Source organism: Cibotium barometz, chromosome 39, assembly GCF_041138505.1.
Source record: "Cibotium barometz isolate CiBa-2024 chromosome 39, ASM4113850v1, whole genome shotgun sequence".
In the NCBI taxonomy this organism is placed as follows: domain Eukaryota; kingdom Viridiplantae; phylum Streptophyta; class Polypodiopsida; order Cyatheales; family Cibotiaceae; genus Cibotium; species Cibotium barometz.
The window spans coordinates 10,479,454-10,551,542 of record NC_141084.1 but is presented as its reverse complement, the minus strand read 5'-3'; the positions used below and the strand labels follow the sequence as shown (position 1 = coordinate 10,551,542).

Sequence of the window (72,089 nt, the reverse complement as noted above, 5' to 3'; positions counted from 1 at the left end):
TAATTTCGTTGTTGCGTGCTCCTCTCGGGGCAATATTTTGACGTTTCCAGGATGGGGCCATTTTGGATATCACCTTATAGAGCTCGCTCTGCTGCGGTCGAAACACTTCAGTCGGATCTCAATTCTAAGATCGTTTGCTCACCGTATGAGCAAAAGATTATAGCGTATGAACTCTATCTAAAGGCAAAAATCCCTTATTAAAGTCTACGCAAATGGGGGGGGATTGTGAGATGTCCTTAAGACCAAAAACGTGGAGGAGGGCTGGGAGGGCTGATCTAAGTCTATTCACGCGGGGGGAGAAGAGTTAAGGACACTGCCTCTAAGTAAGAGGGGGATGGAGGAAAATTAGCTTATCTGAAAAGAGGCAAATGAGGGGGTGGGAGAGGAGTGGCTGCAAGGGGCGGCTGTACTACAACAAGTATGCTACACAGGGACGGACGGTGGTACGACGGTACAACAAGGCATACACAGCATAGAGATGCTGTGTCATCTGTGGAGCACCCCGGGGGTTTATATAGCTGAGGGGTGAGGGTACGGACACTGCGCAAAGCTAGGACGAAAGGACGGTGTACCGTCAAAGACTATGGATCAGTGGCCTGAATGGGTCTAGGGAAAAGGTACGGTGTCGGTTGTCCGGGAAAGGAGTGGTACGCATGTACCTTATCTGGTCTGGGGCAGCATGGGTGTCCACGTAAGGGTACGTGTGGACCACATAGTGGGCGGCCATCCCTTGGTCCTTGGGCGGTCATCGTACGGGCACCCTAGTAAGTGTGTATGGCCCAAATTTTGGGGTGAGGTACCTGAATTTGGGACGTCCGTCTCGATTTGCGTGCTGGACCGCCCCAGGGGGCAAAATTTTGTTTTTGTCTGTGGGAGATTCTCTTGGTCGTTGGGGTTCAGACCGTTCGTCAATCGGACGCCCGGTCGTGCATTTATTAAGGTTTAAAAGTCGTCGCTTTTTAACTAAAATGACTGAAATTCGCGTATAAGCTTGATCCGGTGTCCGTTTTGGATGTTGTAAAATCTTATATTAGGGTAAAATCGTACGCAGAATCCAAATTTGGGCTCAAAATTTGAAGATTCTAGGTAAAAATGACTCAATTAATGAAATCATTAATTTTTATATCATAGAAACGCATAAATTTATCTATTACATGAACATTTCTTTATTAGTGAAGATGGGTATGTTACATGTTTTAATTCAAATCAAGCTTTCCCTTAAAGTCTTAATGTTTAATTAAGAGAAAGTTAATCTTTATACTTATTTGTAATGCTTTCTTTAAGTAAATCTCTCTCTCTAAAAGAATAGCCATGTTTATGGCTAAATCCCTTGAAAAAGGATGCTTCTCAATGATAGTCTCTTAATTCAAAACTAAACTCTAGGCTTGATAAGCTAGAGATTAAGAAAATGATATTTTTATGATTTTATGTTAACAAAATAATGGTTATTTCTTTTAGATTATTTATAAGTAGTTAAAAACTACTTTGATTGATTCTAAATGAGAAATAGATTATCCTATCAATTTGGGAAAAGAGAAATAATGGAATTAGCTTAATCTAGTGAGATAATCATAATTAAGTTTATGATTATGGTTAAAATTATGATTTAAATTCATAATTTGATTTTAAGCATAAAAGAGGAACTACTATCATATTTTCATTACAAGCTTTCATTCTTTAGAAAAAAAATAAGAATTATCAGTAATAGCAGCGAAGGTATGGTAAAATTTTTAGAAAATAATACATATCTTATTTTTTTGCATAAAGCTAAAAGAGGACTTCCTACCATATTCTAGGATTGGATGTCCTATGCAAAAAGAATGATTTTCATCACATTCATGAGAAATAATTTATTTGTTATTATACGATGTGATAAGATGTGATTGGATGTGAATACAATGTGATAAGATGTGAGTGGATGTGAATACAATGTGATAAGATGTGAGTGGATGTGATGAGATGTGGATGAGATGTGATGTGATGTAAATAGATGTGGATGTGAATAAGATGTGAGTGAATGTGATGAATGTGGATGAGATGTGATGTGATGTAAATAGATGTGGATATGAATGTGATGAGATGTGAATAAGATGTGATTATATGTGAAAGGATGTGATGTGATATAAATGGATGAGAATGAGATGTGATGTGATAGATGTGCATGTGAATGAATGGATGGATGTGGATAGATGTGATAAGATGTGATATGTGAAAGGATGTGATGTGATGTAAATGGATGAGAATGAGATGTGATGTGATAGATGTGCATGTGAATGAATGGATGGATGTGGATAGATGTGCATGTGAATGAATGGATGGATGTGGATAGATGTGCATGTGAATGAGTGGATGGATGTGAATGTGAATGAATGGATGGATGTGCATGTGAATGGATGGATGGATGTGGATAGATGTGAATGTGAATGAATGGATGGATGTGGATGGATGTGAATGTGAATGAATGGATGGATGTGGATAGATGTGCATGTGAATGAATGGATGGATGTGGATGGATGTGAATGTGAATGAATGGATAGATGTGGATAGATGTGAATGTGAATGAATGGATAGATGTGGATAGATGTGAATGTGAATGAATGGATGGATGTGGATGAATGAGATGAGATGTGAATGGATGTAATGAGATATGGATAGATGTGGATGTGATGTAATGTGGATGGAATGAATGAGATGTGATGTGAATAGATGTGGATGTGATGTAATGTGGATGGAATGAATGAGATGTGATGTGGATAGATATGGATGTGATGTAATGTGGATGGAATGAATGTGTGAATAGATGTGGACGTGATGTAATGTGGATGGAGTGAATGAGATGTGATGTGGATAGATGTGGAGGTGATGTGATGTGGATGCAATGAATGTGATGGATGTGAATGGATACGATGAGATGTGAATGGATGTAAATGTGATGTGATGATATCTAAATGGATGCGATGAGATGTGAATGGATGTAAATGTGATGTGATGATATCTAAATGGATGCGATGAGATGTGAATGGATGTGAATGTGATGTGATGATATCCGAATGGATGCGATGAGATGTGAATGGATGCGATGAGATTTGAATGGATGTGAATGTGATATGATGATATCTGAATGGATGTGATGTAATGTGAATGGATGGATGAGATGTAAGGTGGATAAATATGGATCTAGGTAGATGTGGTGTGGAGGATAGATGTGATGTGATGTGATGTGGATCTAGGTAGATGTGAATGGATGAGATATGATGTGAATGGATGTGATGTGATATGATGTGATGTGGATCGGGGTAGATGTGAATGGATGAGATGTGATGTGAATGGATGTGATGTGATGTGATGTGATGTGGATACGGGTAGATGTGAATGGACGAGATGTGATGAGGATGGATGTGACGTGATGTGATGAGGATCTGAATAGATGTAATTGGATGTGATGAGATGTGATGTGAATGAATGTGATGTGATGTGGATAGATGTGATAAGATGTAATATGATATGATTGGATGAGAATGGATGAAGGATGATGGGAATAGATATGACTGGATGTGGAATAAGCAAAGTGAATTGATTTAGAAGAATGTGGAATAACGAGAAATGATGTGGAACAATGTGGAAAGATGAGAGTTCATTATTAGAAACTATATTTATGACATGTTTTTCAATGACTGTTTTATGTCAAGAATGCTAGGGAAGCATTTTGACCATCTTGTGAATGAGGTCGTGGAGACCTAAGTCATAAAGTTGCAACAAGCTGACGGAGAGTCAACGGAGAACATCTCACGTAGCAAGGTCGGCCGAGGTCTTGACCAACCTCGATTCGATTTAAATGGTGAGCTTCCGGTACGGTGGATGAGAGACCAAGGAAGCGGCCTATGAGTGAAGCGCTAGGTGACTTGCGAAGGAGCCTAGAGGGTGCTGACTATACGACAATGCTCTCGGGCTCTGGGTCTCGCCCGAAGATACCCACGCGTGTGTCGAGGAAGAAAAATGGAACAAGGTGTTAGAGTTGTTTTTTGAATACGGGCATGGATCTGGTTGATTGGCCTTGTTGGTGCTCAACGGATGAGTCCATGGCTATTTTATACGGATCTGTTGGTTGATCTTGCTGATCTTCAATGGAGAGACCATCTGGATTTTCTTATGTGATTATATTTTCGAGTGCTATGAGCTAGGAACTATTGAAAAGGCCCCTGAGTGAATAGGTGGTGAGCGTTTTGGTTTTGCCAATGATGCCATAGGTACACCGATGAAGGAATGATTGGAAATTAGAATTCAAGTTGGATATTTTAGAGGATTATGATCAGTGATACTATGGTTTCATTAAAAGATTGTTTTAAAGACAGCTCAATCTGTGAAACAAGCAATTTCATATTGGGTGTGTAAGTGGTGTGACTATCTTGAAGTTTGCTTGAAGCACCGGCTAGGGGACCTAGGAACTCTTTTCCCTAGTACCCGGGGCAAAACATAACCAAATTTCTAAATGGATCCTATCACTACAGTTGTTGGGTGGTTGGCTAACCCATGGGATTATGGGGTTAGGCTAGACTAATGGATCCCTGAGACTCAATTTTGTTATGTTACGATAGATGAAGTAAATCCCGGATAACCTTTGTTCTATGGAAAAGAATCAACGGTTGTGCCTCTTGATAAGGAAAAAGCGTTGGACTCTATGATCCAAGTGCAAGTCTCTTCCTTGATCTGACCATGAGACTTACGGGTTCGGTCAGATCAGTTTGGTTAGTGATGATCTTGACTACGTTAGTATAGATTTTCCTGGAGGAATCGCCCGTGCTTTCTAGGGGACGAGGGAAGTTTTTCCAGGTTTGGTTTTGGAAGAACCGAGGGATTAGTCTCTTGTCCGGATATCCGTGGGCTAGGCCTCGAGTGAGAGGCTTTGCCCTGCCCAAGAAGTGCTACTTCCGCTGCCTGCACCCCCGAATTCGTTGCACGGAGGGGGCAGGGATCTTTCAAACACCTTACTTTTAAACTATGTGTAGCTAATGTATTTATCTAATTTGATGTTCTCTTCTTCTATACTGTAGATTGAAGTGGAGGTGAACCAATTGTTAATCCCATTTTAGATTAACAAAGATGCTCCTCCAATTGAGGACATTAATAAGTGTTATGTAAAGGCACTATAAAAGTTATAAATTTTGAGATACTGGACACCCAAGGCCTTAGTTAGTAAGCTTTGGGCACCCAAGTGTGAATGAGGACCAGATGTATAAAAGGAAATTTCTCATAAATAAAAGAACACAATCCCCCTTTGTGCTATGAGAGCTATTGCTTTGTCTTATGAGAGAGAGAGAGAGAGAGAGAGAGAGAGAGAGAGAGAGTGTGTGTGTGTGTGTGTGTGTGTGTGTGTGTGTGTGTGTACTCTAGTGCCTGTTCCTCTTCTATGCATGTGCATTGGAGAGAGAGGAATATTGCCTTCCATTGTGGTGTGAGCGACTCCGTGGGGTGACAGTGTGGAGGTGGAGATAGGAGGAGTGGAGCTTCCCAAAGCGAGCTTGGAGAGCCTCAAGGGGCACGTGAGCTCGAAGCATTGGTAAGTACCCAATGATGGTTGTAGTCTATTGCTCTCTTGGGACGTGCAGCAGTAGCCCCCCCATAACATTTTTGGTGCCACTACCAAGGAAACACCATTGTTTCTTCCATCCTCTTAGAGCTCCCATTACCAAGGAAACACCATTGTTTCTTCCATCCTCTTCCATCCTCTTAGAGCTCCAGCTCCCATTATGCAAGATTCACTATTGCCTTCGCATTTTGAAGGTGAATTATGAAAAAACTTTGCATTTTGAAGATGCATTATGAAAAAACTTTGCATTTTGAAGATGCATTATGAAAAAACTTTGTAGATAAGGTTTGTAGAGAAGAGATTAGAGTAGTTGTAGAAAATTCATGTGTTTGGAAGTGTGGGTGAGTACTTGGTATTGCCTAGAGGAAAGCTACACTTGGTTTCACTTTCAATTTTTCTATTTTCGTCACTAATTTCTAAAGCGTGAGCTAGTAGTTGGTAACACCCCTTGTTCTGTTTTTTCTAAAAATCATGAAAATTACAAAAACAGAGAGCCATTGGTTGTGTTGGTGACTTGTATTGCATTCCAATTACTTGGCACAACCTCTCTAGATCTTTTGGATAGGGAAATTACACTAAAACCATCATTCTGTTGACATGGATGTTAACACATGAACGAGCAGGAAACAGTTCACGATGTGAACCATAGTCTACTACTTCACGACGTGAAACACTCTCTACATGCAATCAACGCTGTAAATTTTGGGATTGCACTACTAAAGTTAGGGCACCTTATCCTAACACAAAGAAACGCCAAAAACCTTATCACATGAAAGTGCAGTGAACCAGTTCATGACGTGAAATATATTCTAGTTCACGACGTGAAACACAAACTAGTTCACGACGTGAAACACCATCTGGTTCACGACGTGAACTACACTCTGCTAGTTCACGGAGACCTGCTACTTCACGGCGAGGAAAGTCTGTTTCACATAGTAAGGGTTGTAAGACCAACGATAAGATAAGTTCACAAGTACACCATAGGAGTCGCCCCGACTCAAATTACTGCAATTCTAAGCTAAAATTTCAAAGCGTGAAACACAAGTGGTCCACTACATGAAACACATTTCATGATGTGAGACAGTCTGCTACTTCACAACGTGAACTGTAGTGTGCTATTTCATGGAGATCTACTTTTTCAACAAAGAAGAGTCAACTCAACAAAAAACCAATCATAGTGGTTAGAGTAGTGATTTAGCCTATTGAAACACATTCTCATGCACTTGAGGTTAGGGAAACTCATTGGAGACGACCTTACCCCCACCGACAATATATCGAATCACCTAGGTTCTTCCTACTAAAGAAGTGTTGGTTCAAGTCGCTCAGCAAGCACTCAATTGAGTGTTGCAGGTTGGAGAAATATAACCACCATAGAAACAAATAGTGAGGAATCCATGGAAGAAGGGCTAAGATGCTTTGGCTTTGGAGAGAAAGAAAAACTAGATTCTCCTGTGGAATCTTTGATATGGTCAACGGATTTTTTTGGTCTCCAGCCACCAGCACGGCACGGGAGATGAAGCACAATCTACGAACACAGGCCCATCATTAAGAAAACTGTTGCCAAAACAGGTCAAATCTTCTTCCCCACATCTGAGGAAGTGGAAGTGGACTCAAAGGTGGCTGAAGCAGAGCGACAATTGCAGCTACTAAGTTTAAAAAGGCAAGAGCTTGACACACAAAGAACGAGCGGAACAGAGGAAAATGGATAATTTGAATCTATTTCAAGCACGTGAAAAGGATATAGAAACATCCAGAAATGTCACTGATAACATGTGGATCATTTATTTATTTTTGCTTCAACACTCTACTATCCTTTACTTTTTTGCAAGTACAATACTAAAAACCTCTCTCTCTCTCTCGACCATCATACTTTCGCAGTAATCTGTGTTATTTTTCATACACTTTACAAGTGATTCAGTCTCAGTTGGCAACCATTCGGGGTTGCATTCAGTGTGAATACTGAGTACTTGTAGTGTGTTGAAAGATTTTGCATTTGGTAGATAGTCATGGTTGGCAGCAGTGATGTATTCAACATGTTGTCTGCTAAGGAAAAACTTGATGGGACTAACTACCCATTGTGGTCCCATATGATGAGGCATGTAAGTACTGGTTGCTAAAGGCCTTTGGAATGTGGTCAGTGGTAGTGAAACTCATCCTGTGTCATAATTACCAGTGTAACCAGGTGCTGCAGGTACATTTGAAGTAGAATCTGATACAGATGTGGCTCCTCCACATACACCAGCAGTACCTCCCACTGCTGCTCAAACAAGGAGATGGGATGGAAGAGATGCACAAGCACATGCATTGCTTGTACTTTCTATGAAGCAAAGCATTATTCCTCATATTCGGTCATGTAAGGCTTCAAAACAGGCATGGGATGCACTTGCTGCATTATACCAGGTGCGTAATGAAGCACGTGTTGCATATCTGCACAAACAGTTGGAGTCTGAGCACATGAATGAGGGAGACTCAATGGACAGCTTCTTGACCAAGATCAAAGATTTTAAGGAGCAGCTCGCTAGTGTAGATGAAATATATCCTGATAATACATTGGTGCCCACAATTCTCAATGCATTATCGGATTCTTATCAGAGTTTTGCCTCTACCCTTAGACTCATGATGAAGGAAAATCTAAATGCCCTTACATTTAATGAGCTAGTTTTAGTACTCTTGCAAAATAGATCTATTATGTGAGTTGGGACCAAGCTTTTGTTGCTAGTCAGAAAGGCAAAGGTAAAGCTTCTTCGGATGGTGGCTTAAGCCAAAATCAAAATCCTCAAGTAAGGATGCAGAGAAAGAAGGTGATAAGCCTAAAAAGAAGGGCAAGTGTCACTATTGCAGAAAACCAGGACACTACATAAATGAGTGCAAGAAAAGGCTAGAAAAGGAGAAAAAGAAATAATCGGGCATAGTTGTGTGGCTGATGCATCTACACCCAGTGCAAAGAAGAAGGAATCTACAAGTTTTGCTCAAGATGATTGGGCATGGACTATACATTGCAGTTATGACCCTTCTGTATGATGTATGCAGGTCAGTGTGGTAGAATCGGATGCTTGGTACTTTGACAGTGATGCTAGTAAGCACATTACTTCACTAAAAAATTTGTTCTCATATCTGGAATCTGGTCCCAAGTGCAAGAATCATCTCATGTGCAAATGGTTCCTCATATCCTACAAAGGAGTTGGTAGAATTGTGCTCACTGTTATAAATGGGGGTGCATTTACTCTTTCTAAAGTTTTATATGTGCCAGGCATTAAGAAGAACTTGATGTCAGTTTTAGCCTTAGCCTTGTCAAGCTTGATGGTGAAACTTGTGGATGACAACTGTACAGTTCAGGATAGAAATTATGGTTATTCTATCATTGCCTCAGGTACCTTGTTTCATGGGCTATACAAGATGGATGTATTTGAGAAGTTGCAGCATGATGCTTGCTCAGTCTCTATGACTCGTGCTATGAGTGATGCAGAATTATGGCATGCACAAACTGGCCATTTGAATTATGGCAGTTTGTTACACCTTCAAAGGCATGATATGGTCTATGAGTTGCCAACTCTTGAGACCTGTATTAGAGACATGTATGTGAGGGGTGTATTCTTGGTAAAATGCATCGGGCATCATTTTCAAAGGATGGATTTGTGAGAGCTGTTAAGAAATTACAACTTATACATAATGATGTATGTGACTGACACCATCTATTGGGGATTATCTCTACTTCGTCACTTTTATTGATGGATTACTCCAGATATAGCTAGGTGTATCAATTAAAGCAGAAGTCAGAGGTTTTTATGTGCTTTAGGCACTTTGTATCCATGGCTGAAAATGCATGTGAATGTAATGTTGGCACCCTTCGTTTAGATCGAGGGGGGGAGTATATGTCCAAGGAATTTCATGCATATATGGCTAAAAAAAGGCATATGGCATCAATGTACAGTGCCATACACACCTCAGCAAAATGGTGTGGTTGAGAGGAAGAACAAGTCTCTCATGGAGATAGCACAATGTATGGTGAAAGCCCAAGATTTACCTCATGGTTTTTGGTTAGAAGCAACGATATGCGCAAAATATGTGTTGAACAAATGCCCTACGAAGGCCTTGCAGTTTAAAACTCCTTATGAAGCTTGGCATGGTAGCAAGCCTTCTGTGGCTCATTTGCGTGTTTTTTGTTATCTTGCTTATGCTCTTGTGCCTGAGCAACAACGCAGTAAGCTTGATGATAAGGTAGTTAAATGTATATTTGTGGGATACAATTCAGAAAGCAAGGGATATAAACTCTACCATCTAGCCTCAAAGTGGATTTTGGTAAGTAGATATGTTGTTTTTGTTGAAAACTCAATTCAACCCATGCTTTCATGCAAAAAATCGCAAAATGTATGCTCACAGGACATGTTTGATTCTCTCCTACCTTTGTTTAATGGAGGGCAACCATATGTAGAGCAATTGAATGCTCAACCAAGTGCTAAAGTTTAGCCTTGCAGCAAGTGCAAAATCAGCCTACAAATCAGCCTTTTGATGAGGCAATTATTGAGGATGTAGTGGATGAGGAGAGAGCAGCCATATAGAAGAATCTAGGCGTATGCCAAAATGGCTTGTGTGCAGACATTGAGGAATAGCAAGTTGGCAGCTCCTTTACCTAGCAAAACTCTTGCAGGTTCTCATCATGCAGATTATTCTCATGTGGATCATATTCTCATTTCTACTTTATGTAATGAGGAGGAACATGTTTCCTTTGAGGAAGCACAGGATGATGATCATTGGATGCATGCTATGTAGGATGAGTATAACTCTATACTCAAGAATGACACCTGGTATTGACAGATCTACCTCATGGCAAGAAGGCCATCGGTACTAAGTGGGTTTACAAGTTAAAACACAAAGTAGATTGTAGCATTGATCGCTACAAGAAAGGTCAGACTTTTTGCAAACAGGTATGCCTAGTTTTTGCAAACAGGTATGCCTAGCAAAAGGGCATTTGATTATGATGAAACCTTTGCACCCATATCTCGTATGACTACCATTAGGTGCCTCATTGCTTTGGCATTACATCATGGGTGGAATGTACATCAGTTGGACAGAAAGGAAGTTTGCCTACTCCAATTCCAGAAGAGTCTGAAGAAGGGACTCATAGTGACCTCATGGCAAGAATGTTTGAGGAGACAGATCAAGATTTATCGATCCATTCATTCCCTAGGGTTGAATATACGACAAACACGTGAAAGGATCCCTCACTTGCAGAGAACCTAGAGGCATAGACAGTCTCATAGCCATACTATCCACAACTGTCAAAATGTCCCTGGGACCATTGCTACACAACACGTCAGCATTGTGGACAGATGTCAAGGATAGAAAGAAGGATGAACCCAATGTCCAATGTAAAAGAAAACCAGTCACCTCTAGTAGAAAAGAACCTAATGCTTGAGGAAGGGGGAGCAACCAGATTCATCAAAATACCTGTCAACCAATTAGGCTGGTATTATGAGAGTGATGACACAAATGCCACAATCCCAATCCACCATAACGGGTACCAATCACTTGCTATCCTGGATGGAGGTGCGAGTGTGAGCATCATCACCAAGAGATGTTGAGAAAACCGAGGAAAACTGGATTTAGAAAGGGCGGATCTAATCGTCAAGATGGCGGATGGAACATCTTCAAGACATATGGGGCTATTGAAAAACGTTCGACTTAAGGACTTTTCATTCCATTACCATCATACATTTGTTGTAATGGACTTTCTGCACCAACCAGATTCATACAATATTATCTTAGGTAGACCCTTCATAAGGGAAGCCAAGGTGGTGTACAATTGGGCATTAGACCAAGTGTATATTATTCAAAGGAATTCGTAAATTCTAAAAATTGATCTCTATATGTGGAAGGCACACCCCATGGAAGGGAAATTGTTTGGAGATGATTCGGTCACCACAAAATGAACTACATCCTTTTTACAAGTCTGCCAACCAGTTAGGGAGAATTCACGGGAAGAGGAAGAGGCAAAAAAGGACACGTCGTTTCCACCTCCGAACCTTAGTTGGATGCCACCATGCCCCCCAAAGGAAATAAATACATTGAATCGGGAACCATTCCCACCACCTCAGTGTGCATGCTGCATGTGCAATCAAGAGAAGAGAAAATAGAGGATGAAGCCTCTAGCACGGAAGGGTCTAGACCGCAAGATCGCAATAGCACCCAATGCCTCAGGAAGTGGCAAAAACAAAATAAGTATATTACTCAACAAAATGCCCTATTACGCAGTAAACCCACGGACACCCAATGGCTAAGATATCTTGAAGTCACCGAGGTGCATGAGCAGTTTTCTAAGAACTAGGGTGAGGAATTGAGAAAGATAACCTTGGCAGGAAAACAAGAGGAGAAAGCTATGCCTTAAGAGCAGGATATGTCAAAACTCTCTAAGGCGGGACAAAGAAAATGAAATAAGTGTTAAAATTACAGCAATGTGATGAGCTATGGTGGATCAAATGCTAGAATCAACATCATTAACAAAGAGATTAGATGATAATTAAGATGTAATTAGTGAGCAATTAACAAAGAGATTAGATGATAATTAAGACGTAATTAGTGAGTAATTAACAAAGAGATTAGATAATAATTAAGACGTAATTAGTGAGCAATTAACTAATAGCTTAATGTAGGCATGGATAATCAAAAACCAGCAAATTCTCATTAGACCAATGCCTCAATTTATAGAGTTTACATCCAAGCATCTAATCCCACTGATTTCTCCTTGATTCACTCCACCTCTTTTGCTTGATTCTCTCCACCTCTCCCAGAATATCTCCACACTTCCTAAATCTTCTCATGCTACCCTTTATAGAGTTTACATCCAATCATCTAATTTCACTGATTTCTCCTTGATTCACTCCACCTCTTTTGCTTGATTCTCTCCACCTCTCCGAGAATATCTCCACACTTCCTAAATCTTATCATGCTACTCTTTATTCTCTCCCAGTAGATTCTTCTCACCTTTCTCACAGGTTCTCTCACATTTACAGATTCTCTTTTGCAGTCTCTAGCCAAGGGCTTGTTCTCGCACACACACTATTCACTTGTATATTTCAACACCTCCCCTCAAGTGAATACTCCTAGCACACCTGGACCCTATACCATTACTTGATAGTCTGCGACTAGTGCCTAGCACACCTCCCCTCAAGTGAACAATCTTAGCACACCTGGACCCTATACCAAGTTTCTCTCTTACTTGATAGCTGCGACTAGTGCCTCAAGTCCCTAAACTCATAGTCCTTGACACTCTCTCTCTATGTGTCCAAGGCTACTACAAGTGCCCGCGACCTTGACTAAAGTGCTCACACATACATCTACCACATGGCCTACATCATCGGTGGCTCAGAGGTGGTTTTACTCAGTTGGGGCAGGCTACATTGGGTTGTGGGGTCTCTCTCTCTCTCTCTCTCTCTCTCTCTCTCTCTCTCTCTGAGATTTTCACATGGCTCCTCACTCTTTGGAGCCTCACATCTGCTCTTGTCTTTAGTCTTCTTGTCGTGGGGCAGCTGCTCTTCAAGCATCCATGTCTTCCTCTTCTTTCAGTCTTCTTGTTGTGGCAGCTTCTCTTCACGCGTCCATGTCTTCCTTCAATGCTTCCTTTAGCTCTTCTTCTTGGTGTGGATCTTTCTCTTGGAAAGAGATGTTCTTCTGCTTGTCCGTCAGTTCTTCTTACTCCATGTGAGCAACATGTTTAAATGTTTTGTTGACAATTCTTTTGGGCTTTTGATGTTTATCTTGTATCATTATGCAATACAAACCCAAATCTATACAGGAGGTCTTACCTCGCCTTATTCTGGACAAGGGTAGTGTCTGATCCCATTTTTACACTGATATAATGTGCCCAATACATAATGCATATAGCATTCATTCTTATGCACATTCCCAAATGCAACTCTGGCTGTGAATAATCTTGAATTTGAGTGTGATTTGCAGGCATTAACCAAGGGTTAAATGCAAAATGATGATTACCACAAATTTATCAGCATAATTTTACCAGAAATTACATTAAATCAAGGGTAACCAATTTGTACGGAATGGTTGGAGTATCAAACCATCTCCGAATTACAATCTGAAGTTATAGGGATCTGTATGAGATACCTAATGGTTAATTTGAACCCTCAATTACACCAAAATATAGTGATTAACATTGATTAATCACACTGATTAGCAAATTAATCCTCTGTTTTGTATGCAAAAAACAGAGTATGCAGGGAGCCCAGATCTGAGGCCTTAGAGTTCAAATGAGCTCAAATCCTTTCAAGGCCATCAAAAGCAATTAGTCTAGTAGAGGATTAAGCCAAGAAACACAAGATTTGACCAAACATTGAATGCTTAATCTCTGTTTTACCAAAGTCACCTGCAGATTTGATGAAGAGCTTGGATCTCACTATAGACTTGATCAAATCAAATTCTGACTTCACCAACTTGTAGAGCATGTGAAAATCCCCAGGGCGAAGGGAATTAGACCTATTGTATTTGATGAAGTAGAAAACTCAAATTTTCTCCAAAAAAAACGATGCCTGCAAAAATGCGTAGAACTCCAGCAGCGCGTGGCGGTTTGTAGATCTATCTTGATGGGCTGAAGCACAAGAGTGTTAGCTATGTGTGGCTAAAGAGGTTTGGGCTAATTTGATGTGTGTAAGGAGATAGAGCTCCTCCACCAGCTGGGGGTACAGAGGGTTAGTTGAAAAAGAGGGAAAATATTAATTTTCTACCAATCCTAATTAGCCAAGTGATTAGCAAGATAATGGACTCACAAATTGATGGATTCTAGGCTTGGCTCTGATACCATGTTAAAATTACAGCAATGTGATGAGCTATGGTGGATCAAATGCTAGAATCAACATCATTAACAAAGAGATTAGATGATAATTAAGACGTGATTAGTGAGCAATTAACTAATAGCTTAATGTAGGCATGGATAATCAAAAACCAGCAAATTCTCATTAGGCCAATGCCTCAATTTATAGAGTTTACATCCAAGCATCTAATCCCACTGATTTCTCCTTGATTCACTCCACCTCTTTTGCTTGATTCTCTCCACCTCTTTTACTTGATTCTCTCTACCTCTTTTGCTTGATTCTCTCCACCTCTCCCAGAATATCTCCACCAGCAAATTCTCATTAGGCCAATGCCTCAATTTATAGAGTTTACATCCAAGCATCTAATCCCATTGATTTCTCCTTGATTCACTCCACCTCTTTTGCTTGATTCTCTCCACCTCTTTTACTTGATTCTCTCTACCTCTTTTGCTTGATTCTCTCCACATCTCCCAGAATATCTCCACACTTCCTAAATCTTCTCATGCTACCCTTTATTCTCTCCCAGTAGATTCTTCTCACCTTTTCACAGGTTCTCTCACATTTCATCCTGCATAGACAATGGCACATCTCCAACATGGGCAATTGGATGAGCAGTGATCCCCTGTTTCCACAAAACGTGGTCTTTCAAGGTTTTTCATCTCCTTGAACCACTCCCCATGACTTGTCATGTAGTTCGAAGCACCTGAATCAACATATCATACATCATGTTTATGTGCTGCTTCAACATTTTCAGACATGGCATAACGATATGCTGCATAACAAACAACCTTTTATTATTCTCATTGTTTCTACTCGAGGATGCATAGTTGTTTTGCTGTAATTTTCCATTTTGCATGTTAGCCTGCTTCTTATAACAATCTGCCTACACATGTCCAGGCTTACCACAATAAAAGCATCCACATGTATCATTATACTGCCTTTGCCAATTTCCATGACCTCTTTGACTCCCCCTGTCTCTGAATTGGCCTCTTCCACCTGCGTGTTGTTGTTATTGTGAATTCTGGGACTGTTGTTGTTGTTGTTGTGAATTCTGGGACTGTTGTTGTTACTGCTGCTGGCCATAATTCTGATGACCTATTCAGCCACCTCCTTGGCCGCGTCCACGGCCTCCTCTACCTCATCCTCTTCTTGAACTTGTGTAGAAGGCCTGTTGCTCTGATCTGTTTTTGTTTTGTGAAGACTAAACGTCTTGAACGCCTTGTATTATGGCCCAAGACCACGTAGACAGACTTCCACCTTATCATCATCGTCTACTGAAACACCAATAGATGCAAGGGATTCCACAATACCCTTGATCTTCAATACATAGTCATTCACAGACATACTCTTTTTCTCCACAGTATGAAGGTCATTCTTCAACTGTATCTTTTGTGCCTTGGTATTCGTTTCATAGAGTTTTACCAAGGTGTCCCATGCCTCCTTGGGGGACTTGGCATCCTGTATGTGCCCAATCATGGTGTCTTGTATACTGATAGAGAGCCAATACATAACGTTTATGGCTCCTTGGTTCCAATCCTTGAACTCTTTCACATCTGTATAGCAGTCGGATTGATCTCCGATATCTCCGGTGCCTCTTCATGCTCACCTTCTATGTAGTCCCAGTAACCCTTTCCCATTAGGAAATTTGTCAACCTGAACCTCCAAGCATGGAAGTTGTTCTTCTCAAGCTTCTCAGCAACAATTTGGTTTATGCCATCATTTGACATCTTGCCAGACACACAAATTTACTAGAAACAGCACTCTGGTTTGTCCTGCACAAACTGCTGTATTTTCTGCAAAGCGATACTATACTACACTCAAATGTCACAACTAGTGACCTCAATGTGCATACATACACCCAATGGCAACTGTTTGACCTCCTTGCAGCACACACAATGTCTGCACACAATGTCTGCACACAATGTCTGCACAACCAATCTGTCTTCCTGCAGTTCTTAAAACAGAGTTCTGCATAGAATCGATGACTTACCTGTAGTGCTCGAAATCGCCTGCTTTCCGAAAAACGAAGGTCCTAACGCGCCCAAAACGCTTATCTATTTATGCATAAAAATCAATATTGATGAAAGTAACACTTTTATAATAAAAAAAATTCTTTTATGCATCTATTTATGCATAAAAATCAATATTGATGAAAGTAATACTTTTATAATAAAAAAATTCTTTTATGCATAAAAATCAATAATGATGAAAGTAACACTTTTATAATAATAAAAAATTATCCAATGTGCATCTTTCTATGCATAGAATTTAAATCTAATGAAAATCACTCTTTTATAATAATAAAAAATAATCAATATGCATCTTTCTATGCATAGAATTTAAATCTAATGAAAATAACACTTTTAGAATAAATATATTTCTACTATGCATTTTTCTATGCAGAGAATGAAAATGACACTTTTAGAATACACAAACGATAGAGATTATTCTTTTAGAATAATAAAAGATGAAACTTATTTCATAAAATTTTAGAAAATTTTACCATAACCTCCTTTGTATGGCTGACCATTTTTTAATTTTTTCTACTAATTTACTTAAAAATTAACCCCAATTGGTTTTAAGCACTCTAAACTAATCAATTTTCACTTTTAAAAGAGAAACAATATGAAAAGTTTAATTCCAACTATTAGATCACTTAAGTAGGATAAAGAAGGACTGATTTTAAGAATGAGAGAGGGGGAAAGCCTTTCCAGCAAGGCATAGCATCAGATTATCATTTCAAACAAAACAAAAATTAGAAAACCATTAAAAGAGCAAAGAAAAATATAAGATTTCTAACTTACATGAATTCTGGGAGCTTTCCTTTGGCTTGATGGTTTGAGGGATCCACTCTTGTTTGCAACAAGAGTGGCCACCAAATCTTTAGAAGAGGGAATGGTCAAAAACTAGTGAATTATTAAGAAATTCACAGTTCTTGGCTCTTGGGAGGAGTAGAGTAACAGTGCATAAAACACTATTAAGCTTCAACAAAGAAGGAGGCTTCTATTTATAGGAAAAAGTGAGCTCCTAACCAAGCAAACTGATTCTAGAATTTTCCAGATCAGTTTGGTCAATTTTTGACCATTTTTAGGCCAGTTTAGCTTACTTTTTGAAACTAGACTTGAATTAGGAGAGAGGAGAGATGAAATATCTCAATTTTTGATAATTTAAAACTCCACCACACATGTGAAATAGGCGCCTCCTTCATAAGGGAGAAATTCCCATTGTGAGGTGTCAAAAATTTTATTTTTTTAGTATTTCCTTTAGTCCTTAGTCCACTCTTCATCTTATGTGAGTATTTACTCATTTTTTAGAGGATTTTCTTTATTTCTTCTATTTAACTCCTCCACACATTTGGATGAATCTGATTGACCCCTCAAAACCTTAATTTAAAATTTTCAAAAAATCTAGACCCCTAGGATAAGGCCTTTTGAACAGATTATAATTGATTTCTAATGCACCTTCTGAAAATCTTTTTGAGCTTCTATTTCGGGGGAACTTATTTTAATAAGAAGAGATATTTTTCCATCCAAAAATATTCAAAATTTGAATAATCTCTCTCTAAAATATTTTCTCTCTCTAGACCAAAACACGTAGAAACAAGATCTTTTATATTTCTGAAGAGGGATTTGATTACACGGGAAGATGCTCGACATCTTGAGAGGCTGGGGAGGAATCTTACATTCTCTCCCACTTGAAAAATGCGAGATGTCCTCATCTCACAAACTAATCCCACAACAGTTCGGCTTCTTTCTCCCAGGTGGCATCTTCAAAAGGATAGAACTTCCATTTGACCAATAATTATGGCCCACAATATCTGGGGAGTAACTTCTTGTACTACCCAAGAGATAGAGAGTACTCGAATGAAGACCATATCTGCTTCTTCGAGTTCTCTGTCTGTCCGCTTCTTATCTGCATACTGCTTCTGTCTATCCTGGGCAGCTTTTATATCTTTACGAATTGACTGCATCTGTCTACTGCTCCAAGCATCTGTCTGAACATCTCCACCCTAATCAATGGGTCAGACCAAGTTAATGGAGTTAAGCAATCTTGTTCATACAGAGCTTTGAAAGGTCTCATCCCAATACTTCGGTGATAAGAAGCATTGTAGGCAAACTCGACTAGGTGCAGATAGCTTAGCCACTTCTTCGGTTTTCTACCACAGCATGACCGAAGTATATCTTCGATTACGTGGTTTACCCTTTCTGTTTGACCATCGGTCTCAGGGTGGTAAGCTGTGCTGAGATCCAAGAAAGTTCCTACTGCTTCAAAAAATGCAGTCCAGAATCTTGACATGAATTTGGGATCTCGATCACTTACTATTCTTCTGGGTAGGCCGTGCAATCTGAAGATTTCCTTGAGGAACACTCTGGCCACATCTACTGCAGTGTAGGTGGTAAGCTGTGCTGAGATCCAAGAAAGTTCCTACTACTTCAAAAAATGCAGTCCAAAATCTTAACGTGAATTTGGGATCTCGATCACTTACTATTCTTCTGGGTAGGCCGTGCAATCTGAAGATTTCCTTGAGGAACACTCTGGCCACATCTACTGCAGTGTAGGTTTCTTTTACTGGAATCAGATGGGCAACTTTGGTTTTTCTATCAACTACCACGAAGATGGAGTTGTAACCTGATTGCACTGAAGGTAATCCAATAATAAAATCCATACTGATACACTCCCACTTCATCCGGGGGATTCTAATGGATGTAACTTCCCAGGCATTTTTACTCTCTCGGTCTTGACTTTCTGACAGGTCGGACATTGATGTACATGATTAAGTACATCCTTTTTTAGACCCGACCAAAAGAAGCTTTTCTTCACAGACATGTAGGTTTTGATAAAACCTGGATGTCTTGCAATACGATTGTCATGGGCTTCATTCAGAATTTGACCCTTAGTTCCCTCATCATTGGGAATGGATAGCCTGTGATTATAATACATAATTCCATCATCCAGGCTGTACCCTTGAATAATTGCAAGCAAGGAGACTTTTCTGCTGAGGGCATCTGCTACCACATTTTCTTTGCCAAGGCGGTATTTGATTTCAAAATCAAATTCTTGCAGGGTCTGCATCCATGTGTCTTTGGCACATGTTGAGATCCTTCTGAGTGAAGATCCACTTTAAGCTCTGATGATCTGTCATCAAAGTGAATCTTTGACCCAGTAGGTAATGTCTCCACAACTTCAGGGCATATACTACTGAAAGTAGTTCCAGGTCGTGGTTGGTGGACAGCATAATTCCTCTCATACGTTCTGAGTTTTTGGGATTCATAGGCCACTGCATGACCTTCCTGCATGAGTGCACCTCCCAGGGCAAAACCACTGGCATCAGTTACTACCTCAAAGGGTAGAGAGAAATCTGGCAGCTTTAGAATGGGATTGGTTACCAAGGCGACGGTCTTTAGCTTATCAAAAGTACTCTGACACTTGGCAAACCATTGAAACGAAATATTCTTCTTGAGAAGATTAGTCAGGGGGGAAGCTATGAGAGCATACTTTGGTATAAAAATTCTATACCAACCAATCAATCCCAAGAATCCTCTGACTTCTTTCACTGTCTTTGGTTCAGGCCAATCTATGACTTCTTGGACTAGCGAAATCTGGAGAAATTCCATCTTTGGATACCAAAAAGCCCAAGTATTCAACATGGTCGGCAGAGAAAGTGCATTTGCTCTTTTTTGCAAAGAGTTGGTGCTTCCTTAGAATCTCAAAAACTTTTCTGACATGAGCTTCATGGTCAGCTGCATTCTTTGAGTAAATCAGAATATCATCAAAGAAAACAAGAACAAAATCATCCAAGTATTCTCTGAGAATGTCCTGCATTAATCGATTGAATGTAGCTGGGGCATTTGTCAATCCAAACGACATGACAGTGAATTCATAATGCCCATACCGAGTATTAATGGCTGTCTTCGGGATATACAAGCTCCCTCTTTGGATAAAGATGGGGTTGGCCGACCCGACCTTGGCCGATTCTCTAATGTTGGGTCATCTGCCACATTAATGCAGCCAACTGCTCGATTTGCTATCCAGACATGGACTCTTTGCTCTTTCCATCAGACTTCATGTTGGTGGTCTTGAAAGAGGCTTCTGAGGTGCCCTCATGAAGTTATTTGGAACGTGTTCCCTTGAAATTGTCCTCAAATTCCATAGCACCACTACTGTAGCATTACTCGAAGGAGGTATGTAAGGGCACACATCATCAAGACCTTCTAGGAATCTCCCTATTAATCTTTCATCAGAGAACTTGTCTTTGGCACTACAGCGTGTGGAGATATCTAACTCTATTGATGTAGTCTCGGATGGTTTCACCCTCCTTCTATCTGACGTTGTGCAACTACTCCACCGGACTCCATCTGGTACCTTGGCGAGAAGATCCTACCTTGAAGGCCTCTTTCAAGGCTTCAAAGGTGGCCTTGTCCTCAACTTTCAAGGACCTAAACCATTGGTCTGCTTTACCATCTAGGGTGAGGCCAAAGGCATTCACCTTAACACCTGACCTTTTACATGGCCAAAGGCTTCACAAATTTGGTTGAACATCTCTAAATGTGGGATGGGGTCTCCAATCCCATCAAATTTTGTGATCAGCTTTGAGATATTTGCGGGTTTGTTTCTCTCTAATCTGGGTGTAGGTGTTGGTTATACTAGTGTTGTGGGCGTGATGCTTGCAGCCACCCCTTCCCTATTTCCATGGCTAATCTCAACATTTCTGGTGTCAACCCTACCATGGCTGGAGCGGGTGTAGGTTGCAAAAAGTTTGGTGGAGAAGTAAGGCAAGGAGGATAATATACCATTGGAGGCCCTCGTCTCATAGGTGGGTGTTAGATTGTACCCCTTGTGGTCCCATGTGTGGTACCCAGGGTATGCTCCCTATGGTAGGTCTTCTTCGTGACCTCGGGGCTCTTGTTCTGGCAACGCTTTCAATTTATACTCTTTCTGCAGCCCCAACAGAAGCAAGTGCATCTGACATTGTTGAATTCTTAAGGGGAGAAAGATTCTTGAATATTAGTTGTGTCAAACTTTGAGGGGGAGTTAGATGATGTACTTCCGTCCTCTCTTGAGGTGCTATCAAGCTGAGACGACACCTCTTCTAGCCCAAGTTTCTATTTTAAATATATACGTCAAGGATATCATCTATTTTGATGTGGAATACAAAGGACATGCATACTTCCAATTTAAACTAAGGCTGATATAGTCAATTTAAGACCTTAACATACTCTAAACTAAAACAAAGGACATGCATACTTCTAATTCAAACTAACGCTATATGGTCATTTCAAATCTATACATCAAAGATATTATCTATTTAATTGTGCTATACAAAGAATATGCATACTTACAAAATTGCATAAATTGAATTAAAAGGGTTATTGTACCTTGTTGAGTTAAATAGGTGGTGCAAAGCTCGATAGAGATGAGATAAAGATCTCCTCCCTTTAAAGAGCCAAAGAGTTGTTTTGAAGATCCCTAAAAGTAGCGCAAGTCCCAATCGCATCTTTTTTTATGCCAAATGAGTACTCCATGCCTAGGTTATGTACTTGTGTATCCCAAAAGCTAGTATTGCAGTGAATTCTATGTAGAGAAGAACTTTTCCATTCTTGAGAAAAACTTATATAGTTCAAATGAGCTAGCTTCCTTTTTAAACTTGAAAATGATGATTGGAGACCACTTATTATCCATGTAGCCAATCATTTTCCTTTGCAATTAACCACTTCTACATGCATCTAGAGATTACACCAAGTTAACTCTCTCTCTCATCTATAGCTTCCACCAAGTTAGCTCCCTCTCATATACAGTTTGAGTTTTTTATTAGTTTCAAACCTTATCTTATTCTTTCGCATTTATTTCACACTAAAAAAATTCATCTTAGGCTTTACACCTTACTATGAACTCTCCTATTTACAATTGCCAAGGCTAATGCTTTCACGCCTAAACAAATGCTTAGTTTTATTTACATGAAAATTTTTATTATTATTAGTTTTATTGGATTTGCCCATTTATTTTTTTGGCAACATTTTCTGGTAACACTTGTTCTCTTTCTAATCCTCATGTGTACTGGGGGAGGGTGCTGCACATGTGCACCCAATAAACTTGTGCTTGGCCAAATAACTTAAATTATTTATCTAGTTTTATTTTTTTTGGCTCTTAAGTTTTGCACACCTTCTCCCTTTAAATCTATATTCTATCACTAGAATTGCAAAGTTCTAAAAGACTAAAATTTATATTGCAAAGGACGAGACCAACCCAAAATGCAAGCCGACCGCAACCAACAACTCTTATACTATTTTTCTTACTAACCACTCTTTAATCCTTCCTATTTGTGTTTTCTTAATTGATGCAATCTAAAGTCCTTGTCTCTATTGATCTACGCAACGCATCTAACAAGAAGACGAGAGATGCTCGCCCCAATGGAACAATCTAGTGCCTTACATAATGGGAGTAGGAGCAAACAAACGGATCAACACAGGAACTTGCCTCTACTCATCAAGACTAGTAACTCTCTCTTGTAGGGAATCTAGATCTCCTCACTTGCATCACCAATGATGCCACTATGCAAGAGTAGTTAGGAAGCAATAAGAGATCTCTACCTCTACTCCAAGATGGAGAGATGGAGAAGACGCTAACTACAAAAGGGAGATGAAGAGAGCAAACAACAAGCAACACATCAATCAAGAGACATAGTCACAGTCCACTTGCATGCATGAGAGAGAAAGAGAGAGAGGTATTAACGTCGGTAGAATGCAACACGAGGGTACATACGACCAACGAGAGAGAGAGAGAGAGAGAGAGAGAGGGAGGGAGAAGAGAAACACACAACCTATCCTCCCAAGAGCTCAAGACACAACCCAATTGTGTAACTAGCATTGCTCTCTTTCTTATTAGGAAAAAGAACACAGTCTCATATTTGGAATGTCAAACCTCCCATAAAATTTTCAAGTGGCCCAAACAACTAGTAGTGAAGCTATTTCTAGGCTTGTGTATATACAATCATTGCCTTAGCCGGCATTAGACATTGTAAGCTTGACTAGCTCCAAAAAATGTGTCATAGAAGCAAGTATCGACACTGAAATTTAACATTTAAGAAAGATAAACATCTTACTGCATTTGTTAAGGCATAGGCATGGGGTCATGTATGAGAAATTTATAAAAGTGCAAGGCGGATCATTTGCAAAACAGCAGCACATGAGTTTCAAATTGAACAAATACTTATGGATTTGTAAGCACCATTACCAAAAAATAAAAGACAAGCATGCCCATGCCCATGGGTTTTTTTTTGTCATTTTTTTTCCCCGCATGCACGTGCATGCATGCGCATGTGCATGAGTGTGCTTATGTGCATGCGCATGTGCGTGGGTGCACCTGCTACCCCCACTCCTTGAGAGAGGAGCCGAGATCGCCACTCAACTGCAGACTGGAGATAGCTTTACAAACTACTACTTTGTTGCCAAAGCCAACCTCCACATTGTGTACGTTTTCAGAGTATCTGCCCAACAGTTCTACTTAATCTACAGATTATTGCTCACGTCTGTCTGATTTGGGTGAGCAACTTAATCCTTCAATGGCCGCCACTTCACTTGGCATTCAGCTTTTCTACAAGGATTTTGTTCATCAAAGTAGGATTAATTTTGCCACCAGAAGCCTTCATAAGCTGCAAAAGGAACACACTTGGCCCCTTTAAGATACAGAATATAATGCAACATTCAGTTCCCACCTGTCTCATGGTGGGCAGGCAAGGCAGACTTGTGTAACCAGCCTAAGTTCCCAACAAAAAGTTTGAAGAAATTAACAAAAAAGACTATGTATCCCATACCTGCCCACCAAAAAATCCTTGCAGCTTTGTTTTTCCGCCTCTATACTGCTCTACCTGCTTCGGATTCTCTGCCAGGACTTTGTCCACCATGGCCTCTATAGCTGCAGGGTCTGATATCTGAAAAGTAAAAGCATGTATTGTTGCTTGGACGTAACAGTTATTACTAAAAGGTCAAGAAGCCCCTCCTCTAGTCCCCTTTGTGTCTCTCTCCTCTTACATTAAGAAGCATGTCCATGGAAACCTTCTCTCGCTTTCTCTCTCTCCCAGGTCCACCCAAAAGGGAGTGGATAGAAAGGAATATAATATTAGGAAGGGCATACCCAAAATCACATCACAATGTCCAATTTTACCAACCACAAAGTTCTCATGATCCACATAGTCTCCAATCTGTAAGCGAAGCTTTCCCAAAATAGGAGTCACCTTGGCTGACATTCCTACAAAAGCGGCACCTGCTGTAATGGGAGTTCCGAACCTATCCGGAGAGAGGTTCTAATAGAACGTGCAGCGGAAGAAGGGAAAGTGGAAACACAGGACAGAAAGTGAGAGAGAAAGATGGAGAGGAAACACAGGTGAGAACCTGCTCTCAATATCATCATCCGAAGGAATACATATCCCAAGCAAGAGGGGAGAAAACCTATGTGAGGGACTGCAGCAAACAATGCTAAGCAAGCAGTGAAGAATGAGGGAGACAAACCAGCTATATATATGCCCAAAAGTAGACAGCCGACTAGCATCCACACGACTGGGTAAATGTCCACGACTAGGATAAATATCCAAGACACCATAAAAATGGGGATAAAATAGGGGAAAAATATGTGAAGGGTGACCAGCCCCTATAGCTAACATGTGCCCCAGGCACGGTTAGCAACCACAGATCCAAAGCATCCCGCTGGGTCCAAAAAACCATCCTCCAAAACAACAAACCTACAAAACTGGCAGGGGGAGGGGCATCCTCATAAGCATCACAAAGAGAGGCAAAGGAAGCATCACTGAGAGCAAAAGACTGTTCCATAAGTAGAATTAGATCCCAAGAATCAGCAACAAACAAGTGATCCATGTGAAAGGATCACACCTCACAGACAAAACACCCTCATTTCTCTGCAAACACTGCAAAGAACACACGCTCGGACAAAATAAACTCTGCTCAAGATCTCTGAAAAGATCACTGCTCTCCTCCAAAATCCGTAAACTCCTGTCACAAAGAAAGTCTCCATAGAAACAAAACAGCTCCTGAAACAGATCCTCAAGTGAAGTAGTTGGAGATAGGCCCCCTCTGAGTGTAGAATACTCCTTTGGGAAGCAAAACGTAGACAAAACACTGCTGCCCAGCAAAAACAGCACTCCATCGCCAACAGAAGGCAAGGAACATGAAGAAACCGAGAAACTGTATAGGCCAGGAACAAAATGCAAGTATAGATGCTCCAAAATCAGAAAAATGCTGATTGAAATCAGAAATTCAGTATCCTCCTCAAGTACCAAACTGCCTCCAAAGCCACAATCCAAACAAAAAACCCCCTCTGCAAGTGATATGTGTCTACTAGTGAAGAAAACGCAGCCAAACAAGGGCTACAAACCTGAAAATTCAAGCCAACCAGTGTCCACACCTCCCATGAGGAAAAACGCTGAAGAGAAGGTACCTTCGGGTCCAATTGATAAAGCGCAAGTGAAGGTAGAGCTACCAGCAAGATCAGGACAAAAAACGCAACAACCAAGGCTGGAATTCTGAAAACGCAGAGGTTAAGAAAAGGCTGTAGAACGGGGCTGAATCTAGAAAAGCAGAAGATATATGGTACCACCAAGCCTCAGATCAGCAAACAGCATTAGAAAACCTGTAGGAGAAAAAACGCAGCATGTAGGCTGCTGCTGTCCTGTACAGAATAGGCAGCCAGCACTACAAGGGGGGAAGGGGGGGGGGGTGTAGATGCTGCTGAATACTGAAAGACTTGCTGCAAAACTGCTATAGACAACACCTGTAGAAAAATGCAGCACTCCAATGTGCTGCTGCCCTGAAAAGAAAGCAGCCGACAGGTGAAGAAGGGATCTCAGGGGTCAAACCTGTAGAGGATGGCCTCGGGCTGCAATGGAGAAGTGCCTCAAAGAGGCAGGTGACCAGCAGCAAACCTAAGAAGAAAAAACGCAAATCTATCCATCTGTAGAAAAACGCAGAAACACGAGGTAGAGGAGGGAGCATCCAATACTGAAGATCACCGGCGCTCTGGTACCATGATAGAATGTGCAGCAGAAGAAGGGAAAGTGGAAACACAGGAGAGAGAGTGAGAGAGAAAGATGGAGAGGAAACACAGGTGAGAACCTGCTCTCAATATCATCATCCGAAGGAATACATGTCCCAAGCAAGAGGGGAGAAAACCTCATATGTGAGGGACTGCAGCAAACAATGCTAAGCAAGCAGTGAAGAATGAGGGAGACAAGCCAGCTATATATATGCCCAAAAGTAGGCAGCCGACTAGCATCCACACGACTGGGTAAATGTCCACGACTAGGATAAATATCCAAGACACCATAAAAATGGGGATAAAATAGGGGAAAAATATGTGAGGGGTGACCAGCCCCATAGCTAACATGGTCAGCCCTAGAGGCAAAAATAGGACACCAAACAGGAAGCCACCAACAAGGGGATGATGTCTAATAGGTTCATGGCTTCAACCACTCGTGGATGGATGTAGTGGTGGGTAGCACCACTATCGAAGTGGATAAGTATTGGTTGGTTTGCTACTTTGCCCCAAGCTTTGAAGAGTTGCCTCTTCTCTGGTCATAAACGTAAGGCTACAGAGGTCTAGATTCAGTCCCAAGGTAGCGTTGAAGTGAAACGCAAGCATACTTAGCCTGTATCGAGCAAAAATGCGAGTACATCTCTGTCCAGCAGATGCTACAACAGGCGGCCAGCAATCAGCCCCCATATCTCAGCATCTGCACATCAGCAAACACGGAATTACAGCCCTACAGGTCAGTCCATTACTTATGAGATTTTTTTTTTTTTTTTTTTTTGGGGGGGGGGGGGGGGGGGGGGGGGGCTGCTTCTAAATGTTATTCATACAGAAATACAAGCAAATACAGGGCCCTCTGAGGGTTATTGGGACCCAATCTTGTGTATTATCTCTCTCGCAAATTTTCACTTTGTGAATGATATCTGATATCAAGTAAAAGGTTCCATTAAGCTCCCACATGTAACACAAAGTTCTCAAGGGTAGAAAATAACTTGAGAAAGTCTTTTAAAATTTATACAAAAATACCACATACCTTAAGGGGGAAAAAAAACTTGAAAAAAAAGTCTTTTTATGTAACTACCTGAAGAAGCCCTTTTGCCTCAATTATGGCCTTGGCATATTCTCCTTTCTGTAGCAAATCGATCAGCACCTAATGATCAAGTGAGTGAGAACCATTTGTGATCTCCACTTCCATAAGGTGATAAATCCATTTGCCTAAAAAGTGAATCTTCAAGGATGCCGCTTACACAGAAAACAAATCATTTGATTCCAGATGATTGAATTTTACCTCCTTGCCAATCTTCCCACTGATGGTTCCATCTTTGATCAGAGAGATCAATTCAGCTAAGGCTTCTGGTTTCAGCTTCACATCATTTATTGACAATTTTTCATTCTTTAGGTAGGCGGCAATGTCACCCATGATCCAATTTGCTGCCAACTTCACATCAGCTCCAGCCTTCAACACCTCATCAAAAAACTTGGACACCTGACAAGAGGTGGACAAGAGAAATGCTTGATTCCTATTGTGAGCAAGCGAGTCTATAGCTGAGCATAGAGCAACACATAAGAGAAACTTGCACTTAATTGCCAAAAGTTGGGGAAGTTACATCATAATCATTGGCCAAAACCAGCACATCTTGCATGCTCAGGCCCATGCCCTCATACCGCCGCCGCTTTCTATCAGGAAGCTCTGGCAAGTCTCCACGAATTCTGTCTATAAACTCCTGTTCAAGAACTACCTCAGGGAGGTCTGGCTCAGGAAAGTAGCGGTAATCAGCCAGTCCTTCCTTAAGCCGCATGGTGATGGTGCGCTGGGCACCACCCAAAAGGGGAAACAGTCATTTTAAGAGAAGTTGAATGATTTAATTGAAGAAATCTTAAATAATGAAGTTTTCATGACTGCCTACTTGAGATCCTTCTTCCCAAAGGCGTGTCTCCTGAACGATCTTTGCAGCTTGCCCTTCTTGATGTAATGAGACCTGCCTTAGAATCTCAAACTCTATTGCACGTTGCATTGCCGAAAAAGAGTTCATGTTTTTTATCTCTACCTGCAAGAAATCCATCACTAGTCTCAAGAGAACCTTAACTATAGTAAGCAAAAGAATTAGCACAACCAAAGAAAGAGTAATTAGAAAACATTAGAGAGCAGGAAGAACAAGTTGATTGATCATCTGTGGGCAACATTGTTTCCAAAATAAGAAGCAGCTAAAGATATCAGACTATATGTTTGAGTATCTAGAACCATGCATAATATTCAAGTGCAACAAACCTTTGTGCCAAACTTTTCTTCACCCCTCTTCCTGACAGAAATGTTGACATCACATCGCATGGAGCCCTCCTGCATATTGCCATTGCTAATACCAAGATAGCGGACAAGTCTTTGTAGCTCTGCAGCATATTCAGCTGCTTCCAAACCACTGCGCATATCTGGTTCTGAGACCACTTCAAGCAGAGGAACTCCTGCCCTGTTCAAATCTACCTAGGCAATTTCATTGAGCAGTCAAGCTCTCTCTCTCTCTCTCTCTCTCTCTCTCTCTCTCTCTCTCTCTATCTATCTATCTATCTTTATTTATTTATATATATTTTAATTTCTTTATTCACATATTGCAGTTGAAAGCAGCCACCTGGACTGTAATGGGACTCTACGGTCCAACTTAGACAGGTCTATGGAGACCTTGCCAAGGAGAGAGATTATTTTTTACACACATGAGAGAGTTGATATATAGGAGAGGTGTATGTGTGTGTGTGTGTGTGTGTGTGTGTGTGCGCGCGCGCGCGCGCGTTGTTGTTTTGTAGCTGGTGTGCATAAAGCTGACCATTGCTTTTTTGAATTGATATTCACAAATCCGCAATACAAACAAACACTGCTGGAAAAATTTCCTTTGTTTTATGGTTGGCAACTAGTACATGTTTACCCTTGACTGCCAACTAAGGACTATCAGAGTCTCATAAGGCACAAGTGCCTTGGAGTAAGGGTGGAGGTACTGACCTCCCGCTTTAATGCCGGGCTACACTACCATTTTTGGCAAAAGCATTGGGCAAAGTTGTATGCCCTCGTGGGAGTGCATTGATGCCTTCGATCCTTTGAAAAGCCTTCCTTTTTTCAATTTCACCATCCGGAATGCCAGGCTTCTCCTCACTCGAAAGATGCATAGGATCCCTACTCTCATGCCTCATTGGGAGAGCTATGATATTTCTCCAGTGATACAACGCAGATATTGGCATAGACTTTGGCACTCATACAGAAGGAGCCAAATCGCTCATTTCTTTTGGTTATTCTTACATGGTGGTCTCCCCACCAATCAGTGGAGATTGGTTTTCGATGTAGCACCTTCCTGCCCTAGGCGTGTGGCAGATTCTAAGATTGTACAACATTGTTTATGGGGATGCAGCACTGCACAGCAGATTTGGGTTCTGTAGCCCAACTTATGGGCAAATTGAGTGGCCAAGTGAAACCGGCCTCTGGTAGAAACCAAAGTGCCGTAGACTAGCAGTCACCCAAACACAGTTGTAAGCTAGCAAATAAGACAAATAAAAGGGAGCTAGAGTGCTCCTACACAAAAAGAACAGCGACACCTGTTGGCCCCAAAGCTTGGCGCCCCTTTCGGTATTTCTTTATTCAAATTCAATGGAAGAGTTTAACTGAATACATCATGGCCATTCATGGCTTATACATATGCATGTCCAAGCTGCCAATCCTCTGGACCTCTTAGCATAGAGGTTTTACACAGCCTTGTGCCCCAAAACACCACACTGTTATTCACCTCTAATCAGCCAAGGAAATGCATCCACGAGGCCTTGATTATGCATCCAATTGGCCCATGCACATAGCCAAAATCACAGCCATACCTCAGCCCGTAGACTCTTCCAAATCAGTCCAAAAACTTGCCCTTTTTCCACCCTCCGAACTGCCAAACCCTTCCTCTCACAAAGGGCTAGAGGAGCACCTTCGAAACAGTCTCGAATTAGTGGAAAGAGGGACTCGGTTGTGCACCTTCTGCATCCCCACCTACTCGCAAAGAGAGAGAGAGAGAAACCTGCAGACCTTGTGTCACTTTCACCCAAAGAGAGAGAGGAGAGAAAAACAGACTGGTCGTTCCCACGTGTGCACCTCTACTTCTCCTACTGTCTGCCTCCTTCAAAGAGAAAGAGAGGGCGAGAGAAAACTCTGTTAAGTCCTGCGTCTTCTGCCCTGCAGTCGCCTTCCATGAGAGAGAGAGAGAGAGAGAGAGAGAGAGAGAGAAAGAAAGAAAGAAAGAAAGATTTTATTAACGTCTTCCAAAAGACCGAACTCGGCCTATGAGACAAATCAGTGTACCTGTGTGGGGTATCCCCTGTCATCCCAACAAAATGAAAAAGAGAGAGAGAGAGAGAGAGAGAGAGAGAGAGAGAGAGCATGGGTGAACCTGCTCAGTCCAGAGTTCTCTGCAGCCCGCCAAGTTTGCTTCGAGAGTGAAGGGGCTCTGCAACTCAGCCGGCCTGCAATCCTACTGCCAGCCCTGCCCCTCTGTCCAACCCGTGAGCAGTCCAGCCCAATAACCCTGCAGCCGGTCTGTCGCCAAAGAGAGAGAGAGTGTGTGTGTGAAAGCACCTGCGCAGCCAACAGTTCTGCAGCCGCCTACAAACCTGCTGTCGACTTGTTGCAAGGAGATGCACGTGCTGTTCAGCCCCTGTGCGCCACCTTCCAGCCACCCACCAATCGTCAAAAAGAGAGCCCAAAAAGCGCACGTATGCTGCAGCCCAATTTTCCCAAGAGTAAGCCTCCTCCAAAAATAACGAAAGCCCTCCAGTAAGGCCACAACTCTCTAAAAAGCGATTTATTTGCTTTAAAGGTTTTTAACCCTTGTTTCCCTCTTGTGATTTTAATAAAACCTTAGTCCCCTCCACACATGGGGTTGTTCTAATAAAACCCTTGTCCCTAGGATCACCTTGACCCTAAGTATGAACATTCAACATATGTCTTGCACACCGACCACCATGCCCACACATACGTTGCACAAATTCACAGGGTCGTGACATACCCCCCACTTGAAAAATGGCAAGCGTCCTCCATTGCATTCTGGTGATACAGCAAGACATCCAAAGCGGAACCACACTGATAACGAAGGCTACCCAATACAGTAAGATATCAGCCATGTGATCCAACTAAAAGTGAAAAGTACAATATGGCAAGATCAGCGTCCCAATCTCTCTGAGCAATGCATATGGAGCAACATTCACTACAAGCCAATGGTGTAGTAATAGTCCAAGTTGTATACCACTATGAACCATAGATAACCACAACATCCAATGTGACTAGTACACATATATCATAGATGTCCCATAAGCAGATGTATTGTCAGCTGTCAGTACCTTCAGGTGAGACAAAAGCTGCACCAAGCAACCTCTAGATGACATCTAAGCATGTCTGTATCAAGGGAGCGGAGGTGCTACCCCCCTCTTGAGCATCAGGCAATGCTCCAGACCTATGCTCTACTGAACCTGAATGAGCCGTAGCAAGAGTTAGCTCCAACTCAAAGGCATCAAGATAAAGCTGCAATACCTGAGGTGAATCTGCTAAGTCACCCTCCTCCATCCACTTTGCATCCATCAGTGAATGGTTATTGAACTTCACAAGATAGCGCGAGTTTTGAGATCAGAAGCAAGCACGAACACTTAATTCAATGGACAGCCACGGCAGCCCATTGGAAGTGCCGAATTCGAGGGGCCAATCAAGTGCTTCACAGGATTCCGATGCATTGCATGGAAGGCATAAGCCTCTTGAGAGAGCCTATGACAGTGCATACATGGGACAGCCATCACGTGGTACAGAACCCATGCACGAGGAAGAGCCCAATGCATTGAGGACTGAGTTGGAGCACATGAAGAGGCTCTTGCAAGCAAAAGAGCAAGAGCTGAAATTCTTGCATGAGGACCCCCATGTACAAAGTGTCATAGAAGCCAAGAAAGCTGATGCTATGGTGGACGTGACTTTTGAGTCTATGGCTCGAGAAGTGGGTAAGAAGCCAAGGGAGCTGGCACTCTCTTATCTTATCCCCAAGGGTGACCTTAAAGAGGGAGAGGATGGACAGCTTATGTTCAAGAATCCACCCCATTTGCAGCATGGAGACCCAGCCTCTCAAAGGTTGAGATCATACTTGCATAAAGAAGAAGCATCGGTCACCTCTCGCCATGCATCCACTCCTCATGGCACAGGAGAAAACAAATTTATGCATGCTCGAGGCCATTTGGATTTTAGATATGTACATCATGGGGACAGTGGTCGACATGCAAGCCAAAAGACCTTGCCTATTGAGTTGTCTCGTGGCGAGACAAGGCATCTTTTAGCGAGGTCACATGCAGTGGGGCCACTAGAATCAAAGACCCATGTCACTTTGGCTAGTGGAACACCCACCTATCATTGTCCATGAAGCTCATGCAGAGAGAGCTGCCCCGTTGGATAAGGGGAAGAGAAAAAGAGAAGAACATGTACCACATCCCAAGAAGCTCAAGGAGTTCAAGGCAGGGGACAAGTCCGTGAAATTTGATGCCTTTCATGGAGAGTATGAAAGTGCTAGCTTTTGTGGCACAGTTTGATATTGCTTTTAATGATGAGGACTTCACTAAGAAGTCTAAAATTCATCATGCAAGCATGTTCTTGAAGGGGATAGCTGCCCATAGGTGGATCATTGAAAAGACCACCAAAGACCCCATTTGCACTTGGAAAGAGTTTAAGGACAGATTTTAAGCCCAATTCTTGCCTCCTAATGCAGAGCAAACTCTCACCCAAAAGTGGGATAGACTCGAGCAAAAAGATAATGAAAGTGTGCAGCAGTATGTCAATAAGTTTTGGAAAGTGTTGCTTGAGGTAACTTCCTTTATGCAAATCTCCGAGGATGAAAGAAAGAGGAAGTTTTGCTGTGGATTGCAACCAGCTTATCGTTCAGGCATTGAATTGCACCCGAAACACACTCTACAACAGCTTATAGCCTCTACTCTTGCTACGGAGCAATTGGTGCTCAAAATTAAGCAAGATCAAGGGGGTTCTAATGGCAAAGAGAAGGCTATACCAAACCTGCAAAAAGGTGGACAGCCACCTAAAAAGAGTTTCCGGGAGGTCCAAAAGGGAGGTAAAGCTGAAAATACCTCATCTAAGGATCATGGGCCAAAGAAGAATAAATCTGGCTTGACCCCCGAGCATATGCAAAGGAGGGGAAATGCTTTTCTTGTGGCAGCAAAGAGCATATGTTTAGACAATGTCCTAACCGCAAACCAAAGCATGAGGACAAGCAAACCAAGGCATGTGCATGCAGTTCCCGATGTGCAGGGAAACACAAAGCATGATGGAAAAGAGAGGATGGTATGCAAAGCATGGGGTCAAATCAAGGATCAGCCCGCTCTATTTATGTTTGATGATTGTGCAACAGATAACTTCATCTCTATTCAGATGGCAGCCGCCTTGGGTATTGAGGTTGAGGACATGAGCCCTCAAATTGAAGCAGAAGCTGCCTTTGTGTTGGTAAAGAGGTGCAGGTTACCCCACTTATTGGGAAGTTGCGCGTACATATCCAGGGTTACCTTGATCATGAGCATTTCTTAGTTGCACCACTTAATGGATGTGATGTATTTCTTGGCAAGCCATGGCATCATAGGCTTGAGCCCCGCAAAGAGTACAAGACAAACAGGATTTCCTTTATGCATAGAGACCGCATGCATGTTATTGATGCTCGCAAAGAAGGGGATTCTATCCCACTTGTATCTCACATCTAGATTAATAAAGCAATGAAAAAGAGTCTTTCTGCGTACTTGGTTTTTGTTCGTGATAGCATTGAACCAAGTCATCAAAATGTGGATATTTTGACTCAGGATAGGCTGAATTTTCTTCATGCATATAAAGATTGTTTTGCTGATGCATTGCCAGGTGAACTACCTCCTCAAAGGCCTGAGGATCATCGCATAGATCTTGTGCCACGTAGTTCTCCACCTAACAAACCTGCATATCGTGTGAGTGCCGCATAACCAGAAGAGATTATGAAGCAGGTTAATGAGCTTTTAGAGAAAGGTTTGGTTCAGCCAAGTTTCTCACCTTATTGCTCTCCCGTGCTTCTTGTTCAAAAGAAAGATGGATCATTCCGCATGTGTGTGGATTATAGAGCTCTAAATAAGCTCACCATCAAGAATAGATTTCCAATCCCGCGTATTGATGATATTCTGGATAAGCTTGATGGCTCGGCTTGTTTCAGCCGTATTGATTTGAAAAGTGGTTATCACCAGATACGAGTGGTGCCATAGAATGTCCACAAAACTGCATTCAGGACAGCTTTTGGATTGTATGAATTTTTGGTGATGCCTTTTGGTCTCACCAATGCCCCAGCCACATTCAATCGTATGATGGATAGGATATTCCGACCCCATCGAAAATTCACAGGTGTATTCTTTGATGACATCTTGATTTTCTCCAAGAATGAGCAGGAGCATAGGACTCATTTGGCCACAGTGTTTGAAGAGTTGCGGAAGCATAAACTCTTCATTAATGCCAAGAAAAGTGAGTTCTTTCTTTAAGAGATACACTATTTGGGTCACATTGTATCCAAGGATGGTGTAAGAATGGATCCTGCCAAGATAGAAACCATTCGGAATTGGCCAGAGTTGCAAAATGTACATCAAGTACGTAGTTTTTTGGAATTATGTTCATATTATAGGCGTTTTATAAGGCATTTTGCTATGATAGCCACCCCTCTACATGATCTCACGAAGAAGAAAGCCACTTTTAAATGGACTCCAATGGAGCAGGATGCCTTCTCGCAACTCAAGCATGCTATCATATCTCCTTTCCATGGCCGACCATGGCTGAATCGAGCCTATTTTTCTTCTTTCTCCATCAATGGTGCTCTACGGATATATGCATATGCATATACATATACATATACATATACATACATATATATATATATATATATATATATATATATATACACTGTGAGACCATCGAGATCATCACTTTTAAATCGCTTCTTTTTAAGACTTTGTAAGCTTTGTTAAAAAGCTTAATGTTATAAACTTTAAGCTTCATACTATTTATCAATTTTTATTATTTCCTCCTTTCTCTATTACATGCTGCGTGCTGCCCTCCACTGAAAAAGCTTGTTTTTAGTAAGCTTGTTACAAGCTTTCTAGAGCTTCCAAAAAAAAAAAAAAGTTCTACTTAAAACTTCTAAAGCCTTAATTCAAAGCTTATATTATTAAGCTTATGAAACAAACTTCTTACATCATATATATTTAAATTTTAGTTTAAAAAGCCCAAAAATATTATTAATAGTAAACCTCATAAGCTTTGCAATGTAATTTTTTTTTTTTAATCAGACAACTTTCAAACAACCAAGAAAATTCTCAAGGATTTTTCTTCGAAATTGGAAGTATTTTTCAAGCTCTACAGACCACGAGCTCGACTTTCACAAATTAGCTAACTAGTAAGTTTCCGTTCCTTGAACTTTCGAACATTTGCAAATTATTGTATGGATATTTTGACCTTGTCTCATCAATGTCTAGAATTCTCAAATCCAAAGTTAAATTTATGTTCACTCAAAGCTTCAACTAATTTCTTTCTAAGCTTGTACTCATAACTTTTACTTTTAAAAACTTTATAAGCTCCTTTCAGAGTCAGATAAAATTTCCAAGTGGACACAACTCAACAAATTTTGCATGAGCTAAGTACCTTTTTTTTAACACTTTCTAAATTCTATAAATTAACAATTCAAGTTTGATATTATATTATGATTTGAAACTAACCTGTAAATTAGTATATGCAAAATCTTCAATGAATTACCAGTTAAGTATTTGCCTTGTGTAATTTGATTACTTGCATAAAATAAAAAAAGTTATTTGTCGATTCGTTTTCTTCTAACTAATATTTTGCAGTCCAACCTGAGTAAGTTTCTCCATTTTCCATAATTTTAATCATCAACAAATTAAAATGTCACGTATGCTTACGATATTTGTGTCCTTTTTATGATATATTTTGTAGCAACGCTATCCGACACTTGCAAGTGGTATTGGCATAGCTTGAGACCATGCTTGACGGGTGAATGTTGTTGAGGTATAACAATGAGTACCATGCTTGACAACTGTATTGTGGTCAAAGTGAAATAAGTGGACTATGCTAGACAATTGTACACGGTCAAAGTGTAACAAGTGGCTTATGCAACTGATGTGCCATGCCCATTGGAGTGTAACACGTGGTAACTCACACCATGCTAGATGCTGTGTATAATGATACTCTCATCATAGTGAAACAAGTGGTGAATATATGTTGTGTTTGTGCCTATCAACGTTTCATATTGGGATTAATTGTAGAGAAGGACAATTAATTGGGATATGTTTACAGGAATAGGTGATAAGAAGTGCATGTGTCGCACATAAGGGATCTTGTCTATGTCATATTATTTTGATTTGATGATGAGTGTGAGGGTCACTAATTTAGATGTCGCACGAGTTTTGTTGTTGCAATCCATGTTCACCCGAGCCTCTGAGCCATGCCTTTGTGCCTCTGAGCCATGCTTCTGTTAGAAGTCATCTCCTGTCTATATTTATACACCAGGGCCTCTGTTGTGGGTGTGCCCGCCCTGTATAAGGTGTTTTATCATTTTTCCACACTCCCCGTATTTTTCCCTATTTTTTTCCATTTTTTCTAGTGGTGGGGAGGGTCGCCAGAGGGTGGCAGGAGCACTCCAGGGCTGGCCGACTGTCCCAACAGCAGTCCTGTGGCTGGCTGACTGCACACAAGTGATGCGTGGGCTACTGGACTACTGGCCAACTGCTTTCATTCAATCGTGGACACTTTTCTGTTGGCCGACTGCATTTATGCAGTCGTGGGCACTTATTATGCTGGCCGACTGCTCTCCCAGGGGCTTATATATAGGCCGCTTGCCCCCACCGCTTATTCATTCAGTTTTCTCGGGATCTTGTGTATAGAGAAGAGTTTACACACCTATCTCTCTGTGTTTCTTGTGTTGTTTATTTTCTGCAGTCTACTTGCTCTTGTCTACCCAAGTTTGGTTATCATTTCCGCTGCATATTCTGACATGGTATCAGAGCCCTAGGCTCGAGATAGATCTTGGGAGTTTTTCTAAGTAAGAGGGGGAGCGTTAGGCTGCTAATTGGTGGACTGTTTTGGGCTGTACGGGAAGAGAAGGTGCAAGAGGAAGGCGGGCTAAGGTGCTGGACAGCCACTTGCAGGTTTACAGATTTTTTTTCCCCACCCACCCACCCTTTCAGGTTACTCTCCGCGATGGCAGATTTACTACAGATGGCTGAGAAGCACGTGAAGATTCCGACTCTCCCCACGTTCCCAGTGGATCGTCAGTTGGACGGGTCCAATTACGGCATCTGGAAGGTCATGATGGAGTCGGTGCTGGAGTCATATAACCTTGCTGATTTTATCATCATCGGGGTTCCACGGCCGGAAGCTGAGGAAGGGGAGTTACTATCGACGAGGAAGGACCGCGAGGCACAGGCACACATGTGGGATCGTGTCAACGCCAGGGTCCGGTCGTTTATTTTCCTCAACTGCACACCACAAGTGATCAATCATGTGAAGCACATGACGCTCGCGAGAGGCATATGGGAGCACTTGGCTTCTTTGTATAACAGGGTATCACCCATGAAATGGATCTCCTTGGAAGTGCAGATGCGGGTTATGAACCCTGCAAAGTCCTCGACGATGCGGGAACACATTAACAAGCTGCAAGCATTTCAGCAGGAAGTCCTACAGGCATGGGGACAACAGTGAACAAATGCTCAGTTCTTCAACAAGACTTGGAAGTGGAGATCTAGAGCGAAGGTGTTCAGACAAAAAGATCAGTCACGTCAAAGTCAGTCGAAGTGAGTAGCAATAAGTCAAAGTCAGTAGAAGTCCAAGGAGGAAGGATGAAAGAGTGTCCACCCCATCATCAAGTTTAGTAGAAGGAAATGTCACGTGCGCGCTCGTGCCATGACTAATCTCTAGCATGAATAGTCTTAATCCTTGTCATCCATTAAGTCAGTAATAGCAACATTACAATCATTAGCAGTAGCAACAGCATCAACAGCATGATCATGATCAGGGCAGTAGCATCAGCATCTTTATCATCATCATCATCATATTCAGCAGCATCCATATCATGGGAGGTCACAGGGCCTATCGGCTGGTAGCAAACACCATGTCAGCTGGCAGCAGGCCTCTGTACAGCAAGCGACTAGGGGCTAGAAGGTGGGCAGCAGGTGTGGCAGGACCAGCATAAAGAAGCACACCATTTGAAACCGGCCTTCAGAAATTTGATGGGCGGTGAAACAAACACTCGCACACAAAACACTTCAACACCTTTGAGGACCTGGAAAAGTAAAACAAACAGGGGGAGCTAGAGTGCTCCTGCAAACAATACACGAACACCGATTGGTCCCAAAACACAATGGCGCCCCTTACGGTATTTCTTTACTTAATCAAATATGAGTACAAAGTACAACTTGTAGAATCCTCCACCAACAAGATCCCCTATAGTTTCACCCAGGACTTCCAAAAGAGAACTCTCGTTATTACAGCACAACATACCATAGAGAAGGCACACCTGTACAACACCTCCTTGCTTTCCAAAGGTCTTCTCCATCTCAACTATGGATCCTTCAAGCCTTTTCCCAAACAGCAGTAGGGTTGTACCGTACCACATGTCCTTCCCTACAGCCACAGCTTGCATGTAACCTCGAGAAAACTACAACCTATTCGCATGAATCCAAAGACATGTTTTCCACATGAAACCAAACACCTGTATCCGATAAACCAAAGACTTGTATCCCATAAACCATAGGCCTGTTTCATCGAAACCAAAGTCCTGTTTCCTCTCGAAAAACCAATGTCTTGTTTCCATGAGAGATCCACAGATACACCATCCAAGCACGGTGCCATAACCAAGGTTGATTTCCACAGCAATACCTTGCGCTTTTTCCATAACCCATAGAGAGTAAGATAGAAGCCGTTTCAAGCAATCCCTAAATACACATAAGTTCCAGACGAAGAGGAACACATCTCTTCCATGAACATCATCCCGTGTATTTGTAGCTTGGTTTCTGTATCCAAATCTCTTCAACAGGGCCTGCAATCCATGATGAGAAAGAAAGAAAGAAAGAAAGTTGTATTAACGTCTACTAGAGGCCGAACTCGACCTATGAGACAAATCAATGTACAACTGTCAATGTCTTCTGGATGTCCTGAAAAAAAAGGACAAAATGAACATGAAATAAAGTATGAAAGTACTGAGCTGGTGGGGGGGGGTGATGGATGGAGCACTACTGCTAGAGGCTCAGTATGCAACCTATATGCGTAGGGTATACAAGAATGCAATGCAGATCTGTCTAGCTCCAACCAGTACCATAATGGGGGTGTAATATGTGATACATAGGCGATGGCGAGGCAAAAATACCTCGGAGCATGATCTCCGGGTGTGTGTGTAAGTGAGCTAGCCGCTCCTGGATATGGTGCTGATGTCGAGCCCGTATCTCTGTAATCTCACTCTGATGTAGTCTGGGAGTCTGGTAGCCTGGTGCTCTCGGTCTCCGTCTGGTAGCCTGGTGCTCTCGGTCTCCGTCTGGCTCGGAGGTCTGCAGCGCGCTGAAGTGTAACCCCCTCCTGTGTCAGGGTAGGCACTGGGATAGATCTCTAGAAGAAATCAATGAGCTGGAGCTGTTGCCCACCTCTCCCTGTGGTATGAGTCCGTATCAGTGTCTCTCTATGGCGCTGTGTCTCTAACAAGAACTGGCCAAATCTACGCTGGTCTGCGGACTCCATGATCTGGCGGAGTGAGGGATGTCCACCGACTGAGAGCGGGGCCACATAACTCCGAGAACTCGCTCGCATCCAACCGGAAGAAACAATAGTGCACTGGCTCCCCCATGACATAGGGTTGGCTGCCAAGCGACCTTGGGGGTAGGGCCACCACTGAAGAAACAACAATCGTCATTGCCAGTGGGTCAGAGAACTAATGGATCAGGGGGCGCATAGAGCCAGACTTGTGACATCAGGGAGAAGGGGGGGGGGTGGGGACGGCCTAGCGTGGGGGTAGGGAAGTCAACAGTGGAGGGGGAAGCCCTGGAATCAGAGGGAGCAGGGATTGGGGAATGGTGGTGTATCTCTCTCTAATGACACTATATGCTCTGCATCTGCATACATAATGGTCCTCCCTCTCAACCTCCTCCTGGCATAGTCTGCATATCCTCTTTGCCCTGGGGATCCGTGCTGCCCTACCTACCTCAATCTCAAGCTGGTGTGATGAGACTCTGAGCTGGCCAATCGCCACTCGGGCACTGTGAGGCATGTACACATCCATGTATCCAGGTCTCTGTATGAATCCATCCGCTGAGATACGCATAAACTGATCTCTGTAGTATAGCATCTTCGGCGGTAGAGGCTGAATGGGTGTAATCCAAGTCTCTTGAGTGTATCGCTGCCATAAATCCTGCCGAAGGACTCTGTTCCTCTCACGGTGAGAGCTGGATGTGTGGTGCATGTATATCATACTGGAAAGGTGGCAGGTGATCTATGTCGAGACCATGCTGAGTGAGCCACTGTATCATCTGTGAATACCATGATCTCCTATCTCCACTCTCTGCAAGCTGCCTGGATGCCTCAAAAGCTCTATGTGAGAGTCGATCTGATGGCATATCTCTGATCCTCTGTATGAAGCAAATCGTCTAGAAGAGGGCCTCTACTAGCATAGGAGGTGCAGCAAACTCCGTCCGGACAATGTCATGTGGGACGGAGGGTTTGCTGCGGATCATCCGTGAGAGCATGAGAATCTGAGGCCTCTCTATCTGAGACCATGTGGAGGTGGCGAGCCCAGGTGCCCATACTGCTGCAACATACATCAAAGTAGGGGTGACTAGTGTGTCAAACAACCACCCCTTCGTGCGGGGCTCCTAGAAGTGTGCCTGATGACACTATCTCTCTAGCATGGCCAGAGTTGCATACCCTCGTGTAAGTCTATCCCTGGCTACCTGTGCCATAGTAAATCTTCCTAGCGGAGTCGTAAATGTAATCCCCAGGTACACATATGAGTCTACCACCTCTACCTATCCTCCTGCTAGTGTGAAGATGGCATGTCGTCGAACTGGCCCTGAGGTGTGGAAAATCATGGCCTTGGTTTTCCCAAGGTTCACTATAAGCCCCCTCTGTGTGCAGAAGTCATCAAGTGCATGGAGATGGTGCTGTAGTCCCATCCGCAACTCAAAGACCAGAATAATATCATCTACATATAGCATAATGTGGACTGTGGTACCTGAGATGTCTACCCCGTCCCCACCACCATGACAAATGAAGTCAGCCCCACCTCATCGATGTATAGCCCAAATAGTGTAGGAGAGAGTGGGCATCCTTGCTTCACACCTATGGTGGTAGCAATAACATCAGATAGCCCCCCGGGGCATCGTATGCGCTCGAGGACCTGCTCATATAAAGCATAGATGCCCCAAATCATCTCTGATGGGATCCCCAAATCATCTCTGATGGGATCCCCAATGACTGTAGGCGCTGGAAGAGTCTCTCTTGTGGCACCATGTCAAATGCTTTGCGGAAATCCACAAAGCAACAGCATAATCTCTTCTCCCGCGCCCTAGCCTGGTCAATCAGACCTCAGAGTGAATATATGGTCAATAGTGGAGAAAGCTCGTCGGAATCCAGCCTGCCCTGGTGCTCGCAGTCCCTCCTTCTCTGCATATGAGCTCAACTCTGCCTCGAGCACTGCGCCATAAAGTTTCGCCAATGTATGACCAATCATGATAGTCCTGTAGTTGCTGGGGTCTAGCATGTCTCCCGCTTTGTGGAGAGGCACGATGGTGTGCATAGTCCACTCAGCTCGTTTGGGGAAAATCTTTCGTACAACAACAGCAGGAGCATCAACATAGGGCCTACTCGACCGTACAACCCACACAAAGTCGCCACAACAACAGCCGAGAGCAACACGAAGGCCCGCACAACAGCAGCCCAACAAAGGCGCCATACAGCAACGCGAACGTCCACAGCACGAAGGCGCGCACAACAACAGCCCACATGTGCACTTCCTATCCTGCAGTCGCCGGCCTACCCCTGCTAACCTGCGCAAACCAGCTCAACCCTCGTGCGTTTGCAATCCTACGAGTTAATGATCTCTAGCGACCAGCCACCCTAGGAGAGAAACGCCGCGCGCACACACCGAATCCTGTGCTCTCTCGCGACTAGCCTTAGATGCGCCTCACACCACACGCCACACGACGACTCCTGTAGCCAGCCTACAAGAGAGAGAGATTCAAGCTGCGATCCCAAGGTGATGCGCCACCCTTCGCTTTTATAACCAAAGATGCGATTCAGTTCGCTTTCTCCAAAAAGCCAAAAGCAAATAGCAAAAACGCATCTTCCAAAAATATATATATATATATATTTTCTTTATCATCAAAGGTTTTAAAACCTTATAAACTTTAAAATCCCTTTTTGTCCCTTTCACACTTGGGCTGGCCACATATGGGTTTCCTTTTCAAATCCAAACGGATGCCATTCACACTGTCCATCCCATGCCCGTGCCCACCTGCTTTCTGTCCAAAGAAAAACACAAGGTCGTAACAGCATTTAAATCAGAATTTTCTCAGCATTCTTGTCCACGGCAAGCCGACAACAAGGCAACTTGCCGACTACATCCCTCAACATATATATAAAACTCGGTCATTCATAAGTCATTCCATCAAGCTCATAATTCAGTTCATTCATTCTAGCATCAATAGAAGTATGTAGAAAGGGGCTAGAAGGTCAACCCCTTGGGGCTGACCAAGGCTCACACATGTACAAGCTTTCATGCAACCTTTTTGTACCATATGAAAAAAGAAAACCCTGACACCAAATCTCTCTCTTCTTCTCTCTCCTTTGTCTTAATCATGTTTAATCAGCATCTTGTTCTTAATCAAGCTTAGGGTTGTAGTTCAATCCAACAAGGCTTCCACACATGCAACAAAGAAAGGCAATGGTTATAAATAAGTTGAGTCATAAGATTGAGTATTGGAAACTGTCGACATGGCCATTGCATGTACAGTCACGTATTGTCCAATCCATCATCATGGCCTATGTGCAGGAGATAGCACAGGCGGAAGCATAAACAGTAAACATATGAGAGAGTGCAAAGGAGATTGAGAGAGTTGGACAAGATCACCTTTTATAATAGTAGTAAAGCTTTACAATGGCAATGGCCAGCAACTAAATGTTGAACTACGTGCAAGGGAAATGGATGGAGTGAATAAAGGGGAACTCCTTATATAGTGCATGAGTGAGCTGGCCGACTGCCTCTAGGACTGACCGACTACTCACAAGACAAATAAATAGGAGAAATACAATAAAATACCAAATAAACGGTAAAGCCCCAGAACAATGAGATGCACAATTCTAACATCCCCTCTGCAGCTCATAGTGTGCAAGAGTCAGAAGAAGATAAGTCGATGAAGATGCAACCATGGACCCTCCAGCATCGCGAATACTGGAATCACCTCGGAGAGAGCACCCACCAACCTGTTTTCTCGAAACAAAATACCACCACGAACAGCAAGGAACTTTGCTTGGCCACGAATTCCTACACAAGTGTGCAGTGAACTCCAAAAATAGATGATGAGCTGCTCGACACACCGCGCCCATAATCAAAAACAATGGACAGAACACATCACGTCCCAAAAGCCTCAAACAATGAACTTGGAACAGATCCACTTCATAATCTCTATTGTACCAAAGATAACCATGTCCTGCCAGATGTCTAATGCTTGGAACTCCGAATCATGGTCCCCATGCACCAATAGGTGGAGTTGTAATCAGCTCCCTCTCCTGCCCACAAACCTCTTCTGGCTAGAAGCACATGGGGGGAAACTGCATGTGTACTAGAGAAGCACGCCATCTGGGATCTCCTAAGCCGGAGGCGCCCTAGGAGCCCTAGGAGTGGTACTAGAATTTGTATCACTATCCTGTGTCGTGCCTTTGCCTTTTCTCTGAGATGAAGCCTTACCCTTGGTCTTGTCCTTCTTCTTGGACAAACAATCTTTGGACAGATGTCCTCTTTTCCCGCAAGAGAAACGCCGCCTCCGACCTTTCTTCTGAATTGAGGAAAGTACCTAGTCAGAACTGTTGACTAACACCTTCAACTTACCCTGTGAGATGAGAACGGACTCCTCCTCCAAAAGTAGGGAGCTAAGATCATCAAAATCCAACTGAGTGGAAGTGATCTGGCACCGCAAAGATCGAGAAATAACATCATAATCCGGAGGAAGCTTGGTGAGGATAAGAGCATCTAGCTGAGAAGAGGACAAAGTAGCACCCATAGCCAGTAAACTGGGTGTGAGAGTCTTTTGATGTGAACAATGGCTGGACTTGTTTGTGGTTGCCGAGTGGATATGAAGCCATGATGCAGGGTCTTTGCAGGCTTCACGAGTTCTACTGTGACGGCCGACTGAGTTTCCAGCCTTATTGTAATCAAAGCTCTTATAATCAATTAAAGAAATACCGCAAGGGGCACCACTGCGTTTTGGGGCCAATCGATGTCCGTGTTGCAGGAGCACTCTAGCTCTCCCTGTTTGTTTTCCTTTTCTTGGTCCTCAAAGGTGTTGAAGTGTTTTGTGTGCAAGTTTGTTTTTGCACCGCCCTTTGGTTTAGTCTAAAGACCGAGGCCGGTTTACAGAGTGCAAAGGAGATTGAGAGTTGGACAACATCACCTTTTATAACAGTAGTAAAGTTTTACAATGGCAATGGTCAGCAACTGAATGTTGAACTATGTGCAAGGGAAATGGATGGAGTGAATAATGGGGAACTCCTTATATAGTGCATGAGTCAACTGGCCGACTGCTCACAAGACAAATAAATAGGAGAAATACAATAAAATACCCAAATAAATGGTCAAGCCCCAGAACACGGAGATGCACAATTCTAACACTATGTTCAATTCCACTTGCCTCTTATGCCTTGTCAAATAAGGATATTGACACTTTCATGTCCAAAGCTTTAGAATGTTTATGGCAGACAAAAACAGATAGACTGTTAGATTGCTCAAGAAAGAGCTTGTATGCACTCCCAAAATGCACGGAGGCCTAAATATACTCAATATTCGCTACCATGTCATTGCAAGAAAGGCAACTCTACTTTTTGAATTCCTTCAACAAAAGCAACCTTGGACTTCGATGTTGGCACATTTGATTGCGACAATGAAAACAAGAGCTTTTCGGGATTGGATAGTTTCCCACCAAGACATCATATTTGGAACATTTGAAGGCCAGATTGTGAGCTGGCCTTATTCCACCAAGCTTATAGTGGCATTAAGTAACTTCTATATTGCATGTCCAACCGGTGCCTCCACTTAAGGATGAGGAAAGATTAAGAGACATCAAACTTGATGAGCAACTTCCAAGTTACTCTCCTTTCTCTTTCCATCACCTCACGACAGCTAGAGCTTATAAAACTTTGCTCTCTCTACCTTGGATACAAACACATGCAAATCAATTGTGGCATGTAAACAAGCCTCTTCATTGGTGGAAGACCTCTTCGACTACAGTTTGGAAGAGCAAACTGCCTCTCAAACAACGACTTTTCTTGTGGAGATGCATTGTGGGTGCATTCCCGATTGGCACCTACTTAGCTAAGAGAAACATTGCACCTACCTTTTGTAAAGAGGTGCTCTCATCGCCGAGAGACAATTATTCATTTGTTACAAGGATGCCCCTCTTCTCGTGCTCTCTTGGACACGCTATCAGAGCACTTAAGATTGCAATTTCCCAACAACAACTTGGAGAAATTCTTCTAGATGTTCAACCGCCTTTCTTCACCTTTCTTGGACCAGATATTGGGCTTTGTGGACGATCTACAATGCACGAAATCAGCTAACTTTATGCTATGAGGAGATCATATGCTTTCCGTTTTTAGGAGGTCTATTTTCAAGATTCTTTTGACCTCATAGATGTCATGGCCCTGTGAAAATGGAACAGTACAAGTGTGGGCATGGTGGTTGCAGAGTCGGAATATTTTATGATTCACATGGGGGGGTGCCCGGACAGAGTTTAAGATGTGTGGACATCCCTAGGTGTGAAGGGGGGAACTAGAAACATTAAACTTTAATGTTTATTAAAGTTTGCCCCTAGGCCTTAGTGGCCCTAGGGACCTTTTTAAAGTTTGGGGCCCTAGGGATTATTATGGGGAGGAGGGCCACTCCACTTTTGGAGTAGTGCTTCTCTCTCCTCCCTCTCTCTCTAGCTTTTGGGGAAGTGAGTCGTGGAGTTCTCAAGCGCATGTACTCAAGCGTGGAGAAGCTAAAGAGCAAGTCGACTGCAGATTTTGGTGTGCTGCTGCTGTTTTTCTGAGTGCAAATCAGCTGTACAGCACTGTACGGCCAGATCTGTGCAAGTACACTCTCTCTCTCTCTCTCTCTGATACAGGCTGCGGGTCTATCTCTCTGCTGGACTGGCTGCGCACAGACTTTGTACAGGCTGTACAGACAGGTACAACAGCAGTACAACACTGTACGACTGCCGTACAGTGTACGGACAGTCAGGTACAGCAAGTACAGCTGCAGGCGGCGCAGTACAGGTGCTGGACAGAACTGAATACGCTGATTCAGGCGAGTACACGTGTGGACAGCAGGCTGCGTGTGCAAGTACAACTCTTGGCACGTATCCTGAGGTAGTACAGACGGATACGGGGCTGTTTTTCAGATCTGTACTTTCAAAGACAGCATAAGAGTGAACACAAGGAGGAGGGTACAGACAAGTACATGCACATATGTGAAGCAGGGTTGTTGATACAAGTGCCTGCAAGTACAGATTGGTACCGTTGCTTCCTCCAGTGCTGTTTCACGAGCTGAATTTGGTAAGCTCCGTTTCTGTTCATCTATCTCTCTTTCTACTGCTTGATGTCTGTTGCAGATATGAGTTATCTGGCCCCTTGTGAGAGGAGGGGTTTGGCAGATTGACAAGGGTTGAGACAGAGTTTGGACAGCATATGTATGTATGAGCTGAGATGATGTATCATGCACTTGAGTTATGCCAGATGTATGCCCATGGCTGCCCTGCTTAGTGGTCTTGGCTGATCAGAGGGAGGCACAGTGTGTTATTGTGGAACACAAATCTGTGTGCCTAGATCCTCTGTGCTAAGAAGGATTTGTGGGCCGTCAGATTGGACATACAGGTGTAATCTCTTGGCTGATTTTTGTTGTACTCAGCCATTCATTTTATTTTAATTGAATAAAGAAATACCGCAAGGGGCGCCAAGCTTTGGGGCCAACAGGTGTCGCCTTGTTTTCAGATTTGGGCACTCTAGCTCCAATCTGTTTTGTTTTCACATCTAGACTACAAGTGGACGGGTGACTGCTAGTCTACCGCACTCTGGTTTTCTATCAGAGGCCGGTTTCAAGGTTCCGTTGCCGGGACCAATCATCAACTTTCTGAAGGGGGTGAGCTCGTGGTTGCTTTGAAGAAAGCCATCGCCGAAAAATTCAGCAAACATGTCTGATACAGAGGATGAGTACTTCTATCATGAAGAAGAAGAGCAAGACACTTCTCCTGAGAGAGATGTATCTGAGGATATTTTTGCAAGAGAACAGGCTGCAGATGTTGAACCTTATGAGGATGTAACACAGCCAGAAGATGTGCATGGTAAAGATGATGATGCTCGGTTCAAAGATCGTTTGGCTAGTGTTATGGATACTTTTATGCAGCTCACACAGAGTGAGAGATTTGCTGAATTTATGACATCTCGCACAGAGCCCCGCACAGAGTCCGAGAAAAAGAAGAAGAAGGTTCGTTCAAAGAATCTTCCTCAGGGTCATAGTGGTGCCGTCCCACAGGAACCATCTTTTGGCCAGTTTCCGAATATGCAGCATGCTTATGGTGCAAACTCTCAGAGTTCCTTCTATGGACACCCACCTATTCCTCAGCAGAATATGCATCCAGGTTATTTTGGTGGTGGTTCGATGTTCCAATCCATGACTGGGGGTTACCCTCAGGGAGGCATGGGTATGTATGGGCCTTTTGGAGCCAATTTTCAGCCTGGCATGCAAGGGAATATGTATGGTGGTATGCAGTCCGGTATGCAAGGAAATATGTTTGGAAGCATGCAACCTGGGATGCAAGGCAATATGTTTGGTGGTATGCAGCCAGGTATGCATAACGGAATGTTTGGAAACATGGCTGGAATGTATGGTATGCCTGGCATGGGAATGGGAAATGTTGACCCAATGATGGGTATGAATGTTGGGGGCAGCAATCTTGCGAAGCCACTTCCATATGATAATCTAACGCCTATGGGAAAGGCGAAGGATTACAAGGAAGGGGGAGCTGCAGTGAAGTTTGACACATTTAGTGGGGCCAAGGATAAATTGAAAGCACTTACCTTTTTACAGCAGTTTGATGCTGCTTTTTCTGGTGGGAATTACAGAGTCCTCTAAGGTGAGGAAAGCTGCCACTTTTCTCAAGAGGGCAATGCTTTGCAATGGTGGTCTACTCTTCTTTTGCAGGGCATAGCACCCACCACATGGGTCCAATTCAAACAGGTTTTCTCTTCCGTATGGCTCACATCTACATTTGAGGTGGATGTTATGACCGCATGGCACAAATTGGATGCTTCAAAGTGTGATAGTTTGGAGGATTATAACAAGAAGTTTTGGGAAGCTCTACTCCCAGTGACTTCTTATCGTGCGGTGCCACTGTCTGAGCAGGTAGAGAAGTATTGTTGTGGGCTGCCCAAGGAGGTACGAGATTATTGTATAAAGACAAGAGTAACGAACATGTCACAGATGATTGAAAATGCTATGACAGCTAATGCGTTACTCACAGGTGGTTCATCTGGGTTTAAAGGCAGTAAGAAATTGAGCAAGAAAGCTGAAAAATTTGGGCATGCTTCTCGTGATGCTAAAGGGTCTTCAGAGACAAAGTATAAGAAGTTGCCAATGCCCAAGAGGACTTCTGAGGAAAGACAGGCTTTGAGAGATGCTCAAAAGTGTTTTTACTGTACTGAAGAGGGGCATATGTCATTCAATTGTCCCAAAAGAAAGTCCCAAAAGGACTCTAACAATAAAGGAGAGCCCAAGCCAAAGAAACAAAAACCTTCTGCAGGCTTAGTTCCTGATCTTGTGGGGGAACAGCCAGATGGTGAAGCCACAGAGTTGTGCAGGGCATGGGGCAAAGTGAGAGATCAGAATGCTTTGATCTTCTTTGACACAGGTGCCAGAGCCAACTTCATTTCACCAGATTTGGCTGGCCGATTGGGGATTCGCGCAGAGGAGATGGGGCCGTTACATGAGGCTAATATGGCTTGTCCAGGGTATGCAGAACCCGTTACTCCTATTATTGGGAAGCTTCGGCTTCATTTGCAGGGTTATGTGGACAGCAAGAAGTTCTTCATCATGCCTTTGGATGGCTGTGATGTTTTGTTGGGGATGCCATGGTGCCACAGGGTACATGCGGTGGTGGATACTTACAATAGGACAATCACTCTGACTCATAGAGGGAAAGAGCATGTATTGGATGTAAAACTCAAAGGGGAATCTGCTCCTATTGTATCCGCTTCGGCGATTTCATCAGTAATGAAAAAGCATCTTTCCGCGTACTTGATTTATGTAAAGGATGCACAAGATGATGAGTCTAAGTCTAATTTGTCTATGCTAGATAAGGACAGGACTGATTTCTTAAGTGGGTTTCAAGACTGTTTTTCCGAGTCATTGCCAGGAGAATTACGTCCTGAGAGGCCAGAAGATCATGCCATAGATCTGATTCCTGGTAGTACTCCACCGAATAGACCGCCGTACCGTGTTTGTCACGTGCACACCAGTCAGGTGTACAGTGACATGGCATCATCATATGGCATCATTAGCATCACAGGTATCATCAGGCATTTTACCAGCATTTATTCAGGCATTTTATGCATTTTAATAGGCAGTTTTGGGACAGCCGACTAGCATTTATGCTATGATTGGCATTATTTATGCAGTCGTGGACATATAGCAGCTGGCCGACTGTAGCAATACTGGCCGACCAGCATCAGTACCCGCCTATAAAGGGAAACGCATCCTCATCTGTTCATCATGCGTTTTCAGCCTTCATCTCAGCATTCAGCATTCCAAACGCATCATAGAAGCATTCAGCAGCATTCAGTCATCAGAGGGCTTATCATCAGTGAAGCGCATCCTCCTCAGGATCATCTGGCGTTTCAGCATATCAGCATCAGCCCTCATCATCAGCAGCAGCAGATAAGTTAACGCATCTCCATCAGCATAGTCAGTTAACGCATCACTCTCAGCCATCTTCAGTTAACGCATCATCATCAGCCATCATCATCATCAAACGCAGCCAGTTCAGCCCAACAGGTCAGCGTTTCAGCATATCATCAGTATTCAGCCTCTGTTCCCAAAGCTCCCTTCAGCGTTTCCTTCCCAAGAGACAAGGGAACGAGTGGACAGCAGTTCAGCCCGCATTTACAGCATATAGGCAGCATATTCAGCTTTACAGATCCATTTGGATCATCATTGTAACATCATTCATTCATCTAATATAGCTGCACTGCATTGACACATACTTGTCTATATCTGTTTGTCTCTTAAACATCATTAAGTGCAGTTAAGTGTAGACTAAGGTTGTGATTACTACGGTCTCATCTCGCTACATGTCACAGTGTTAGTGCAGCCCAACAGGAAGAGATTATGAGTCAGGTGCAGGAGCTTTTGAATAAAGGGTTGATACAGCCTAGCTCATCACCCTTTTGCTCACCTGTGCTCTTAGTGCAGAAGAAGGATGGTTCTTGGCGCATGTGTATTGATTACAGGGCGCTGAACAAGAATACCATCAAGAATCGATTCCCCATACCGAGGATCGATGACATCTTGGACCGCTTACAGGGCTCCACAGTTTTTAGTCGTATTGACTTGAAAAGCGGGTATCATCAGATACGCATTAAACTCGAGGATGTGCATAAGACAGCATTCCGAACCACGTTTGGGTTGTATGAGTTCTTGGTTATGCCCTTTGGTTTGACAAATGCACATGCCACATTTAACAGAATGATGGACAGGATTTTCAGGCCTCAGAGAGAGTTTGTGGGCACATTCTTTGATGATATGATTGTGCATTCACGAACTGAGGAAGAGCATAGAAGGCATTTGGCCATTGTGTTTGCAGAACTCAGAAACCATAGGTTGGTGGTTAATGGCAAGAAGAGTGAGTTCTTTTTGCAAGAGATACATTTCTTGGGGCATATTGTGTCTGGTCATGGAGTCCGTATGGATCCAGCCAAGGTAGAAGCAATACTTAGTTGGCCAGCTTTGAGGACTGTGCATGATGTACGCAGTTTTCTAGGATTGTGTTCCTATTACAGGCGATACATACGGCACTTTGCTGAAATTGCTTCGCCTCTTCATGCTTTGACGAAGAAAGCAACTCCGTTTAGATAGGCTGATCGGGAAATTACAGCATTCAAAAAGCTCAAAGAAAAGCTTACTTCGGACCCAGTATTGGTGTTACCGGACCTCCGAAAGGCTTTTGTTGTCCAGTGTGATGCATGTGGAAGTAGCATTGGTGCAGTTCTCATGCAAGGGAGACATGTGATAGCCTATGAGAGTAGAGTTTTGCAAGATGCTGAGAAGCATTTACAGGTGTATGAGAAAGAGATGTTGGCTGTAATTCACGCTCTTTCTACTTGGAAACACTACTTGCTTGGGGCTGATTTCACTGTGCAGATAGATCATCAGACCTTGCGTTATTTCCTCACGCAGACTAAGCTTTCAGAGAAGCATATGCGTTGGGCAAACTTTTTGTCAATGTTTCACTTCCAGATTGTGCATGTGGAAGGCAAAAAGAATGTAGTGGCAAATGCTTTGTCAAGCAAGCCACAGGTCTCTGCAGTTTCACTTGCTTATCATCATGAGCTTGATGAAATGAAAGAGCAGTATGCCCATGATGAGGATGTCACGTGCATCCCGCACTTGGATGCCACGTAGACATTTCTGTACAGAAGGTGCAGGACCTGGGATGGTGAACTGGTCCCATGTGAGCCCAGTCCGGGACGAGTCAGCCAGGGATCCATCTCACTTGTCCGAGGTCAGGTGTGCATCGTCCTGCACATGAGTCCAAGGTCAGATGTGCATTGTCCTGCACATGAAGCAGTGCCAGTCCGCGCTGTGAGTCTCCCTCTGGAATGATGTCAGATGTGCTGAGTATCTGGTTTGCAACTGGATGCCAGGCCTCTGTAGGCATGTAGTTTGCATGTAGAGATGGGGCCAGCCCATAGGGCTACCCCAGGGCAAGGTTTTGCATTGGCATTTTTAGTATGGGCATGGGGGAGGTATAGAACCACCCCCAAGGGGCCAGGAGGGCCCAAGATATTGCCCACCAGCCAAGGCAAGGGTTGGAGGGGCTGTCGGCCAGCTCCAGAGCTTCTGGACAGGCAGCCGACAGAGATTAAAACCCTAAACAGCAAGCGGCCAGGTGTGGGGGGCAGTCCCACACCCATGCGCAGCATGCCCAGCAGCCAGGGTGCTGTCCAGGAGCATGCGCAGGCTGGACAGCAGGGATTACAAGTGTGAAAACACTTTATTAAAGTGTGTGAGTATTTTATTAAAAATACTCAGTCGTGGGCTGTCCTGAAGCCAGCCGACTGCATGAAGGGAGTAGTATAAAAGTCCAGCCCATAATTCATTGTAGTCATCTCATAATTCACCAAGAGCTCCAAGCAACCAAGGGCCAGGACAGCCAAGAACATTGCTAAAGCTAAGGGGTGAAGGACTGAAGGTCAAGGGCAGGTTTTCCAGCCAAGCAAAGGTCAAGTACTTTTGTATTTGTTTCAGATTTTACATCATTCTAATAAAGCAAATACACCATCCGTGGTGGGGGCTCTACAGAGGGTAATTGGGACCCAATACTGTGTCCTTCTCCATCTCCCCTTTCTCTCTCTTTTTCTGCACATCGTCTTTCAGTTTTGAGCGTTAATTCCGTCGCGAAAAGAGTGCTGTTTTCTGAGTTTTGAAGTACCGATCCTTCTCCGAAGCTTCCGCATATTTCAGTGGTATCAGAGCCTACTTCAAGGACAAAGATTCAGCAAAGAAAACCAGAAATTTTTTTCGCTCGTGTGGTTGGTTTTTAGACGCCGGTGGACTACCCCTTTCGGAGTGACTCCTGTCCCTCGAAGGACGGTTGGTTTTTAGCCTCCGGAAGCCTCCGGAAGTCTCCCACACAGATAGTGGATGGTCAAATTGCGTTCCGGAAAGGAACTGCATTTTCCCGCCATGGCGAACTTCGGCGACGAGAGAGAACCAGAACCATGGGACCAGAGTGCACCAGGCAGCCCAGCTAGGGCACCCGGCTTGAGTGTACAAGACATGTTCCAGCAGATGATGCGAGCAATCGCAGACTAGACAACCAAGTTGGATGAGCAGAAGGCGCGGATTTTGGCTCTGGAGGAGCGTTCTCGCTCTCCAGCGTCGCGTTTTCCATCTCCTCCTCCCTCTCCTTCCGTACCCCAGATACCAGATCCTCGTCACAGGGACCCTCTCGAGGGGTCACAGCCGCAGCCAAGCTCCTTGCTTGAGATGCAGATGCGTGCATTGGAGATTCGACAACGAGAAGACGAAGCCATGCGACGAGTGGAACACAAGCGTTACCTCCGAGCTTTGGACGCCAGATTGACACCGGCGGCGCCCTCGAATCATTTTCCCGAGAAAATGAACTTCAGTAAGTATAATGGTAAACTCGATCCCACTACTCTGTATTCATGGTTACATCAATTTGAAGCTTACTTTGCCGCAGTTAGGAAATCAGATATTGACAAAGTGATCTTAGCCAGTTGGTATTTGGAAGGTGAGGCCATTCCTTGGTGGACTCAGTGGGCTCATGCCCACACCAGATCAGGTATGGCAGCTTATGGGTGGGACGAGTTCGTCCGTGACCTTACGCAGCGGTTTTTACCGCCCCACTACCTTGAGCGACTCGAAGACGAGTTCAGGGGTGCGCGTCAGAATGCGGAACCAGTCCTTCAGTTTGCCAATAGAATTTCGACCTTGTGTCTACAATTAGGCTTATCTGATGCGGACAAGAAAGGGCAGTTTTTGTATGGCCTGGACACGCAAATCCAGTGGGAGGTGCGTATGTTTAGACCAGCCACCTTTGAGGACGCACTCTCGCTTGCGCAGAGTGCAGAAATGAAACACAATGGTGGCAAGCCCAAGACTTCCCAGCCGGCTTCTCCCAAGGCTAACGCTTCGGGGGGCAAAAGCCAGAACCAGACGGGGTTTTCCCCAGGACAGAGCCCGGGAGCCTCTGGCTCCAAGAACTCGAACAATGCGTCTAAGCTTACTCCAGACCAAAAAGCGGAGGCAGGCAAGACAGGTGGCAAGTTGAGTGCTGAGGAGCTTTCTCAGTACAGGAAGGAGGGTAGATGTTACTTTTGTCACACAAAAGGACATACTTCTCGGGATTGTCCGAAGAAGCCTCCAAAGGCCGCCGCCGCCTCCACAGCTTCCGTGGTGAGCACAGCTCCCACACAGACCCCAGTGGCTACCCCTAGTTCTTCAACCCCCGGTGCTTCAGTTGGAGCAATTATTAGCCGGGAGCTCGAAGATAAGTAGAAGGGCGCCCATGACCAGGAGTATGAGCGCAACGAATTGCTCAAGTCCTTTGGCTACATAGGTGGCCAGAGAGTCGTTGTCTTGTTTGACAGCGCGGCAGCACGGAGGATGTGATCACGGAAGAGGCCGCTAGGCGTGCCCGTTTCGAGCTCACTCCGGTGGACAAACAAGTTGAGGGTTTTAGCACAGGCATGACAACGAGCGTCAAGTATGAAGCTCTAGGTGCTAAATTAGTGATTCAGGGCATAGAGTTTGTGCGTGACTTTATGGTTGCCCCTCTTGTAGGAGCAGACATAATTTTGGGTATCCAGTGGTTTCACAAGTTCCTTCCTGATGTCAAGTGGGACAAGCACACGTTCCAAATTGATCGGAATGTGTCAAACACCCCGGTGACCATTAAGTGTGAGCCAGGTATTCCAAACTTTCCGCTCATAAGCCACTTGCAGGCTAAGCGAGCAGTCAGGAAAGGCGCACAGTGTGCGATGATTTACATCCAGACAGCCCAGACGGTGGCCAGTGCTTCCGAGAAGTACTCGGTCCTCCATGAAAAGTTCCAGAAGATTTTTCTTCGGGACAGTCTCCCTCCCCAGCTTCCCCCGTCCAGACCGGAGGATCACAAGATTGACCTCCTCCCAGGCTCGGAACCCCCGAGCAAGTTTCCGTATCGCCTGTCTAAGGCAATGGAATCGGAGTTGGACCGCCAACTCCAAGAATTGTTGCAAGCTGGCTTCATCTGCCCCAGCGTGTCGCCATTTGCAGCACCGATCTTATTTGTCAAGAAGAAAGATGGGTCTTCTCGGTTGTGTGTCGATTATCGTGCACTCAACAAGCTGACTATCAAGAGCAGATTCCCGATGCCTCGAATTGACTATATTCTCGAGAGGCTGAATGGAGCTAAGGTGTTCTCCAAACTGGATTTAAAGAGTGGGTACCACCGGGTTCGGATTGTTGAGGGAGACATCCCCAAGACAGCTTTCCGTACAGAACGGGCCCACTATGAATTTGTGGTTATGCCATTTGGATTGACGAACGCCCCAGCTCCATTTGGATTTAACCGCATGATGATGCGTATTTTCCGGGAGTTGATCGGAGTGTGTGTGTTCATATTTCTGGACGACATACTCATATTTTCAGCTACAGTTGAGCAGCATGACATTGATGTGGAGAAAGTCCTTAAGTTCCTGGAAAGCAACGAGCTCTATATCAATGAAAAGAAGTCAAAATTTTATCTGTTCCAGGTACATTACTTGGGATATATAATCAGTGCCGAAGGCATTCGACTTGATCCGGCTAAAGTGGCCGAGATTGTTAACTGGGAAGTACCTTAGACTGCTTATGACATTAGATCATTTGTGGGTATATGCCAGGCATATTCCACCCACATTGATAAGTTTTCTGATCTCTCGGCAGACCTCACCGATCTGCTAAAGGGAGTGAAAACAAGGAGGCAAAAGATTCGAATGACTCCACGAGCGTTAGAGGCATTCCAGAACCTCAAGGTGGCTTTGTCAAAAGCGCCTTGTCTAGCCCTTGCCTCGTGGGACGAACCATTTCAGGTGATCACCGATGCGAGTAACATCGCAATTGGAGGTGTATTGCAACAGAATGGTCATCCAGTAGCTTACATGTCTCGTAAGTTACTGCCCGCCGAAAAGAATTACTCAGTCTATGATCGTGAACTCCTAGCAGTCATTCAGGCCTTGAAACATTGGAAACATTTCCTGTATGGCCGTGACTTCGAGGTTCGCACTGACCATCAGGCATTGCGCTGGATTCAGACGATGCCCAGTGCACAGTGGAGTGATCGACAGCACCGCTGGAGTCAGATATTCCAGCAGTTTGGTGGCATGATTGAGTACCTTCCAGGAAAGGCCAATCCAGTGGCCGATGCTTTGAGCAGGAAGGGACAAGTATCTACGATTCAGACCACTAGACTAGACCTTGTTGGTACAGGACTAGAAGACATGAAGCACACGTACGCGGATTCCGAGGAATTCGGTACACAGTGGGAACAGGCATTGGATGCAACAGGACCATGCCATTTTCTGATACGCGATGGTTGGCTTTACTACAAAGGCCGACTATGTGTCATGAAATCATTCCGGGCAGCTCTTCTCCATGATGCCCATGACGCCATTACAGGTGGTCACAGGGGCATGAATTCGACTCTGGAGAAATTAGAACGGCAATACTATTGGCCAAAGATGAGGCGTGATGTGTTTACCTATGTACAACGCTGTGACATTTGTCAAAAGGTGAAAGCTCCTCGTGGAAAGAAGATAGGGTTGTTACAGCCTTTGCCAATTCCTGAGGGTCCTTTCCAAGACATTTCGATGGACTTTGTCACAAATCTGCCTCCCAGTCCGAGTAAGCGTAATACACAGTGTTTGACTATTGTTGACAGGTTCAGCAAATTTGTGATGCTTATTCCTTGCAAGGCCAATGTGACCGCCGAGGATGTCGCCCAGCTATTCATTCGGCATTGGTACCCGATTGGTGGGATTCCTAGGACCATAGTGTCAGACCGAGATGCCAAGTTTACCAGTCATTTTTGGAGGGCATTGTTTGATAATTTTGGTACTAAGTTGAATTTTTCCAGTGCATTCCACCCACAGACAGATGGCCAGACAGAGATATACAACCAGTTGGCCTTTGATGTGCTGAAGTGTTATGTCCACGATCAGCAAGGTAAGTGGGAATCGTTTTTGCCTTTAGTTCAAGCTGTTTTAAATGACTCTTTTTCTTCAGCTATTGGCAGGACTCCATATGAGGCAGCGTTTGGAAGACCTTTCCAGTCGTTGTTAACCAGGACTTCGTCTTCAGTACCGGAGGTGAACAGAGTGACGGAGTCTTACCAGGAGATCCTAGAGTCCGTTAAAGACAGATTGGCTAAAGCGCAAGAGGCCTACACTCGACAGGCCAATAAAGACCGAAGGAACATGAAGTTTTCGGAAGGAGATTGGGTATATCTTCGGATTATGAAGCAAAGATTAAAGCAGGTGAGCAAGCGATGCCCAAAGTTGTCTTTCAGGAGCTTCGGACCATTCCCCATCCGGAAAAAGATTAATGAGGTGTCTATGCAGTTAAAGCTACCTCCGAGTTGGACTATGCACAATGTATTTCATGTCAGTTGGTTAAAGCCATATGCAGGTCCACCCCCTTCAGAGGTCAAAGACGAAGCGGAACCAGACATCATTGATGAAGCAGAAGTAATGGTTCCAGAACAGATCCTTCTGCACCGTTTCAAGCATGGCTCAGGCCGAAGACTACGACAGTTTCTCACGAAGTTTCAGGACCGAGGAACTCATGAAGCGGTATGGCTCGACAAAGAATTTTTCGAAGACTATCCGGCTTTATTGACGGATTATTTGGAGGCTATGCAGCTTCCGTCAAGTTAAGCAGAAGGGGATGTCACGTGCATCCCGCACTTGGATGCCACGTAGACATTTCTGTACAGAAGGTGCAGGACCTGGGATGGTGAACTGGTCCCATGTGAGCCCAGTCCGGGACGAGTCAGCCAGGGATCCATCTCAGTTGTCCGAGGTCAGGTGTGCATCGTCCTGCACATGAGTCCAAGGTCAGATGTGCATTGTCCTGCACATGAAACAGTGCCAGTCCGCGCTGTGAGTCTCCCTCTGGAATGATGTCAGATGTGCTGAGTATCTGGTTTGCAACTGGATGCCAGGCCTCTGTAGGCATGTAGTTTGCATGTAGAGATGGGGCCAGCCCATAGGGCTACAACCACCCCCAAGGGGCTAGGAGGGCCCAAGATATTGCCCACCAGCCAAGGCAAGGGCTGGAGGGGCTGTCGGCCAGCTCCAAAGCTTCTGGACAGGCAGCCGACAGAGATTAAAACCCTAAACAGCAGGCGGCCAGGTGTGGGGGGCAGTCCCACACCCATGCGCAGCATGCCCAGCAGCCAGGGTGCTGTCCAGGAGCATGCGCAGGCTGGACAGCAGGGATTACAAGTGTGAAAACACTTTATTAAAGTGTGTGAGTATTTTATTAAAAATACTCAGTCGTGGGCTGTCCTGAAGCCAGCCGACTGCATGAAGGGAGTAGTATAAAAGTCCAGCCCATAATTCATTGTAGTCATCTCATAATTCACCAAGAGCTCCAAGCAACCAAGGGCCAGGACAGCCAAGAACATTGCTAAAGCTAAGGGGTGAAGGACTGAAGGTCAAGGGCAGGTTTTCCAGCCAAGAAAAGGTCAAGTACTTTTGTATTTGTTTCAGATTTTACATCATTCTAATAAAGCAAATACACCATCCGTGGTGGGGGCCCTACAGAGGGTAATTGGGACCCAATACTGTGTCCTTCTCCATCTCCCCTTTCTCTCTCTTTTTCTGCACATCGTCTTTCAGTTTTGTGCGTTAATTCCGTCGCGAAAAGAGTGCTGTTTTCTGAGTTTTGAAGTACCGATCCTTCTCCGAAGCTTCCGCATATTACAGAGGACTTTGAAAGGTTGTATGATCAGATGTCTGAGGGTCAGCGGCATGAGCACTATACTCTCAGAGATGGGTTTTTATTGATGCATGGCAGACTGTGTGTTACCAGGCCATTGCGACTCAAGGTTATGATTGAAAGTCATGCTCCACCGTATGCAGGTCATAGAGGTATTGACACCACGGTCAAAGCAATGGAGACTTTCTTTTATTGGCCAACCTTGAGAAGAGATGTTGATGCCTTTGTGAGGCAATTGGTACCGTTGCTTCCTCCAGTGCTGTTTCACGAGCTGAATTTGGTAAGCTCCGTTTCTGTTCATCTATCTCTCTTTCTACTGCTTGATGTCTGTTGCAGATATGAGTTATCTGGCCCCTTGAGACAGAGTTTGGACAGCATATGTATGTATGAGCTGAGATAATGTATCATGCACTTGAGTTATGCCAGATGTATGCCCATGGCTGCCCTGCTTAGTGGTCTTGGCTGATCAGAGGGAGGCACAGTGTGTTATTGTGGAACACAGATCTGTGTGCATAGATCCTCTGTGCTAAGAAGGATTTGTGGGCCGTCAGATTGGACATACAGGTGTAATCTCTTGGCTGATTTTTGGTGTACTCAGCCATTCATTTTATTTTAATTGAATAAAGAAATACCGCAGGGCGCCAAGCTTTGGGGCCAACAGGTGTCGCCTTGTTTTCAGATTTGGGCACTCTAGCTCCAATCTGTTTTGTTTTCACATCTAGACTACAAGTGGACGGGTGACTGCTAGTCTACCGCACTCTGGTTTTCTATCAGAGGCCGGTTTCAATAGATCTTTCCTCTCAAAAGCTGGAAGTGTTTTTCCACTGTTTCTGATATTTGAGTAGTAGTTGTCCCACCTTGGGACAACTACGAATGTACCATACAATCCTTAATGAAGCAGTGGTTTCACAAAAAAAATGTGCGCGCGCGCGTGTGTGTGTGTGAGAGAAGAAAGAAAGAAGGTTATATTAACGTCTTCAAAAAGGGTCTATGAGACGAAAATGATGTGTACATAGTGGCAATGAAATCTCGTCATGGATGAAATAAGATAAAGCAACAGCAAACTAAACCTAAAAATTGAAAGCTAAGATCTCAAACTCTGAGATTATACAAGATGAAAAATCTAGATCCTACTATGCCAGGTATAGGGTACCATAAGTGATGGGATATAGGAGAGCTGAATAAAAACAGTCAATCAACCCTATATGTCAGGCAAGGGCCCATCCAAGATGTCCATCATGTGTGATCACTGATACAAGAAGGCTAGAGATGTTGATAGTCTGTTGTCAGGATGAGGCTGCTCGATGGCAGGCCAGGTCCTTGAACATTCACACACACGCGCACACACAATTGCACTAGGCGCATTAAATGGTACTTACTACTAAGAAGCACCCTTGAAAATACACACGCGCACACACAATTGCACTAGGTGCATTACATTGGTATTAGCTTTGATAACGCTACAAATCTACACTTCAAGGCAAAGAATCTTTTCTCTCTACTAAGAGTAAAGAAAACTTACCCTTCGCAGAGCAAAGACAAGTAAGTTTTTGAAAAGTTCAATATTATAATTAGCTTAAAAGAGCAATGGATGTTCGCCTTAGAATTCAAACACATATTGACATGCTATGTATATCCATGAGATGACTACCTGAGAATAGGATGAGGGCACTATCCATACATGTTCACCTTAGAATATACAAATGCATATTATCAAGCTATGTAAATCCATGAGATTACTACCTGAGAATAGAGTGAGCCTGAAAGGCGGTCTCCTCCGGCATGAATAAGTTTGCCAGCATCCTCCTCCATGTGAACTCTTGTGATACCAAAACGGCGATGGCCACCACCAAATTCCACCGGCAAATCAACGTCAATTGTCCCATTCTTTGCAATGGGTATATCAAACTGTGAGATCTGGTATCCTTTTGGAAGATCCGCATAAAAATACTGCTTTCGATCAAATTTGGAATTCAGAGTTATCTCTGCACCCAAAGCGAGTCCCAGCTTGATGGCACATTCTACTACTTTAGCATTTAGCACGGGCAAGCATCCTGGAAGACCCATGCAAATAGGGCAGATGTTGGTATTGGGCTCTGCCCCATATTGAGAAGGGCAAGAGCAGAAGGCCTTTGAGGCAGTTGAAAGTTGCACATGGGTCTCTATTCCGATCACTGCTTCAAATTGTTGCAACTGAGCATCATTGGCAATTGTGCCACGAATTTCATTTGTGGCAACTTGTGCACGAATCTTGGGCTGCCTTCCTGCTGCACGATTTCACATGGCCCTGTTAAGATACAAGAATTCGCATGACTGCTGAAATGCAGAGTTTCACATGACCGTATCAAATGCAGGTGGCACGGAGACAATGTCAAAATGCAAGTTTCGCACAACCATATTGAAAGCACATAGCAGGAGACTATGCTAAAATGCAGAGTTTTGCATGGCCATATTGAATGCAAGTAGCACTCGACCACGATAAAGGCCACATTTTGCATGACCATATTGGAATATGGAGCGCAAGACCATGTTTTGGCATGACGATCCTGAAATGCAGAATTCCGAGTGGATTGCACGAGACTATCAAAGCTTATCAAATTTCTACAAATACCCATGAAAGCTTATCAAAATCTTTCCATCGAAATGCAAAAAGGACCCAGAAAAGGCTTACCATGAGGAAGTCTCGAAGAGGAGAACCGACAGGTGCCCAAGATGTAATTCGAGGGGATGGTCGAAGATGAAGCAGGGAATGTGCCGGGGAGAGATGGCGATGGCCTCTTGAGCTGATTGCAGTGGTGGGAAGAAGATGAGAAGGGCAGGCGGGTGAGGGTCTGCCAGAGAGAGTGTGTGCTGCAGGCTATTAAACTCTTGCTGGGGAAAGAGCACAGCACCCTCTGGCAGAGGGGCAGCTCTCCCATGATAACCACCATGAAACACTGGCCTACTTCTGCTGCTCGCTTTCAGTGTTGGCTCGAGTAGGAGGCCATATCATGTCTATCTTCATGGAAAAGTTGAAGCAATTGCCACTATGGGGCACTAGGGTGAAGGGCCCACTCTTGTGCCCCTAAGAAACCCACTCCCCACGCACACATAGTGCGGCCATTCAACCATTTGACTAGTGTACGGGGAACGCTAGGCCTTCACAAGCTTCTAACAAAAATATTGGCCTTAACTTGGACGTTTGCAGAGGATCCGGAGCTTTTTTCAAAATGGCGGGTGCAGGAAGGCCTTGGTGGGCGCCCTTGTGTGCAAACGAGGGTACGTGTCACCCCATCGTGCGACAGGAGACCATAAACGTGGGTTCCTTTGAGAGGGCACGTGTCCTCCTTCTCCTCTCACCATTGCTTAGTAGCAACCGGGTGAAGCACCCACCCCGCTCGCCCCGCCGATACTCCCTCTCTGAGTAGTAACAGTCCACTAATGAGCAGGAGAAGCCCTTCCATTGTCGGCAACAACAGGTCTTGAGTAGAAACATACGAGGTGAGGTCTTCCTCCTCACTAGTGCTAATACAAGCCTGATTTCTTTGAGCTTTTCGTTGATTGCTTTCTATTTTGCCCTGCATTTACTTCATATAAGAGTGCTCGATTTCTTGTTTTTGTGTTAAACGTACTTGCAATGCCATTGATTGGGCTATATGCAAGCCCTAATAGCAATAAACATTTGCAGGCTCTACATGCATTTGGTATATGCAATTCCTAATTTCTCCAACTATTGGTTTTCTTTGCATACGTTTTGGCCGCTAGGTGTGCCCTGATTATTGTCTACATCTGCAATTGAATGCTCTCACAAAGTAGTTAATACATTCCCCTACTGATGGTTTGGGGGAGAGCATTCAATTTCCCTAGTAATTTCAATGCTCTCACAAAGTACTTAATCGAATTGCCCCTATGTTCCATACGAGTGATTATCCTCTCAATCCCCTACTACATGTTGAAATTTGAGCATAATGATGAGCTATGGTGGATCATACACTAGAATCAACATGATTAACAAAGTGATTAAGAAATGATTAGGACGTAATTAGTGAATAATTAGCAAAAAGATTAATGTAGGCATGGATACTCAAAAACCAGCAAATTCTCATTAGGGCTATGCCTCAATTTATAGAGTTTACATCAAGCATTAAATCCCATTGATTTCTCCATGATTCACTCCCAAAATATCTCCACCTTTTGCCTGATTCTCTCCACCTCTTCTCTTTTCCCTGAATATCTCCCAGAATATCTCCACATTCCTAAATTCCCTCATGCTACCCATTATTCTCTCCCAGTAGATTCTTCTAACCTTTTCACAGGTTCTTTCACAATTACATCTCCTCTTTTACAGCCTCTATCCAAGAGCTTGTTCCCACACACACCCTATTCACTTGTATATTTCCACACTACACACACCTGCTAATACGAGAGAGAGAGAGAGAGAGAGAGAGATGCATGCCCTGATTTCCCTCTTCTTTAAGATGTTGGCTTATTGATTGCATCAATTTTAATTAACTTACTCACTGAAATACAATAAACTCACCCAAATCTTCGAAAAAAGATGTTTCCAATTCATATGCTAACAGTGAGTTATCTTCCAAAAAGAGACTTTTACAATTCACATACTACCTTTGAGAGCAGTCTTCCAACAAAAAGATAGGTGTGTAGATTGTGTACCCTGCCTTAGTTGCCTACATCCAATTGCAGACTATCTATCGTACCTTAATTACATATAGTGAGTCCATAGCTGCTTGTTGCACTACCTAGGGGTGCTAGTTAGGTATCCCTATTTCTTAAATGCTTGTCTTTGATCTTTTCAAACCTTGCTGCATGAGCAATTCGATGTGCAGTAGTGGGCACATGCATCTAGACATTTTGGTGCTGATGGTTTGGGCTCCCTCCCATAACACTGACCGAAGTTGTGTTGTAAACATTACTTGTTGCCTCTCCCAAGCTTGTCTTTGTTCTTTTGCCTGGCGACCTTCAACTCTTTGTTGCCTCAACCGATTTGTAGCTTCAGTTGCTCTCCTTTTCTCCTCTTTTTGTTGCCTCCTCTCCTCTTTGCTTCTCTCAATCTCTGCTTTCTTTGCACTTTTAGCCCTCATAGTTGCAATGTATTGATTAAATGTGATGATCAATGAGTTGCAATGTATTGATTAAATGTGATGATCAATGAGTTGCTATGGTCCACATATGCTTCACCATGCACCCTTGTAATGGCCACATTCTCTCACGAGGGATTCTCCGCAGATCAACTACTCTAGGAGCTAGTCCACCTTCAGCCTGAGTGCAAGATCCCATGTTGCTAAGGGTTTCAATGGCATTACCCTCCAAATCTTGTACCACTTGGATAGTTGGTAGTTCAGGGCTGGTTGGAACCTGGTGGCTTGATGGTACTGGAAGACTAGCTAGTACTTCAGGGCTTGCTGGAACCTAAGCAGCAAAGGATTTCTTGAACTATTGGGTGCCTTTGTATCAAACACTTCTTGCACTCACACGGTGCATCATCTGAGAGCATGATGTGCTAAAGGGCAGTGGGAAAGAAATGGGAGAGAGGTGACATGAGAGGCATTAGCTTATTGTATTGCATCACTAAAATTAAGTTGGCTGCTTGAATGGGCTACGTAGATGGGCTAATGTAAGCAGCAGATAAGAATTTCAAACCATTTTATAGGTAGGTGGCAAGCAAGTGATTGGTGGGTTTAACATAGGATGGATTGGGCCGTTGATCTTCAAGGCTCAATGGCATCCATCCTTCAGCGCCATTTCGTGCATCCAAATTGTATTTTCCTTTTGAGATCCAAACTTGTCTTAATTGCCCACGTTAATTGCCATTTTGTTCATCTAATTTGTATTTTCCTTTTGAGATCCAAACTTGTCTTAATTGCCCACATTAATTGCCATTTTGTGCATCCAATTTGTATTTTCCTTTTGAGATCCAAACTTGTCTTAATTAATGAAAAATGATGTTGAATGTTGAAAACTGTTTTTTTAATGGATAAAACGATCTCGAATAATTTGGATCCAAAAATTTATTTTTCTTGTTGAACGTAAATGAAGTCTCTTGTACATGAATGAGATTCAGATTTTGTGATTAGTGCTGAGCTTTATTTTGTCCTTTTTTGGTATTTGTTGCAGGTTATGAAGGCTTTAGGTGATGTACGTATAAGAAGGAATTGTTGTACCAAAATAGGCAGGGTGTGCGTAGGGGGCGAGCAGGAACTGCTGTACCAGAAAGCAGGTGTAGGCGAGTGGGTAGGTGCCTATTGTGCTGGGCGTGCCCCACCACTTCATTGGTGCCAGGTTAATTTATCACTGGCACCAATGAAGTGGCGTGAAGTGGCGTGCCCCGCCACTTCATTGGTGCCAGCTTAATTTATCACTGGTTTTTTTAAAATTTAAAAGGGGTAACCGAGGCCTTAAATTTATGGGGACCTACTTGTAGGCACCCCTTTACTGGCCCCTTTACCCTAGTGGGCGGGCTCTTCCTCTAGCCTAGCCTCTTGAGGCCTAAGGGGTGCCCAACTATTGAGGAACAAACTCGTAGGCTTTTCACACCCATCTCAAAAAAGTATAGCTAACTTTTCATGGTCATCAGGCACTTGAGATGGGAAAATAGCAAGTTGCCACTATGGGGCACTAGTGGGCGGCGGGCTCTTCCTCTAGCCTTGCCTCTTGAGGCCTAAGGGGTGCCCAACTATTGAGGAACAAATTGGTAGGTTTTTCACACCCATCTCAAAAAAGTATAGCTGACTTTTCACACCCATCTCAAAAAAGTATAGCTGACTTTTCACACCCATCTCAAAAAAGTATAGCTAACTTTTCACACCCATCTCAAAAAAGTATAGCTGACTATCAGGCACTTGAGATAGGGCAAGCAAGTTGCCACTATGGGGCACTAATGGGCGGGCTCTTCCTCTAGCCTTGCCTCTTGAGGCCTAAGGAGTGCCCAACTATTGAGGAACAAACTGGTAGGCTTGTCACACAACCCATCTCAAAAAAGTATAGCTGACTTTTCATCATGCACTTGAGATAGGACAAGCAAGTTGCCACTATGGGGCACTAGTGGGCGGGCTCTTTCTCTAGCCTGGCCTCTTGAGGCCTAAGGGTGCCCAACTATTGAGAAACAAACCGGTAGGCTTTTCACACCCATCTCAAAAAAGTATAGCTGACTTTTCATGGTCATCAGGCACTTGAGATAGGACAAGCAAGTTCGTGCTCGTGCCTTGTGAGGCACTTGTGGAAATGTCAAATGTGTGCCCACGACTCCTCGTGAGGCGGCAAGAAGGACGAGCGTAACGTCAAATGTGCGGGTGCAATGATGTCCAATTGAAATTCTTGATAACTTCAGTTTTATTTGTTGTTGCATTAATCATCTTTGGCTTCTTCATGGTTTTTGTGGATAAGCATCATGCCTTACAAAAATGTTTGCCCACTAAACATATGGGGTTTACAAGGTGGGGTGATTTTCTAAGTCTTCTTGTTTAATATGGCATGCAATGAATTGTGGATCTCTCTTTCTTTTTTTGGCTTGGGTTGGGCCGCGAAGTAAAATGTATAAGCTAGCACATTCTAAGCACATGGGAGAAATTGCAACCTTAGCACCCCATCCCATGTGAGGAAGCTAGCACATAGGAAAAGGAGGCAATCAATTATTCGAGTGAGCAATTCTAAGCAAGGCTATTCTTGCAGTAGGAAATCTTTTTTTTACTCGAAGAAAAATTCAATTGATCTATATATCTTAGAGCATGATGACAAAACAACAAACTCTACTAGAACCATTGCCATGTCAACACCCAAATTTTGTGTACGGTGGGATGATGAATTTCAAAATAATCTTTTATAATTAACGCGCACATATACACGCACATATACACTTAGTCGACATCTCTTGTTCATGTTAAATTCATCATGTCGCAACTTGCAAACAAGGACCAAATATAAATTACCTTTTGACACATTTGAACATTCTTACTCTTTTAAACGAGTTCATTCCATAAACATTATAGCCATTCTTACTCTTTTGAACGAGTTCACTCCATACACACTATAGCCATTCTTACTCTTTTGAACGAGTTCACTCCATACACACTATAGCCATTCTTACTCTTTTGAACGAGTTTACTCCATACACACTCTTTTATAATTAACGCGCATATATACACTTAGTCGACATCTCTTGTTCATGTTAAATTCATCATGTCGCAAATCCCCCCAATAGCAGGCGGTGCAGCCTGAAGGCTAAAACAGGGCAGAATATTCATCACTTTGCATAATGGAGGTCAAATACAAGCCTGGTGGTTGATGAACTTCAAAATTCTTTTAGCAATATTGTGATACATACAGAGGAGAAGGTTGCTATGTGGTTTGTTGGAGAAATTATGCATTTTGGAGCTAATTATGAGCTAATTAAAAATGCTGTAAACAGTGATTAGTGAAACAGAGGGTCATTAATTGGCTAAATTCTCTCTCAACTTTTACAATTGGTCTAATTTCTTTTACATGGAGTCAGTAGACATTATTGCTAAGCTAATGAATGCCTAGTCCCTCAATTTGGACAAGAATGGAAGAAAGTAGAGCACTTTTCCTATTGGTTTTACTAGTTTTTCTCAAAACAGAGAAGGGGATTTGATATTTCTAGTATGTATCCACCTTGGTTGGTGTTAATATGCAACATTGAGCTTGTTTGGGTGTTAATGCAAGTTATCCACACTTGATTGAACCACTATATTGCAATTTGAAGCATTTGAAAGCTTTGGAAAGCGCATCAAAATAAGGTATTTTTGACTGCATATGCCAGTTCAATTTGAATGCAATCAGTGTGATTTTCTACATCAGTGTGATTTTCTACATCAACAGTGAAGTTCGTTGAGTACTTTGGAGTATCTAAGACACTTATTAGAGTGCGGTTGAGATTAGAAAGGCTCATTTATAGAATTGGACGTGTGCAGAAAGTGCATTTGCATATTGAGCAAATATTACAGACAACCCAGTACAGATTGTGGGTGAGAAGTTGGATAGAAAGAACTTCCAGGCGTGGAAGTACAGGATTAAAAGCTTTCTGAAAGGAAAAGGATTTTGGAATTTTGTTACAGGTGCGGAGCCAGAGCCGGATCTACCCCAACAACCTACACAACAACAAGTTGTAGCTCATAAACAATGGTCAGAGAGAGCATACAAAGTTTTGCATTACTTGTCTACATGTATCTCGGATGCTATACTCATACATATACATGATGCTGAGAATCCCAAGGATGCATGGGATACTTTGGTAAAGCTGTTTGATACAGATACTAGTGCTTGTAAGTCTCAGTTGAGACAACATATTCATAATGTAAAGCGGAAAGGAAGGAGTATTCATGATTATGTACAAGAGATAAAGAAGTATGCAGATGCATTGGCAACTATCAATGCCCCCATGCCTGATGATGATTTGGTAGACATGGCCTTGTATGGGCAAGGAGTACAAGTCTTTTGATACAATTATCTTTGTTCGGAGTATAGGTTTACTAGGATTTGATGAGTTGGTTTCACTCTTGCTTGTTGAGGAAATCAAACTCAGTGACTCTTTTCATGATGCATCTACTAGCCATGATGATCATGGCAGGAATCAGGCTTTCTACTCACAAAGGGGATTTAGAGGCAGAGGGAGATTTGCATCACGAGGTCGTGGTAATGGTTGTGGATGGCAGGATAGGTCACCACAACAGAATTTTCAGCCTTCATATGGTGCTAGAGGTGGTTGTGGATATACATCTCAGAGAGGTAGAGGTAATCCTCGTGGAAGAGGACGTTGGCAAGGCCAACAAGCATCTATGCAAAATGTGGAATGCCTTTACTGTGGAAAGCTTGGTCATATGGCACGTGAGTGTTACCGCTGCAAACAAAATGATTTGAGAGGAGGTAGAGCACAACATGGTGGAAATTATGCAAATGGTGGAAATTTTGCATCAAGCAGTCATGATGGCAGTGCAAATTACTTGTTTGCTCCCATGAAACATGTCGTGGGATCTATGATGACACATGGTGACAGTGATGACACTTGGTATATGGACTATGGAGCATCAAACCATATGACTTGTCATGGCGAATGGTTTGAACATATGAAGCCAATGGATGTGAAAGGCTATGTGGAGACAGGTGATGATTCCCAGCATGCTATCACTTATGATTCCCAACATGGTACACTCCCAGCATGCTATTACTCATGTTGGGAGTGTACCATTGGTGATGCACAATGGTGAAACGAAGTCTATGTCAGGTGTCTTGTATGTGCCCTCTATTACAAAGAGTTTGGCCTCAGTTGATCAAATGGTTGAACAAGGCTTACAGGTTTGTTTCAACGATCATGGTTGCTTCGTTGAGGATTTCAAAAATGGATGTAGAGTCACTGCCAAAGGTAAGAAAGAAGGCAAGTTATTTACGTTGGATGATGGGATTCCTGAGTTGAAATCGGCTATGTTCTCTAAAAGCTGAAATGTGGTACAAGACATTGAAATGTGGCATAAAAGGATTGGACATGTGAACATACAAAGGTTAAAGAACATGCAGACAAGAGGCATTGTTGGTGGGCTGCCTAGATTCAAGTATGATGGGAATATGCATGTATGTGATGCTTGCCAGTTTGGAAAGCAAGCAAGGTTGCCATTTCCTAAAGAAGTCAACATGAGTAACAGACCACTTGAGATTGTTCATAGTGATGTATAGGGTCCTGCACAAAACCCATCCATTAAAGGCAGCTTGTATTATGTGACATTCATTGATGATTTCAGCAGAATGACTTGGATTTAAGAAGAGTGAAGTGTTGGAAAAGTTTATGGGCTTCAAAGCTTTTGCAGAGAAGCAATATGGCTCTTGGATAAAATGTTTGAGGACAGATGGAGGTTGTGAATACACCTCACATGCTTTTGAGAACTTCTTGAGAAAGAATGGCATAAGAAGGCAGCTAACTTGCAGGTATACACCTCAGCAAAATGGTGTTGTTGAGAGAAAAAATAGAGTCATTGTTGGTGATGTGGCTAGGGCAATGCTCAATGAAAAGAGCATGCCATACTATTATTGGGCAGAAGCATGTGCCACAGTGATGTATGTACTTAATAAGATACCCACAGCTGCCATACATGGAAGTATGCCAAAGATGCGTCTTATAGGTTTTAGGCCAGACATAGGACACCTCAAAGTGTTTGGTAGCATAGCTTATGTGCATGTGCCAGATGAGAGAAGGAAGAAGTTAGATCCTAAGGCAGAAAAGTGTATTTTTGTTGGGTATGCACAGGATCGCAAGGCATATAAATGTTACAATCCACATACTAGGCAAGTGGTTATCTCACGAGATGTGGTGTTTGATGAACTTGCTAGTTGGTACAAGGCAAAGGATGAGGGTGTCATTGATTCCATTGATGCTGATGTGTATGTGAACTTGCCACAAATAAGTTCTATTTCTATGTCTGGGCTAGCAGAGTCTGAGAGTAGCATTATACTTCCATGGTCACGATGCTTGAGATATGAGAGCGTGAGCACTGGGAGTAGTGCTGTGGATAAAGGGAAAAAGAAGGTTGAAGGAATTGGCATTACAGGTTATGAGTCGTCAAGTTCAGAAAGTTTGGATGAGAAACTTGGCATACCAGTTTTACGCACACCAAGTGCAAGGCAGGATAGATATGTGCCTCCACATGCGAGAGTGACAGGTGTTCAGAGTGATCCGCATGCATTGCAGAGATCCCAAAAGGTCAGGTATCCAGTTGATAGGTTAACATATCGTGACTTTGCTATGCATTACGCATATATGACCACTTTGGTAAAGCATGTGGAACCTACATGCTATACATGCTATTGGGAAGCATTTATGACCACTTTGGTAAAGCATGTGGAACCTACATGCTATTGGGAAGCATGTATGGGAGAAGGCAATGGATGTTGAGATGGACGCATTGGTCCATAATGAAACTTGGGATTTGGTTGCCTTACCACCACAAGGCAAAAATGTCATTGGTTGTTGCAAATGGGTTTATAAGGTGAAATGCAAATCAGATGGTTCTATTGAGCGTCATAAAGTGCGGTTGGTAGAGGGTTATGCACAAACCCAAGGCTTGGACTATGATGAAACATGTAGTCCAGTTGCAAAGATGGGAACAGTGAGAGCAGTCTCATTGCTATGGCTGTAGAGCAAATGGTTGGGAAATGCATCAAATGGATGTGAAAAATGCATTTCTAAATGGTGATTTACAAGAAGTTTATATGGCACAACCAGAAGGATATGTACACTCGAGGTACCCCACTCATGTATGCAGGTTAAAGAAAGCATTATATGGTTTGAAGCAAGCACCTCGTGTTGGAGTGATAAGATAAGTCGATATCTTATCTCCCTTGGATTTCAGGTTTCTTTAGTAGATTCTTCACTCTATGTGAAGAAAACAGATCATGGGATTGTCTTGCTTGTCATCTATGTGGATGACTTGATTGTCACAGGAGATCATGCTATAGATGTTGTGCATGTCAAGAAGGCATTGAGTGGGCAGTTTGATATGAAAGACCTAGGTTAATTGAGATATTTTTTTGGGATTGAAGTGATCAAAGACCATACAGGGACATGGTTAGTACAATGCC

General features: G+C 43.3%; 1 protein-coding gene across 2 annotated transcripts; it reads right to left on the bottom strand.

Annotated features, from left to right (window-relative positions):
• Positions 1-23,764: 23,764 nt before the first annotated feature.
• On the bottom strand, positions 23,765-62,545 carry GATB (GLU-ADT subunit B). 2 transcript variants are annotated; one of them, XM_086778286.1, is made up of 9 exons: positions 62,179-62,545; positions 61,251-61,774; positions 28,715-28,924; positions 28,353-28,493; positions 28,053-28,256; positions 27,734-27,931; positions 27,527-27,595; positions 24,221-24,337; positions 23,765-24,058 (listed from the first exon to the last, which is right to left on the bottom strand). In XM_086778286.1, the coding sequence occupies exons 1-9, from the start codon at positions 62,435-62,437 to the stop codon at positions 23,981-23,983; spliced, it is 1,800 nt and encodes a 599-aa protein (XP_086634412.1). In that variant the 5' UTR covers positions 62,438-62,545; the 3' UTR covers positions 23,765-23,980. The 2 variants fall into 2 exon arrangements, with proteins under 2 accessions (XP_086634412.1, XP_086634413.1); XM_086778287.1 differs by having other exon boundaries at positions 61,251-61,771; positions 62,179-62,535.
• Between the last annotated feature and the right edge of the window lie 9,544 nt (positions 62,546-72,089).

What these genes read in the sequence shown, in the direction of transcription:
- GATB (XM_086778286.1), bottom strand. Translation starts at nt 62,437, where the DNA reads ATGGTGGTTATCATGGGAGAGCTGCCCCTCTGCCAGAGGGTGCTGTGC. An exon ending in TTTGGGAAGAAGGATCTCAA is followed by an intron (nt 28,257 to 28,352) that starts GTAGGCAGTCAT and finishes GGTGGTGCCCAG; the next exon opens with CGCACCATCACCATGCGGCT. An exon ending in AAGGATTTTTTGGTGGGCAG is followed by an intron (nt 24,059 to 24,220) that starts GTATGGGATACA and finishes TTCCTTTTGCAG; the next exon opens with CTTATGAAGGCTTCTGGTGG.